The sequence below is a fragment of the Lutra lutra genome, chromosome 10, assembly GCF_902655055.1.
Source record: "Lutra lutra chromosome 10, mLutLut1.2, whole genome shotgun sequence".
Lineage (NCBI taxonomy): Eukaryota > Metazoa > Chordata > Mammalia > Carnivora > Mustelidae > Lutra > Lutra lutra.
The window spans coordinates 103164532-103226782 of record NC_062287.1 but is presented as its reverse complement, the minus strand read 5'-3'; the positions used below and the strand labels follow the sequence as shown (position 1 = coordinate 103226782).

At 43.2% G+C, this 62251-nt stretch overlaps 4 protein-coding genes, 7 non-coding genes and 1 pseudogene across 11 annotated transcripts; 5 read left to right on the top strand and 7 right to left on the bottom strand.

The window, feature by feature from the left end:
* Positions 1-1583: 1583 nt before the first annotated feature.
* Positions 1584-1889, top strand: LOC125110291 (U6 snRNA-associated Sm-like protein LSm3; annotated as a pseudogene).
* Positions 1890-3137: 1248 nt separating this feature from the next.
* On the top strand, positions 3138-3210 carry TRNAF-GAA (transfer RNA phenylalanine (anticodon GAA)). The gene has a single exon. It is a non-coding gene; the product is annotated as a tRNA-Phe (tRNA).
* A 3594-nt stretch (positions 3211-6804) lies between these two features.
* Positions 6805-6877, top strand: TRNAK-UUU (transfer RNA lysine (anticodon UUU)). Its single transcript has one exon. It is a non-coding gene; the product is annotated as a tRNA-Lys (tRNA).
* Positions 6878-9583: 2706 nt separating this feature from the next.
* TRNAF-GAA (transfer RNA phenylalanine (anticodon GAA)) lies at positions 9584-9656 on the top strand. Its single transcript has one exon. It is a non-coding gene; the product is annotated as a tRNA-Phe (tRNA).
* An 843-nt stretch (positions 9657-10499) lies between these two features.
* Positions 10500-10572, bottom strand: TRNAK-UUU (transfer RNA lysine (anticodon UUU)). Its single transcript has one exon. It is a non-coding gene; the product is annotated as a tRNA-Lys (tRNA).
* A 1496-nt stretch (positions 10573-12068) lies between these two features.
* Positions 12069-12151, bottom strand: TRNAL-UAA (transfer RNA leucine (anticodon UAA)). The gene has a single exon. It is a non-coding gene; the product is annotated as a tRNA-Leu (tRNA).
* A 380-nt stretch (positions 12152-12531) lies between these two features.
* On the bottom strand, positions 12532-12617 carry TRNAR-UCU (transfer RNA arginine (anticodon UCU)). Its single transcript is given in 2 exon segments — positions 12532-12567; positions 12581-12617. It is a non-coding gene; the product is annotated as a tRNA-Arg (tRNA).
* Positions 12618-12898: 281 nt separating this feature from the next.
* On the top strand, positions 12899-12971 carry TRNAV-UAC (transfer RNA valine (anticodon UAC)). Its single transcript has one exon. It is a non-coding gene; the product is annotated as a tRNA-Val (tRNA).
* A 12788-nt stretch (positions 12972-25759) lies between these two features.
* Positions 25760-26695, bottom strand: LOC125079153 (olfactory receptor 4D9-like). The gene has a single exon (XM_047692602.1). The coding sequence runs from the start codon at positions 26693-26695 to the stop codon at positions 25760-25762; it is 936 nt and encodes a 311-aa protein (XP_047548558.1).
* Positions 26696-35882: 9187 nt separating this feature from the next.
* On the bottom strand, positions 35883-36818 carry LOC125079130 (olfactory receptor 4D9). Its single transcript, XM_047692557.1, has one exon. The coding sequence runs from the start codon at positions 36816-36818 to the stop codon at positions 35883-35885; it is 936 nt and encodes a 311-aa protein (XP_047548513.1).
* Positions 36819-46847: 10029 nt separating this feature from the next.
* LOC125079131 (olfactory receptor 4D11) lies at positions 46848-47783 on the bottom strand. Its single transcript, XM_047692559.1, has one exon. The coding sequence runs from the start codon at positions 47781-47783 to the stop codon at positions 46848-46850; it is 936 nt and encodes a 311-aa protein (XP_047548515.1).
* A 10173-nt stretch (positions 47784-57956) lies between these two features.
* Positions 57957-58892, bottom strand: LOC125079167 (olfactory receptor 4D10). The gene has a single exon (XM_047692629.1). The coding sequence runs from the start codon at positions 58890-58892 to the stop codon at positions 57957-57959; it is 936 nt and encodes a 311-aa protein (XP_047548585.1).
* Between the last annotated feature and the right edge of the window lie 3359 nt (positions 58893-62251).

Here is a 62251-nt window from a genome sequence, read left to right as displayed (position 1 = left end):
TGCTGGGCTTGATGGTAAGTTTCAGGACCTTAAGGGCTTTTTTTTCTAGCAAGCTAAAAATCATTGCAGTAGACATCTGCTGTTTGTGAGTTATATCTGGCTACCTTGAACAGCCCTGTGCCTTATAACTTCCTCCAATAGGGGCAGTCAAATGTACCTGAGACATTTTAACAATCCCTTCTTTAGTCCTTCCATGGGCTGCTATGACCTGATGGGATGTGATGTGGATCCCCAAGGGCCTACCACACTCACTCATGATTCAAAATGAGGACCCAGCAAAATTATAACACTTGTCAGGGACCTCTGAAGTCCCACAAAAATGGCAAACCTTTAAATTTCAAGGCCTATTCTACTTTTGGCAAGATAAGTGAAAACCAACTCCAAAAGGAGATGTAGAAACCTTTGGAAGTTATTCACTATAAAGTAGATACCCTGTGAAACTCTAAGACGGTCATCAAAATGTAGAGCTTGCTTCTAAAAGTTACAAAGCTTTTGCCCCGTGATCTGTCCTGCCCTGTGGGAAGCATTTCAAGCCTCTCACGGCTTTTCCTTCCAAGTTCAGACAATAATGTTAGTATAGTCTCCTCAGGCCTTCCTCCCGCCTAGCTTTTTGGTTCACATGGACACCTCAGGGGAAGGAAGCAGGGTGGCCTCAGGAGTTGTGTTTAAAGTCAAGAACTAGAAAGCTCGAATCCTCTATAAATAGCTTTGCAGAGATCATACTTGAATTTAACCAGGTGATTTTAAAAGTTAGTAAAGAATCAGTTGGGCCTGAGATACGGCTTTCTCTCTCTCTTTTCTTCCCTTGGTCTCTCTCTCTCTCTCTCTTTCTCTCTCTTTCAACATGGATTTCAGTCTGTATGTAACATACATTAGGGTTACAAATGACAAGAAAGAGCTCTGATACATAACAAATAGCATGGAGGACAAGGGGAGATGGAGAGGAGAAGGGAGTTGAGGGAAATTGGAAGGGGAGGTGAACCATGAGAGACTATGGACTCTGAAAAACGATCTGAGAATTTTGAAGGGGTGGGGGGTGGGAGGTTGGGGGCACCAGGTGGTGGGTATTGTAGAGGGCACGGATTGCATGGAGCACTGGGTGTGGTGCAAAAATAATGAATACTGTTATGCTGAAAAAATAAAAAAATTAAAAAAAAAAAAGAATTTGGACCAAGCGGGGGGGGGGGGGGGGGGGAGAAAGAAAGAGTTCTGATAAACAGGCAATTATAGTCTGGTTTGATAAATGGTGTAAAAGCACTGGAGGGGGCCACCAGCCTATTATTGGGAGTATGAGAGGGACGGGATAGAGGCATGTCCAAGAAGGCGTCTGGAACTAGGAGAACGTATCCGCTTTGGGAGCTGCAGGCTTAACAGGGGTTAGGGAAGGGCAGTGTATAGAAAGCAGCATGGACAAAGACGAAGAAGAGCAAAGTCTGGGAAAGCATCCTGAGTTTGGACGGCTGCATGAATGGCTAGAGTTCAGAGTCCAGGAGGAAGCAATGATAACGGTGCTGGAGAGAGGAAGGACTCAAGTTCTGGAAGTCTGTATACCATATAAAGAGAGAAGTTTTGGGTTTTGAAACATGACAGATGAGATGGACCAGCAACAAAAACCAACACCGTAGTAGAGCCCCTGGATGTCATCAGGCTCAGCCCCGATGAGCGAATTTAAGTGAAAGTGAGAAATGACAGAGAACTTCAAGGCAGATTACATGCTTATCATCAGCATTTAAATATGATATTGAGAGATATGGAAGAAACTGCGACTACTATAGAAATTGATAAGGAAACATACAAAGATATATAAATTAACAAAATGGAATATGCTGATGCTTTTTGTCTGGGGAAATGGTGTTGTACTAGTTGCCCCTCCACTGAGAGTTGGCTGAAACAAAAGAATTTATTGTGTATGGAATATAGGAGATTTAGTAGGATTGCCTCTTTAAATGTAGAAGACATTCAAAAAAGAAATCTGTGTAAATTATGGTATTAAGAAATGGCCAAGGATTCTTCCACTCCTGAAATGAGTTGATTTGCAGATAACTAAAAAAATCCCCCCCCCCCTTTTTAAAATTCATTCATTTGTCAGAGAGAGAGAGAGAGAGCAAGAATGGGGAGTAGCAGGCAGAGGGAGAAGCAAGCTCCCTGCTGAGTAGGATCCAGTAGGACTCAATCCCTGGACCCTGGGATCATGAGCAGAGCTGAAGGCAGACACTACACTGACAGAGCCACCCAGGCATTCCAGATAACTCAAAAATTCTTAAGCTAAAGGGCATTTTAGTTTTTTCCAACGCTTTCAATAAATGTGATCACCAAGATGCAGAATTCTTTTTTCAGGAATTGATTTGTTCTGTTGCTTTTTCAGACAATTTCTGTATTTTTTCCTTTAAATTAAATTTGATGTTTCTTCTTTGACCAAAAAAAAAAAAAAAAGATAGAAGTCTCAGATTTTGCTCTCAACTAGGGAGACCCTGAAGGATTTTAAGCAGGGTGATGGTTTCAGTGTGGACTTAAGGGTAGGAAGATAATGAAGAGGTTGGGGAAGATGTAAGAATGAAGAGAAGTGGAAGGATTCCAGAAACACTTAACTGGAATGAACAGCACTTGGATCTGATTATAGGTGGAGAGCAGCAGGAGAAGCAAAATTATGAAACAGGAGGAGGTGGGATAAAATCAGCTTTAAGGGGATATGATTAAACCACAGCTTGCTTCTCAGAGTTTGGGAAAGGTCGCAGCCAATTCCACTTTTTGACAGTGTCTATATATTCGAAAGTTTAAAAACGCCAAGGTGGGGTTACAAAAATTGAGGTATATTTTAAAGATTTAGGTTTAGCAAAACGGTGCTTTTAACATACAGATGCAGCAACTCTTTGCACACCTCTAGGGGTAACATGGAAAAGTCACGTTTGAAGTCTTTTACAAATGGCCTTCCTGTTCAATTTCACACGTTTCTTGAGTCCAAACAACTGAGCAATGTAAAATTATTCGTCATTTCTGGCTTATAAACAGAAGCTTGGCTTTATCGCCTAATATTTGCTAAATGCTGACCTCCAGCCGAACTCATCCTGAGCTCTTTTGTTACAACCAAACAAATTAGTATTTCATTATGGAAATAAAGAAAGTACTTCTAACAAGCAGCCGAAATAGCTCAGTTGGGAGAGCGTTAGACTGAAGATCTAAAGGTCCCTGGTTCGATCCCGGGTTTCGGCAGTGGTTTTAGATGCCACGATCAGTGGCATCCCTTCTCGCTGGGCGGCACCAGTCTCATTACGACACAATTCCCACTTGTCACAATTCTCACCCATACGAACTTAGGGTGGACGCAGAACTACTCATTTCTTCTTCTTTTTTAAACCTCTCCCAGAGGGAGGACTGAAAACCGAAAAAGGGATTTATGCCGTTTCTAAACCGCTCTGTATTAAGTCAGGCTCCCTTCGCTGACCTTGCGTCTGGCTGAGACCACCCTCTCGCTCTCCCTGCGCACCGCGAGCCGCTCACTTGCTTCTGGAAGGCAGCTATGCTCACCACTATACCACCAACGCAGCTCACTTGCTTCTGGATCGCTCCCGCCCTCTCGTTCCAGTTTCCCGCGGCGTTCCAGGAGCTGCTGGCGCTGGGACCTGTCTCCGCGGGTCCGAGCCACTAGCGCGCCGGGGCTCGGCAGGGGACTTGACGCCAGTCAAGTGCAGAGCGCAGGGCGCGGGGCTCGGTCCCCGGCGTGCGGGGGCTCGGTGGGGATGGCGGGCAACCCCGGCCCCCTCTCGGCCAGAGAAGCCCTCTATTTCGGTTTGGTCCAGCTGGTTTAACAATAACAAAAACCTAGAACAGCTTTCGGTGGTGGTGGTGGTGAGTATGGAAAGCCCTTTCTGGTTCGTGTCTACACCACTGTTATCAAATAAAATACAGGACGCCCAATTAAATTTGAATTTCAAAGAAACAAAGAATGTTTTTTAGTATAAGTATATCCCAAATACTGCGTGGACCATACAAAGTATACACACGTTTCTCAGAAATTTAACTTTAACTGAATTTGTATTTGCCAAATCGCAAACCACTATATTATATATATACCACTATTGTGTATCATATATACATACATACGCTCTGAACGGGCTGCGTCCCCTGCCTCACAGCGCCCCAGCAAATATACTGAGAAACTACCGTCTGGACGATCCGTTTTCGGAACAGCTGGTAGGTTCTTATTCTCAACATTTCCCCACATCCAAAACGCGTTTGCGCCCATCACCGAAGCTGGCCGTGGCAGATCCCCAGGAAAGGAGCCTCAGGGAATCCGCCATCCTACCTGGCCCAGGCTTCCAGAGCTGTTTACATCGGTCTGGGATGGGGGTGGGAGGGAGGGGAATTTGGAGGCTCTGGGCTGGATCCTAGTAGTTGTAATAGTAATAATAGTTGAAATAATAATAATAGTAGTGGTAGTACTAATAATAATGGTAGTAGTAGTAATAATAATAATAGTAATAATCATTATTGTTATATAATACATAATACATATTATTATAACAGTAATAAGTATAACAATACTTATATATTATTATATAATATATGCTATATTATTAATAATACTTATTACTTGTTAAGATGGTGAATAATACTTATTACTATATTTATTGATATACTTGTTAAGATGAATAATAATATTACTCATACTTACTATTACTTGCTAAGGTGATGAGTCACTCTGTCAAGATAGTGCAATGGAACAACACACACTCAGGGATGCCTTCTTTCTGGCTGGACACCAGGCTGGGACGTGGGGAGAGAGAATGGAGATTCAGTCCTCACGTTCTAAAAACCCTAGTTGTGGTGAAAGGCAAAATGCAGAAATATTGCTTTAGGACCTATTTCCATGCCCTCCCCTTTCTGCTCGTCTGTGCCAAGACAATAGCTGATGAGGGGCTTTGTCCCCCAATTCTTTGTGTTTTTGGGTGGAAGAGTGCATTTTGATGAGGGACTCTTGAAATCTAATGATGGCCAAAAGGAAGAAAAACAAAATGATGTACTAATACATAGAGGACTTCCAAGTTTGCATGATGTATGTCAGCATGTGTGACAGGGAGTTTTATAGGTCACCGTGGCTAGGCTGTGGTGTGGTGCCCGGTTGTTCACTCAAACACCAGTCTAGGTGCTGCCGTGAAGGTGTTTAGATGTGAGGAACATGTAGATCAGCAGACTTTGAGTAAAGCAGATTATCCCCTGAAATGTGGCTGGGCCTCATCCAATCATCTGAAAGTTTAAGAGCAAAGACTGGGGTTTCCTGACAAAGAAGGAACTCTCTTCAAGATGGCAAACAGAAAACCTACCTAGGTCTCCATCGTCTGACTCAAGCCCGCAACACCAACTCTTACCTGAATTTCCAGTCTGTTGGCCTACCCAATAGATTTTAAACTGGCCGACGCCCACAGCTGTGCACCAATTTCTTTTTTTTAATTTTTTTTCTTTTCAGCGTAACAGTATTCATTGTTTTTGCACCACACCCAGTGCTCCATGCAATCCGTGCCCTCTCTAAGACCCACCACCTGGTTCCCCCAACCTCCCCCTCCCCCGCCTGTTCAAAACCCTCAGATTGTTTTTCAGAGTCCATAGTCTCTCATGGTTCACCTCCCCTTCCAATTTCCCACCAATTTCTTAAAATTGCGCGCTCTCTCTCTCTCTCTCTCTCAGTGTTGGGCCTTCCCAGTTTCCAGCCCGAAGAGAAAAAGGTTGAATCCCCACGGGATGGACTTGGGATCCAAGGAAGTGCGAAGATTGGGTGTCTCTGCCAGCTTCTACTCTGCCTGCCTTCTGGTTGTCCGTCTGTGTTACTAAAGCACAAGTATTTTCCTCTATTAAAGCATTAGATTACGAGGTTCTGAAAGGTTTACTGCCTGTATGCTTGCCTGCCCGACCTGTAGTAGATCCGCAGTGTAGCGGAGGTGAAGACCAGGGATGGTGCGGGTCACCAGAAGGTACTTCTCAGGGAGGATCTCAGGGAGGATGGAGTTTAAACGGAGTTCTCAAAGACGCTTGGGACGGGCGAGGGGGAGGAGTGAAAGGGAGGTGGTAGGCCAGTACGAGGGAACAGCAGGCGTAAAGGAACAGAGGACCGAAAGGCAGCCCTGGGGTCTGTAATATGCAAATAGTGGCGTGTGCCGCCCAGAGGTGGGGAGATGCGGGTTCCCGGGTGCAGGGCGGCGCGAGCACGCGTGCGCGGAGGCCTGGCCAGTGGCGGCGGAAGGAGGGGGTGGGAGGGGGTGGGAGGGGTGGAGCGGGGGCGGAGGGGTAGGGGCGTGCTCTCCAGGCCCAGGCGCAGGTCCGAGGTGGCTGCTGGCGCTTCTGGCCGGAGCCCGCCAACATCATCTATTTTAATTAATACGCTTCGCGCTTCTTTTGGGTGGGCACCTGAGATAGGGACCAGAACTGCGAAGGGGTGCTTCTCGGAAGAAGGGGCACTTGATACCTTTAACACTGCACTGTGATCGTCGACCCCGTGCTCTTTGCTTTTAGGACAAATAGACGCGTGGGGGTGAGGGTGGGGGGCTTCTCCTCCTTTCCTCAGGCTTTTGCAGAACTCAAGATTCATGTTTGCCAAGCAGTTTCTAAATAAAACGGGATGCTTTTTATTTAAGAAATCTGCATGCAGCCCCCAAAAAACCACCTGACACCTTCCCTCCAGGGTAGTGGGTCGGAACTGGGCGAGATCACAGTCGGAGGAGGAATCCCGGAACTCACGCAACGCGGTTCTGTTAGCGCGCAGCGCAGACGGTAACAGAGCTTTCTACCACAGCAGGGAGGGACTTCCCGTGAGCCCGGATAGCTCAGTCGGTAGAGCATCAGACTTTTAATCTGAGGGTCCAGGGTTCAAGTCCCTGTTCGGGCGAGGCAGTCTCTCTCTCTTTTTTTTTTTCTTAATAACTTAAAAATAAGAATAAACTTTCGCCATCCGGGTTGCCTTCAGAGAAAGGAGTAAAATCTTTGAGCGCGTGGGTTGCGAGTCAAGACGCTTCCGTGAAAAGCAAGACCTCAGCGAGGACTGACACTGGGAACCTTTGTGCAAAGACCCCCCGGAAAACTTGCGGTGCACTGCTCCAGGTCATTAAATAGGCTGCTTTATTCTGCAACCACTAGGCAGGCCCCCGGGTCCCAACTACTGACTGCTGTATTCACAGGAAGAGGGAACAGATGCCTTCCAGGACTGCCCGGGCACCGCCCTCCATCGCTGTTTGGGGCCGTCCCCGCTGACCTTGTCTCTGGGGTTCCCTCCTGCTAGGTGCCTGCGACTATGGCGTGGATCTTGCATCTATACGCCACTTTTCTATCCTTCTAGAGAATATGTCTGCACTCTGAAAAGGAAGAGACAGCTATCTAGAAACCCACGCACCAGACAGAGCAGTCCCCTCTCTAAACGAAGGCTTCTCTCTACCCTCCCCTTGCAAATTGTGACCCTGAACACAGGGAGGAGTTGAGGCGGACATGGCAGCTTCTGCTGTGGGAAAAAGAGAGTGCTAATTGGAAAGACTTCAAGAGGCTGGAATGGGGCGAATCCTGGTGTTGCAAAAACAAATTAAGTCAGCTAACAAAGGAAGGAGTTAGCTTCTGAAAGGTTTTGAGGAAGTTGGGTTGTGGACACAGGAGAAGCTTAGGCACCGGTTCCTGGGGAGTTAGAGGGAAGGTGCATCTTTGCTTCACTAGAGATTGACCCTATCACTAGGCAACAAAGGAGAGTCTACATTGATCTCCTTAGCAGGATGGAGGTGTAGGTTGAGTCACCTGCCCTTTTAGCTGATGGATGGTGGTACCCAGGGAGTCCTGATTAGTGTGGCAGATCCAGGATGGAGGGAGCGCTCAAGAGGGAGGCTGGGCCTTCACGCTCCACACTGGAGTGCCTTACCCGGAGCCTACACAGACCCACAATTACCTCCCAGTCTCCAAAGTGCAGCTTCCTCATCAGGAGAAAGCGAATCAGAGCAACAGCATCCATCTTATGAACTTGTTATCAAATGAGGTAACAAGGCATACACAGTGCTTAGTAGAGTTTTTCCCCAAGGTAAACATTCAATATACTGTAGCTATTCTCATTATTATTATCCAATATTTAATATTGTTATTATTTTGAATCTAGGGAGGAAACAAAAGATACCTGTCGAAACAGGTAAGGAACCATTCCAAAGAAACAGACTTCCCAATAAGCCCAAGATCATAAGCCTATCCATATTCATGTGATATTTGTGTTAGTTGGTATGTGCTGAAGGGACAGCAATGGTCACTGATCCAAGTAAGAGCAGAGTGTACTCTTTGGGCCAGTCAGGCTTCTTTCTTGAAAAAAGTGAACCAAGGGGTTCAGATGGCATCTCAGGGAGAGAAACTAGGTGAGGAGCTATGTCAATTTTTCTTCTCTTTGAGGGAGTCCTTTGGAAAGTGATCCAGTGCACTTTTGGCAACCTTGAAAAGTGAAGTGTCTTTGCTCCAGTCATTTCCTGACTGAACAAGAACAGAGCGAGCTGGGACAAGGAGAGGACAGGGGTGGAGAGCATTGCGATCTCCTGGTTCCTTCCTCCCTATCTCAAGGTCACTCCCTCCGTCTTTCACCAAAGAGGGAAAAGTGAGAAAAACAACAACAACAGCAACAAAAACCCTATGTCTGTCTTGACCAAGACATTTTGGGCTTTGGAGCTGGACAGCTCTGGTTCAGTTCTGTATGAGATCAGTTATTTCATTTAAAAATTATCAAATTATCAACCTCAGGGCAGGGATGAAGTGGGTGGAGATTGAATGAGACCATGTAGGTCATGTCCAGGCACACAGTAGGCACTTAGTAAGTGGCCCTATTTACTCTTATTTGGGGAGGGCCCCGGGGAGAGAGAGAGAAAGCATTAGCGATTAAGGAAAGGGTTAAGATATAGGCAGGCAGAGGTAGGGGGCCCCTGACTAGGCTCTGAAACTATTCCTGGCAGGCCCAAGTGATAAGCCAGAGTGAACAAGAGATAAAGGAATAGACCAGACCACCTGGCCCTGATGTTAGGGAGGGTTTTTTTTTTTTTTTTTTTTTTCTGTTTGTTTGTTTTGTTTTGCTTTGTTTGCGGCTACAGTGTAATCACAAAAAATGACCAAACCTCAAAGAATTCAGTAATTAAGGGTGTTCTCAATAGTCCTTGCTCAAACTCCAAGATGGTGCGAGGATCTCAAGGCCACAAGCCTCCCAGGCAGTTCTCAGTAAAAGACGGCCACCAAAAGCCCTCAGTGGCAACCCATTCCGGACCCCTCTCACTTCCCTTCTGCTCTCACCTTCACTTAATAAACTTTCACTTCGCTTTACCCTTTTGAGTCCCCAAGATTCATTTTTCGACTCTGTGAGACAAGAACCCTGCAATCCTGTTAACATTCGGATAGGAATGCTAAATCTTCCTCTTAGGACAGGAATTAGTTTTCTCATTCACTGCTCTCAAAACCTGAGAGCTGTACACAGTATGATTTGGAAGGCGAAATTAGGAACTGAAAAGGCGAAGATAAAAGAAAGGTGGTTTCTTTTCCCCTTTGCTTTCTTTTTTAAATTTCCCCTAACAGGGTAGCAAAAACTCTTGTATTTGCCGAAATAGCTCAGTTGGGAGAGCGTTAGACTGAAGATCTAAAGGTCCCTGGTTCGATCCCGGGTTTCGGCAGGGTTTTTGCCCACACGCCCCAGAACAGACCAGAGACTCTGTTCCTTTGAGTACTCTCCCTCGTGCCCCGCGATGCGCCTGCGCAGCTGCTTGGTTGGGTCGTGTATGGGTGGGTGGGTGTCTCTTAGCCTGTGTTACCCTCTCCCGCGCTTGCGCAGCGGCAGTGCGGTTCTCGGCGCGTGTGCCCTCCGCTGCGCGTGCGCACCGGCCGGGAGGGTTTTAGCGCCCTGGGGAGGCGACTGTGCTTTCAATCAGCACGGGGGGCGTCCTGCGGCCGTGGGCCTGGTCTCAAGCCCAGAAGGGCGGAATGCCCCGCCCCCAGTGTAAGACCTCACAGTAGGCTCCCAGTGCCGTCAGCACTTAGGGCTCGCGAGTTTTTCTCGTGGGTGACAGATGTGCCCAAGGCCCTAAAAAGTTTGTCTATACGGATGGTTCCCAGCCGGAGATGTGACTCAGAAGCACATGTCTCGGTTTGAAAGAGTGCTTGGAACCTATTTTCTCCCTGCGCCTTTACGCTGCGCAGTTACCGCCAGGAGCGTTCCTGTCAGGACTGACGACGGGGCTGCGGTTTTCTTGCTCATAGGTCTATTGGTGTTCCGGATAGAAAAGTAAGTTTCAAGGAAAAAATATCACAGGCAAAAAGTCACATTCCAAAGTTGGAAGAGAAAGGTCCGAGCTTGGAAGACTCCTCAGGTGGCCCTTTGCGCATGCGCTAAGCCAGGCCTGGGTGGTAACCTGCTCTCACCCCACACAACCCAGGTGTGCTCTGCCTAACCCCCACCTGTTCATTAAGAGTGGTGTGAACACTGTCTCAAATTTGTTTTTGGAATTTAAAATTACCTCCGCCCGAACAGGGACTTGAACCCTGGACCCTCAGATTAAAAGTCTGATGCTCTACCGACTGAGCTATCCGGGCTCGCTGGGGAGTTTATTTCCTTGCCCTATCCACAGTCAAATAGGGCACGTGTCCGCATTCTTTTCCTACTGAATTAACATCCCTAGTCCTTTTACTGATTTCCTGCGAGGTGAAACTGCAGAAGCAAGCTCCAGTGGGTGTTTGGCGGGACGGAATCCCTTTTCTCCCATCAGAGACAGACTGTAAAGAGAATATCCGCCTGCCTCCCCGGCCTTGCCCGCGGGCAGCAACCCCCTCCCCGCCTCCACCTTCCCTCCCGAAAGAGCTGGCATCCTAAAGGGTCTGTCACCAGGGGAATTCCCTAGATTTAGGGCCTCTCCGCGTGCTTTTGGCTGAGCAGCGGCATTTTTAATTCCAGTGCTGGTCTTTGAAGAGTCCCGAAGCGTCTTGTGGGTGGCGAATTACGAATAATTAAGTTTCCACTAATCTATTCAACAGGCGTTCATCGAGGGCCTGACGCTCTCAAGCCTTTAGGCAAACTGGGGCTGCAAAGGCCCACTCCTGGTCCTCAGTGCCGCGACAGGACGCGTTACCAGAGGCACCCGATCCAGCTCTTTGACGGTGGGAAACTGACTTTGGCAGCGTTACGCGGCCGACACCAGAAGTAAGAGGCAGTACAGTCTTCCAGGGGGGTGGTGAAGCCTGAACTGAGCTATGAATGGTGACGGGGCCCCTGTAGACTGGGAAAGAATTCTACCTGTTACAGGGTACCTTCAACACCTGTATGATGGATCGATCTTTCCTCCTAGAATGTTTCTGCTGGGAGGCAGACACCCCTGTATGTCCCCAATGCCTAGCCAGTAGCTGACACAGATCAAACTCTCAAAACTGCTGTGGCATGAATGAGGGCCATGGGTCAAGGAATGCTTTTAGTCAAGGTTCCGAGAGCAGAATTTGTTCCTGGGAGTTTTTGTTTAGTGGAGAGAGGAGGGGAACATTCATGTCGAGGTGAATGACTTCCACAAATGGAATAGCTTGGGCTTGAAAAAGTTCTATGCCACCCCCTTTTACTACCCCGTTTTCTTTATGTTAAAGTGCTCATTGCCATCAGAAATTCTGTTTAGTTGCTAATTTATAAACCACCTCTTCCCATCACTGTGTGATGTAAGTGCTGCTGGACAGTAATCTTGTTGGTAAGGACCTTGTCTTTTTTGTTGTTCTTATTTTTTATTTCTTTTACTTAAAGAAAAAAAAAAGTTTGCATTCCTATAACCTGAGCGTTTAAAACAGTCGTTGGTGCATAGCAGGATCTTAAGAAATAACTGTTGACTAATCTCAAAGGTTGAAGGTTTTTACTACATAGTGTGTCTCCCCTCGCCCTGTCCCCAAGGTATAGTTTTACACAGACCTTTCATTTCAGTTTGTTGCTATAGGTTCCGTTTTGGCGAAAACGTGAACATTCAGATCCATCCGGAGGTCCCAGACTGTTCACCACCTTTAAGCCTTAGGGAAATTCAGAGAGAATGGCTTTTTTCTGGAAAAGCAGGGATAACCTTTACCAGAAGTGGGGTTCGAACCCACGAGGATATAAATCCATTGGATCTTAAGTCCAACGCCTTAACCACTCGGCCATTCTGGTATCCTTCGTATTATTGTTTACTTTTATGCAACTTGACCAATACGGAGCTGCTATCGTTTCAAAACAATTAAAAAATTTTATTGCCAACGTAAAAGAACAATATAAGGGAGGAAAAAAAATCCCAGTAACATATCACATCATGCTAATTTCTCCACCTTCGGTCACTAGAGACTCTGGGGCCCCCCCTCAAAGCCACTGGAAGGCTCAGGTGGCGGGATTCTTACCACCTTCGCACGAGAGGACACAACAGGGAGCTGGGAATGAGTTTCTTTCCTTTCCATCGCGGGGGAGTGGGGTGCGGAATTTTAAGTCGGTTAAGGTGTTGTTCTTTTTTTTTTTTTTTTCCTTTTACTTCGTCCTTTTCCTTACCAAAACAAAAGCGACTCTGGTGGGACTCGAACCCACAACCTTTGAATACCTTCATCTGTCTAGAAGTCCAATGCGCTATCCATTGCGCCACAGAGCCAGGCACTTGCACTCGTTCCGCGCCGCTTACATCAAGGTGGCCGCGGCTCCCGTCCCGGGACACTCGCCGCGGCCACGCCCGTCTTCTTTCTCCGACAAGCGGTGGAGCGGGTGCGGCCAAGGAGAAGCGTGGGTGGGAGCTGCGCTGGCAAGTCCGAGATCCCTCTGAAAGTGTCTCTCCGCAAGCGACAGCCGGGCAGCAACTCCCAGTCTCGGTCCGCATTGGAAAGGAAAAGGTCTTTGTGTGCAGTTCTTCCACCCTGGAGAGCCGGTGCAGCGCGCGGTTCCATAGTGTAGCGGTTAGCACGTCTGCTTTACGCGCAGAAGGTCCTGGGTTCGAGCCCCAGTGGAACCAGGGGGTTGTAGTTATACGTTTTAGCGGTATTTTCAGGTTTCCCTTTGCCAGCCAGGTCCTGAATTTTACTCGGGGAAGAGCGAGGCGCTGCGGTTACGCGCCCCGGGCTCGGCGCTGCGCCCTGCCGCGTCGGCCTCAGTCCGGTAGGCGCCCGCGCAGATCCGCCGCGGAGGCTGCCGCCGTGTGGCGCCTCTGGGGAGGTGCAGGCGGTCGACCCGGCGCCAGTCTCAGCGCGCCTCTGCGCCTGCGCCCTGCGGACCACCCTGCAGTCCAGCCTCGCAGTGCCCGCGCGGGGTCTGAGCTCACTTGCTCCTTCCTAAGCCCTGCTCCGGGCGTCTTTTAAAAGTTGCTGCCACCGCTCAGTGGGGGGATAGTCGGAGTGTTACCTCCCTCCTTTGCTGATTACTCCAACTCCACTGGTCTCATTATTTACTGAAATTAAAAATCTCTTTGAAAAATTATATGTACATGCTTCGGAATTCAGAGAGCCCCACGTCTTACACTGATGCCCCCCTCTGACCAAGCTTTTCTCCTTAACCAAACGACCCGAGCTCTGAGCCTGCTTCTCCACGAGGCCTGTCACCTCGCCGTGAAGACTGGAACAAACAGCAACGCTAACATGGTTTTCAGGCATTCTCAAGGTGACCCTAGGTCCACCGGAAGTGCTGCCTGAGAGAACTGAAGGCTGCCCAATTTACTTTGGTTTCAGCCAACACCTGAGCACAGGACCCCCGTCTCCCAACCTCTGTGGGAAGGCCAAGAGCCTACCTTTTGTTAGAGTTAAGGACCACGTGGGGTTTATGTGGACCAACTCCCCCGTTTCCAGATTTTTTGTTATTTTCGCTTCCCTGACTCTACTGAGCTCCGATCACACCCTCCCCTATTCCTTCTTTCTTCTTTAAAATGCCCAGCCACTCTGTACAAATCAGCGCTGAATGCAGTTCATGCTGGACACTTGTCCCTCTTGCAGTAGTGTATTACTGATTAAAATCTGTGCTCTCCCTTTTAACTGGAGTCCAGCTTTCTCTTCAACTCCTCCCACCTTTTAACCACTAGAAGTTTCTTTTGTGACCCTTCAGGGCTAGTCTTTGCATTCTCCAGTACAGGCGTGCCCTTCTTTATTAGCCAATTAGGATTTTCGTACAAAAGATAGCATACCGTAGGTACTATTCCCCTCACCCCAACGATATTCTGGAAATCATTCTATGTCATTCATAAGTCTGCTCATCCTTTCGCTTCCTGTGGATGGATGTATCACAATTGTTTATACCATTTGATGAACCATTACAGACAGTGCTGGTGGTGGATTTCCTTGTTCAGTGGTTTTGGGGCGGATCAACATAAAGAGTAATAATAGCAAAATCTTGACTAGGTATTTCCCATGTGGCTAGGCAGGAGTCTCAGTCGGCTCAGGTAACACTCTCGATGATTGTATTATTGTCTAACCCATTGGGGAGATGAGGAAGAAGCATAGGGAAGGTAAGGGATTGCACAGGATCATACTGGTCGGGGACAGAATAGGGTATCACCTAGGCAGGCAGGGTATTGCCTTTTTGTCTTAGGAAAGGAATTGCTGGGAATATATATGTTATATTTCTGTGAATATTGCTACTTTCACCTCCAAAGGGCTTGGACAATATTATACTCCCACCAATGTGAGAGTGCTTGCTTGACTTCAGTCTCTCTCAGATAAAAAATATTAACAGGCTTTTGGGTCTCTTTGCCTTTTGAAAGGGGAAGATGTTTTAATTTATATGTCTTTCATCAGAGTAAGGTTGACTATTCATGTGCTTAAAAAACATTCTCTTTCCTCCCTATCTTCCTTTTTCCCTACCTCCCTTCCTTCCATCCTACCATCTGTTCTATCCTTTTGTCCAAATTTCTATTATATTGGTAATGTTTTCTTACTGATTTTTAGGTGTTTTTATAAATATAGATTTAGATATATTTCGCAAATGTATTTCCCAGACTTAGCATTTGCCTCTTAATTTTACTTTTGATATTTTGTGCAGAAATTTTAAAACTTTTAACATAGTCAAATTCCTTATCCTTTTGTTTATTTATTTTTGAGGGGGAGATTTAAATTTTCTTTCCTAGAAAATGCTTCCCCATTCTGAGATTATGTTCCAAAAATGATGCTATATTTTCTCCAGCTTATTATTTACTTAAAATTTACCTGTTACACCTTTGGTCCTTATGAAACCTCTATAACTGGGTGCTATGGTCTGAATGTTTATGAGCCCCCAAAACACAGATGCTGAAAGCTAATCCTCAATGTGATGGTGTTGGGGGTGTTGGAAGGTAATGAGAATAATACCCTCATCAGTGGGATTAGTGCCCTTTTATTTATTTATTTATTTATTAAGATTTTCATTTATTTGAGAGAGAAAGAGAGAGAGAATAGCAGGGGAGGAGCAGAGGGACAAGCAGACCCCCTGCTGAGCAGGGAGCCTGATACAGGATTTAATCCCAGGACCCTGAGATCATGACCTGAGCCAAAGGCAGACACTCAACCAACTGAGCCATCCAGACACCCCATGGATTAGTGCCTTTTTAGGAGAGTCCCCAGAAAGTTCCCTCATCCCCTCTGCCATGTAGAACAGCAAGAAGACAGTGATCTATGAACCAGTGTTCTTACCAGACCAAATCTGCTAGTGCCTTGATCTTGGACTTCCCAAACTCCAAATCGATGAGATAGATTTCTGCTGCTTATAAGCCACGCAGTCTGTGCTATTTTTGTTACAGCAGCCTGAATGGACTAAGGAACTGTGTAAACTATGCAAGGGCAACAGTAGGCCCCTGTAGAGGGATTTTATAAAGCAATCTGGAAGATTGGGATGAATAAATCAGTCAACTTGTGCTCTCCCTTTTAACATAAATTCCAAAAATTAAAGGTCCTGTCTGTTACATGGTCTTTAGGTTCAAGTTCCTTAATATCCTTTCCTTAGAACTTTCCAGAAGCTCTGCTGGTGCAGGTTTCCCCTCTGATACTCTTTTGGCTCATCAAACCATCTTACTTCTGCTTTTCTGTGTCTCACAGGCTGGTTTCATTCCCTTCTCACAAAGGGCATAGCTTTGGGTGGTCTGGCAGACTATAGAAATTCAGCCTGTAGAGTCCAGATCCAAACTGTGGGTTCAATCCCTGGTTCTGTTTCTCTTGGTTGTGTGACCATGGCATAGTACATAACCTGCTGTGCTGTGTGACATTGGGTTAGTTGCTTAACTATTCTGTGCCATGATTTCCTCTTCTGTAAAATGAGGATCAAGCTCAGCTTAAGATTCTGGAGAGGATTTAGTAAATTACTGTATGTAAAGCATTTCAATGAAATGCACATAGCAAGCATTTAACAAATGACATCTATCATCATCATTATTATTACTGATTTGGTGGATTAATCTGGTAAGTTTAGGGAGAATAACATGGTTCTCTCATAGGGACATTTTAAAAAAAAATGGTGGGCGCTTGGGTGGCTCAGTGGGTTAAGCTGCTGCCTTCGGCTCAGGTCATGATCTCGGAGTCTTGGGATCGAGCCCCGCGTCGGGCTCTCTGCTCTCTCGGGGAGCCTGCTTCCTCCTCTCTCTCTGCCTGCCTCTCTGCCTGCTTGTGATCTCTCTGTCAAATTAAAAAAAAAAAAAAATCTTTAAAAAAATGGTAAGTGCTAAGAACATCAGCTCTTCATTTACTGGCCTCTCTTCTAGGCTTGCAGGGTTGATGTAGGAAAGAAATTAGGATTCAAAGCCGACAGCCAAGAAAGAATTCTTGAGAGTCTTTGGTGCAAAAAGGTGGTTTTATTAAAGCAGGGGACAGGACCAGTGGACAGAAAGAGTTGCATTGGGGTCATGAAGAGTGGCCCATTGTGTACTTTCAGGTTGAGGAGGAGGGTTAGGGGTAGTATAAGCCTCCCAGGTATTTTGGAAACAAGGTTTCCAGGATCTTGAGGGGGCTAGCTATTGTTAGGAAAGATCATTTGTTACTGTTTAGTAAAAACTCAGGCATGAAACCCCTCAGATATATATCGGTGGGTCATATGTTTGGAGGATGATTGCCAATATGCATCTGGGGTCGTAGAGGTAGAAATAAAGGAAGTTTCCAAAGACAATTTTATAGACTTACAAGGTATTGGGGATTGGGCTAAGATTGACTTCTGCCCTTAGCAAAGTATCAACATCTAGACAGTTGAGTTCCTAGAGGAATGTCACTCTGCCTGTTTCAAGGACTTGTCAGTGGGCTATAGGGAGCAGGGAAATTTAATAATTTTACTTCTACTTTTGTTTCTTACATCACAAGGGACAGTCTTCTCCCTCTGTCTCTTCACGTTGTCTGTCCTCCATCTGCATCCTTGGGTCCAAGTTTCCCCTTTTCATGAGGGCACCGTTGTATGGCACGAGGGCCCACCCTAATGGTTTCACGTTAATCTGATTATCTCTATCACAACCCCGTCTCCAAACAGGGTTGTGTTCTGAGGTCCTGGGGGTTAGGACTCCAACAGATGAATTTGTGGGAGGGGGGACACCAGCCATGGCATAACTTGTCCAAAGCAGAACATGCAGTGTTGCCCAGAAACAGGATCTGCCCTGTATTTCCCTTCTTGGTGAGCCATCTGCTACCCCAGCACCCCACCCTAGCCAGAGGCCCAGCACTTTTCCCATTTCCTTACCCCCCCATCCATCCACACCAGAGCTGGCAGATTCTTTTCTCTGTACCCGTTTCTCCCCTGTTCCACCCAGCTCAGGTCTCACTCATCTCCTCCTTGGAGGGCCAGGCGGCATCCCCGTCTCCAGTCCTGTGCTTCTCAAAGGGACTAGAGCGACTTCTCTAAAATGCAAATGGCACATCCCCCTTCCCCTGTCCACCCTCTGAGATGTGGTCTCCCTCTCCAGCCTGCCCCTCATCTCATTTCTTTCTTCCCTGGTGCCTGGGGTGCCTTTCCTGGTGCTTCTCCCCACTTCTCACTGTCATCTTTGAAAAGCAGCTACTCTAATCCTTGACAGTTTGGAGACACTTCTGTCTGCTTTCCTGACTTCAGCCTGGGCATCTGCGCAGCTGGAAACCCCTTCTGGTCCCCATTCAGTTCTGGGCATTAAGGACCATGAGGTCAGGGCATCTTGTTAATTCTTCTCTCTTCCCCTCCCCCAGCCCCAGGTACTGTTAAAGGAAAAATATTCTGACACTTCTTAAAACAATAAGAAAGACTATTCAGGCCCATTGCCATATGTGTCAAGACTGTTGCCATAGGGGACAGAGACTGGGCTCAATTCTGAATACAGTAAAGTCAGCTGGAGACCTACAGCCATGGAGCAGGACTGGGGAAGGGGATGAGTGGAAAATTACTAAGCAGAGACATCCAGATCAGGGGATTCTCAGTAAACTGACATCACAAGATTCTTGGTGAAGGTGGGGCAGGGTGATCCAAGGTCAAAAGCAGGGAATGAGGAATTTGATGTGATATTGATCAAAGGTGATCAGATGCCAGAAGTGGGGAGAGTCTCGCTAAACTGAATCTGCAGGATGGTTGGGAGCTCTGGGTTGAAGAGAGGTTGGGGCAAGTGCAGGTGTAGAGAAGAGGAGGGGGCTCTTGGGAGCCTGGCTCAAAGTCTGGCCAAAAGAGAGGCTTTGCTGGCACCCCACCCAGTTCCCAGTCTGTAGCAGGCCCATGATTCATGTGCATTGCTTTTAACGTATATCTGAGTCGTAAAAGGCCTTTAGAATGGTGGCGTCTTAAAATTTTACTCTTCTTGTGAGTTAAATTTAATTCAGTTTCTTTTGTAACTTTTCCGCCAAAGAGGAAGCTCAGCCTTTTTGGAGTTTGTCTTTAGAGATTTTCAAACAGAGCGCCCACTTTGCAGAGGAATGTCTTGTCAGAAATCTCTATATTTCAAGCTTCAAAAAGATAGGGTTTATTATAGGCCTGAAACTATCAGGTATTTTTTCTAGAAGATATAAGAGAAAACCGTTGTGACTACTGTTTAGGCAAAAAATTCTTACATAGGACACAGAAAGTGTCCCTAAAATAAACAATGAATTTAACTTCATCAAAATGTAAAAACAAACAAACAAACAAACAAACAAACAAACAAACTTCAACTTGTCTAAAAATACTCTTAAAGGAAAAGACATATCACAGACTGGAAGAAAAATATTTGCCAAAGGCTTATCTGGTAAGTCTTGTATTGAGAATTTATTAAAAAGGTCTCTTATGATGTCTTATGATAAGAAAACAAACAACCTCATACAAAAATGGTCAGAGATCTGAACAGACTTTTCACCAAAGATGATATACACATGGTAGGCAAAGGCACCAAAAGATGCTCAACGTTATTAGTCATTCCGAAAATGGACAGTAAAATTACACTACGCACTTGTTAGCATACGTAAAAAACAAAAACTTAACGCTAACAATGCCAAGAGCTGACAAGAATGAGGAGTAACTAGAATTCCCGAATGTTGCTGGTAGGAATGCAAATGCTATCGCCACTTAGGAAAAGAATTTAGAAATTTCTATAAAAGTAAACACACTTATTTTTAACAGCAGTTCTACTTCTAGGTATTTATCTAGGAGATAGGAAAGCGTACATTTACACAAAGATCTATGTGTAAATATTTATAACAACTTCAATCATAAATTCTCCCAAAACTGGGACCTAACGACATGTCCTTGACTGGAGAAGAGATAAGGAGACGGTGGTACCAGCCAGGTCCTGGAAACCCATCAGCAAGAGAAAGGAATGAGCTTCCGGTGCACACAGGAACATGGATGGATCCATTTCAAAAGCGTTATGCTGAGTGAGAGAAGCCATAAAGAAAAGACTACGTGATAAAGGATTGTGTGGTTATGACTTTCTGGAAAAGGAAAAGTTATAGGCATGGAAGACAGACCAGAGATAGCATTCTGGAAGCGTGAGCAGAATTTGACATAATGTCCCAAGATCTCACACAGCAGAGGACATTTTTGCCTGTGCAGGAAGAGGGTAGTGTGAGCATGAGGCAGCTTTCTGAGGCGATGGAAACACTCAGTATCTTGATTTTAATGGCTGTTACGTGACTTTCTATCTTAGTCAAATCTCATTGAACTATACACCTTAAAATGGTGAATATCCTGTGTATAAATCAGACCTCAATGAACAAAAAAGGTCGGGTTTATAGCAGGCTTTCAATATGAAAACAGAGTCAACAAACATAAAGAACTACTTGTTGGAAGAAGGATGGAATGAAGTAAAAACTGGATTTCGGGTTGATATCGATAACAGTTTTTTTTTTTTTAAATTTTATTTATTTATTTGAGACCTAGAGAGAGTACACAGGAGGGGCAGAGGGAGGGGGAGAAGCAGACTCCCCATTGATCAGGAAGCCCCACACGAATCTCAAAAGGGGCTCAATCCCGAGACCGTGGGATCATGACCTGAACTGAAGACAGATGCTTAACCCTCTGAACCACCCAGATGCCCCAAGGTTGATAGCAATTTTATGTGAATATAATTTTGTGGGTAATTTTTGCGATCTTTTTCCATTTCTTGGGGGATAGTTGGACAATAGAAGCTGATGATACAGCAGGCTGAGTCACAGGTGTACCAAACCTCCAGATACAGAAGGGGTCTCTATGCAATTGTGTTTAAAGACTCAGAAAAAAAAAAGATTCTTCAGTCATAATTTTTTTTTAAAGATTTTATCCATTTATTTGACAGACAGAGATCACAAGTAGGCAGAGAGGCAGGCAGAGAGAGAGGAAGGGAAGCAGGCTCCCTGCTGGGCAGAGAGCCCGATGCGGGACTCGATCCCAGGACCCTGAGATCATGACCTGAGCCGAAGGCAGCGGCTTAACCCACTGAGCCACCCAGGCGCCCTTCAGTCATAATTTTTAAGAAGAAAAAAAATCACTTTGTGGGGGGTGAGGAGAAGGAATATGGTTTCAGGGCATCAGAAGCTCTACATCATTTTTCGGGCTATCCATGGGAAACGAGAAGTGAGACAGACTAAGTCAGAATTGCACAGCAACTTAGTGGCTGCCCAGTGTAACTTGAGAACTAGCAGTTTGGAGAGCACGCTAGTCCCCCCTCATCCTGAGAGTCAGGGGTGAGCAGGGCGGGCAGGCAGGGTAGAAAGTATAGAAAAAATCAGACACAAAGAAAAGATGAGGGGGAGGAGAGGAAGAGAGAAACAGCGGAAGCCTAGAGAGAAGGAAAAGAAGATGGAGGAGGAGGAAGGCAGGAAGAGGAGGAGGAAGAAGAGAAAAAGGAGGAGAAAGGAGACGTCACTGTGAGGGGACGTGTCCAGTGTTCTTTGCAGTTACTTCCAGTGTCACTCATTGGTGTTAGTTTTTAACCAGCTTGCCTCTGAGCTTTCCGTCTTCAGGGCTGACCTCTCTTTTGACTAGTTGTATATTAAACAGAATGTAAACAATAACTGCTTTAAAATGGTTTGGTGCCAATTTTCATTTCTTTAGCCAAGGTAAGTGTTGCCTTTGACCCCAGTTCTTTCTCAAAGGCACATGGTTTTACAAAGTGACTTTTCCGTGCCATGAGGTTGTTCAACACACGGGGCTGAGGAGGATGTGAAAGCCCCGGTCCTTCGGGAGCTCTGCCATCCCCTGTTTTCCTGGACTTTCAGCCTGCTGCAGTCTCCTGGTTTATCCAGGCCCACGGACCCCCAGGGTTTGAAACATGGCTCCTTGTAGTGGTTTCTTCCTGTCCCCTGAGTGCTGACATCGGGCAGAGGTAGTAAAAAAGGGACCAGAGCAGGGTCTGAGGGTTTGGTAACTGGAACTGATGGCTCAGAGGCTTCACAAAGTCCAGCCAGAGAATAGGTCCCTGCCCAGTGGTTTCCAGGCTCTTTTCACTGAAGTACATGCTAATATCTGTGTTTTATTTACATCAAGACGGCTATACTCAAGTCCATATCCAAAATAAAGGTTTGGGGAATTAGTGCTTTTTTATTATTTGAAGGATTCTGTGCTTTTTTATTCTCCCCTAGACGATTCAATTTCATTAACAACAGCAACCACAACAAAAATGCATGTGCAGACCTACTGATGGCACACGCATTAATATTTCTGCGGTTTGGAAAACACTGACCTGGAGCTGGGCCCCCAGAGTGTGGTGAGACAAAGGCTGCTCCCAGCAGGACCACCCAGCAGTGGGTGGTTCCTGGTATCCATGACAACTCTTGAATCTCCTGGAGATGGTGCCTGAGACTTTGCATTTTAACTACATGGCTAGGCGATTCTATGCTCACCCAGGTTTGGGAACCACTGGCCCCGGGGGAGCACATAAGCTGCTCCTAGCAGAGGTTTCCAACTCTGATCTGTGGAGCCCTGAGGACTAGAGCGGATGCCCCTCGGGGAGACATCTATTGAGCTGCTCCTCCTGATCTGCGTAAAAGTTCATGTGCCAAGTCGTTTCTGCGTCTCAAAGAAAGATCTGAAATTTGGGGGAAAGAAAATGCATGTGATAAGGGTTTTGAGTCTTCATCTCCAGAAATAAAAATCTCGGTTAAGTTCTGTCTGCCAAAGGGAGAATCACGGAAAGGGAATGGCTCCCTTTAGTGGTAAGGAAACGTTACAGAACACTTGGCTTCATAGACACTGGTCCTAATTCAAGGGGACCCTCTTTAGAAATGCAGCTTCCCAATGTGGGAGATACTGAACAGTTTAGCAAAAACTTAAGAATCGTGTATTAGAATCATATGTTGAAAGATTGTTGTCAAACAAGGCATGCTTATCACCTCCAAGGAGAAGAAAATTTTTCTTGGGAAATGGATTTTAATGTATACCACTTGTCTCTAGAGTACCCTAGTCTTTTTTTTTTTTTTTAAAGATTTTGTTTATTTATTTAGAGCGAGAATACAAGCAGAGGGAGGGTCAGAGGAAGAAGGAGAGAGAGAATCTCAAGCAAAATCCATGCTCATTGTGGAGCCAGACGTGGGGCTTGATCTCAAGATTGAGATCATGATCTGAGCAGAAGTCAAGAGTTGGCCACTTAACCAACTGAGCTATCCAGGTGCTCCTAAAGCATCATAGTCTTAGGGTGCCTGGCTGGCTCGGTGGGAAGAATATGTGACTCTTGATCTCTGGGTTGTGAGTGCGAGTCCTAGGTTGGGTATAGAGATTATCTAAATAAATAAAGAAATCTTAAAAAAAATTTAAGTACGGGGGGCACTCTGCCTTCGGCTCAGGTCATGATCTCAGGGTCCTGGGATCGAGCCCTGCATTGGGCTGTCTGCTCAGTGGGGAGCCTTCCTCCCCCTCCCTCTCTGCCTGACTCTCTGCCTACTTGTGATATCTGTCTGTCAAATAAATAAAATCTTAATAAAGAAATAAACAAATAAATAAAGTACCATAGCCTTTTAGGAACACTATAATCAATTAATTGTCTTATAAAAATATGTGTATGTGTGTGTGTGTGTGTATTTTAAAATGAACTACATGCTATATATTTTTTTCTTGTACTGAGCAGTCTATATGTAAGCACGAATATGTGTATAGACAGGAGACACACATACACACAAACATATTTTTTTTCTTGTGAATCCTCAATTCATTATTTGCCTTCAGAAAATAAAGACTAAATGCTTAAAAAAAGTATAAGGAAAGGAAGTTTAATTTTTAAGAAAATCTTGACTTTTTTAAAAATAAAAAAATGATTTGTAAGTGGTGGTAGAAGATGAAGAAAATAGGTGAAGGGGATTAAGAGTTACAAACTTCTGGTTATAGAATGAATAAGTCACTGAGATGAAAAGTACAGTGTAGGGAATATAGTCAATAATATTGTAATCACCTTGCATGGTGTCAGGTGGAGAGTACACTTATTCTGGTGAGTGCGGTTAATGTACAGAATTGTGGAATCACTATGCGGTGTATCTGAGACTAATATAACATTGTATATCAATCATGCTTAAATAATAACAATGTTAAAAAATGATTTACAAGGAAGAAAATATCTACTACTGTCAACAAAAGAACATTCTGGTTAGGGAAGAATATGATTCTGTATTCTGGTTCAAAGGGAAGTTGGAACTGTTCTTGCTGTTATTGATATGTGAGTGATTAGATATAAAAGTCAAGGCTGAAGTAAAAACTGAGGTGAATGGTTTTAATTCTAGGCAGGAGGTCATAATCAGCCCCAAAGAAGCAAATGCAGATTTTTCAAAAGATCTTCCGACTTTAGTAAAGCACCTGTGAGTCAAGGATCTGGCATTAGGCTTTGCTGTGTGGAAATGTTCCATCCTTCTGTACCTGGGTCTCCTGGGCTACCTTTGACAGCCTGGGCTTGGACTCACCCCTCATATCCACACACTGCAGCTTTCCTGTTCTACATCTCCTCTAGGAGGACACCTGGTGCCTTTGACTAGTCCAATAAACCAATCCCCTGAGAGGTACCACTGAGGATAAACTCAGAGATGCCCCCTCTCCACCATCACCACCAGCAGCTTGCTATGACCATCCAGAGATATATCTAACTTCCAAAGTGGTGGCATTCTATCTAACTTAACCCTATGAGTTATGTCTAACTTACGAAATATTCCACGAGCAGGGTTATGGGGCCAGCACCAAGGGAGGAACACAAGGCCATGATAGAGATGTTTGGGATTGGCTGTATTTTGGAGCAGGTTTCCCTAGCTTGCATTTTACTCAGAATCAGGCTATATAAATGGCTCCTTACTTCCCTTACTTCACACATCTACCAGAGACTGCATGGGAGATAAGACTGAGATCCAAATGAAATCCAAATTTTAGGGGCGCCTGGGTGGCTCAGTGGGTTAAGCCGCTGCCTTCAGCTCAGGTCATGATCCCAGGTCCTGGGTTTGAGCCCCGCATCGGGCTTTCTGCTCGGCAGGGAGCCTGCTTCCTCCTCTCTCTCTGTCTGCCTCTCTGCCTACTTGTGATTTCTCTCTGTCAAATAAATAAATAAAATCTTAAAAAAAAAAAAAAAAAAAGAAATCCAAATTTTAGCTAACTACCGATTTCATCTATTTGTTTGACAAATTAACAGGTTGTCAGAAGGCCAACTCAAATATGACATTGTTTTCTGTTCTCTTAAAAAGGAAGCCTGGATAATGAAAAGTCATTTATTCTTCAGCCTTTGCTTCTTGTGGACTCGAGTCAGGCACATTCCAGCAATGGGCACAGGATAGGATTCCTTTCTCTGGAGGGCTGACTGGGAATGAATGGCTAGAAAATGATGTTGAAATTCTTAGAGGGGCCTGAAGCCTAAGGTATATACTCCTTGGTCTGATGAAGACATGCAAGCACCTTTCGTAAAACGACAATAGAGGAGAAATTTTTATGGATGAGCTTATTTCAGACCTTAGAAAATCCAGGATGAGGCAGGACTAGTGAAACATGCACTTAGCTGAGGCTCAGATATCTCAGATCTAGCTATGCCTCTGCCATTCATTAGCTAGGGAAACTTTGATAAAGCATGAAACTTACCTCAGCTTCATAGTCTTAGGGTGCCTGGCTGGCTCAGTGGGAAGATTATGTGACTCTTGATCCCTGGGTTGTGAGAGGTAACTTTCTCTCAGACCTTATTTCCTCACCTGTAAAGCTCACCTGAGGTGTTTGGGTGATGTAATCTTTGGAGTCTCATTAAGAGCTGACAATTTATGGGTCTGAGACTCTTAGTTGTCAACAATCTCACCAAGATAAAACCTTTCAGAAAAGATTATTTCAGGCCACCCTTATTAAAGGATGCTGCTGAGGGACAAAGGGAGAACTTCGGTCTCAAGATGGTCTTCTACTGTGTTGTGAGGAAATACTTTTCAGTTTTCACTTTCAATCTAGATTTCATAGCATCTATTCTTTTTTGGAAGGTCCAAGTCTTCTCCTCAGTCTCCTCATGGATGACTTCATCTCCTGGTTCCTCAGGGTGTAGATCATGGGGTTCAGGACGGGGATGATGACCGTGAAGGTGATGGAGACGGCTCTGTCCATGGGGAGGGCAGTGAAGGGCCGGGCATAGACATAGATGCAGGGCACAAAGTGCAGGGTCACCACAGTGATGTGGGAGGTGCAGGTAGAAATGGCTTTCCTTCTGCCCTCCCCAGCGTGAGACCTCAGCATCATCAAGATGACTGTGTAGGACACAAGAAGGAAGACAAACCATAGTGTAGAGATCAAACCATTGTTGGAAATCATTAAGACCTCAAGAGCAAAGGTGTTGGTGCAGGCAAGTTTGAGGACCTGGGGGACATCGCAGTAGAAGCCATCAATGACATTGGGTCCACAGAAGGGGAGGGGCAGCAACAGGGAAATCTGCACGATGGAGTGGACAAAGCCCCCCACCCAGGAGGCCACAATGAGGGCAGTGCATCGCCCCCTACTCATGATGGTCACGTAGTGCAGGGGCTTGGAGATGGCCATGTAGCGATCAAAGGCCATGACAGAGAGAGAAAAAATGTCTGCCCCACCGAGAAGGTGGAAGAAGAACATCTGAGTGATGCAACCATTGAAGGAGATGGTCTTTGTCCTTGACAGAAGGTCCACGAGGACCTTGGGAGCAGTGATGGAGGAGAAGCAGATGTCCAAGACTGAGAGATTGCGGAGCAGGAAGTACATGGGGGTGTGAAGGCGGGACTCACAGGTCACGGTGACCATGATGAGGACGTTTCCCATCACAGTTGACATGTACACCAAAAATAACAAAGGAAATAGGAGCAAACTCAGCTCTCGGGACTGGGTCAGTCCTTGAAAAATAAATTCTTTCACTCTGGTGTAATTTCCCTGCTCCATTGTATCATATTTTTTCTTCTTCAACTACCTGGGGAGAAAATGAGAGTGGATTTCCAAGGGAGGTAATTAATCGAAGCACTGAAATCAGCATGCTATTAAATTCTTATTAAAATTTTTTACAGTTGCATAATTTTACATATTCTATATCCTTCTTGAAAAGCCACTAGGTGTCTGAGAAGTGAGGAGAACAGTTTTGTTTTGCAATGAATACTCCTGTATCTAATTGTTAGGAAGTTGGAAACACACAGGGGAGAAGTATAAAACACGGTCTCATGGAAGCTTAGAGAATCTTCTCTCATACTGTTCCACAGTAGACAATTTGGCATAGTCTGTGCAAAATTTGATAGTACTTGATGATCAGCACTGTTAAGACAAGAAAAAGTTTCCAGTTTGCTTTCCCCCCAGGACAAACAGGTTTGCAGCTGCTAACACGATTTGAGCACATGCTGCTTTTGTTTTCAGTTTTTCTTCTCCTTGGTGTCTTCTTCTCTTTTGTCCATGGGACTTGGCAAGCGATAGCTACAGTCCCTGCTCCTCATAATTCCCTTGGCAAAGACTTTATCACCCGGGTCACCGGACAAATGTCTTTTTCTTAGGCTCACTCCCTTCTCATCACCTATACCTGGATGGCACTTCCTCTCACCTCGCTATTTGCAAAAGCTTCAGTTTTGTGCAAAAATCACAGATTTTAGAACCAGTAGATCTGAATTTGAATATAGAATCTGTATTAATTGAGTAGGTAGCTCATTCATAGCTGACTCTGAGTTTCTGTTTATCATTAGTGAAAGTGGGTATAATCATGTTTGTGTCATAGGGCTGTGAAGTTTGAATGGATTTGTTTCATTCTTTAACCTGAGTTTCTTTAACCTGCAGACCACAGGTCCCTTCACACAGCTGCTGCTGGCATTTTCCAGGGCCCGTCTTCTCTATCGCATTATTTGGGAGATGCTGTTATGCTTTTCCTACGAAAGATAGTTTTTTGAAATAATTACGAGGACCAAATGTAGCATTTAAAAAGCAGATATGTCCCATACAATGGAGTATTATTCAGTTCTAAAAAGAAATGAGCTGTCGAGGCCGTGGGAACAGAGAGGAACCTTAAATGCATATTGCTAAGTGAAAAACGGCCATCTGAAAAGGTACACACTGTATGACTCCAACTATATGACATTTTGGAAAAGGCAAACTGTAGTAGAAAGATTAACTGTAACCAAGGGCTGGGGTGTGCAGGTGGGGAGGGATGAGTAGGTGAAGCAGAGGGGATTTTTAGGGATTTTTATACATGGCACCATGCATGTGTCAAATCCACAGAACACACAACACTAAGAATGAACCCTAATACAAACTAAAGACTTTAGTTAATAAATAAAGAGAATATTTACAGTAAGCAGTGCTTTAGACGGCTTTTGCAGTTTTGTCAACTGCTTACAATAAAATCGCCCTTTGTAGCTTGCTCTCTCTTAAAAAAAAAATCAGCTTTGTTAAGGAGTAACTTGTGTATAATAAACTGTACATATTTAAGGGGCACAATTTGATGCACAGACACACGAGCACACCTCAAAATGAAATGACTTCATTAAAGGTCCCAAACTCTAATCCCTACCTGTGAAGCCATCCCTACAATTAGGATAAGGAATATCTCCATTCACTCCCTGAGCTCTGGAGAACTGTGGAATTCTTGGCACATAATGACTCTGCCCAAACCTCTGCACCAAGACAGGACCCAAGTTTATCAGGCGCTGGGGCAGCAGAGGGCTGCGTCCTCAGGATGTCCCCAGCCTCCTGTTAAAACGCCTACCTGAGAAAGCACAGAGCTGCCAGGAGAATTTTCTGTCTGTTCCAGCTGACATGTGGAGATATAGGCCCCTGACCTCCCTTTCTCAGAGCATTTACTAAAAAGGGCTTGCAATCATGAACATGGATTTCTTGCAATGCAGTTTTTCTCAGGCACCTGAGAACTGTTCCTTTGAACATGCTCATCAGGAAGAACCAGCCTCTGTCTCCTTGTCTACGCGAGGTCAGAATCCTGACTTCCTTAACTGCTGGCTAGCAGACAGAACAAAACTAGTCTCAGAGATGCTGACTGGCCCCTGGCCATCATTCTCTTCCCGGACCCTCTCATTTTGCTCATTCCTGTCCAGAATGCCTGCTGTTACCATTGTGCAAATGAAGATGGAACTCACTTTTTCCCCAGCTCCAAGTACTTACTGGTCCTTGTCATCACTTAAACTAATGTCTGGCACTGTTCGGGTCTGACACTGCGTTGTGCTCCTTCCCTCAGTATTCCGTCCACACTAACGCCAGGCCAGGTCTGCTGTGCGGGATGGGGCTCTCTGCTCTCACTGGACTTTCTCTCTCATTTTCTCTTCAGAACAGAGCTGCTTCTTCACTAACTTTCTGTTCTCTTTCCTTTGAAGCCCAAGCCACAAACACTCATTTTCTAGGCTTTCTGCCAATGATCTATTGACCCATCAGTAACTCTCAGAGAATTTCATTGCCTTCAAATCTTTTTTGTTTTTAAAAGGGCCAGACATCATCTTCAGAGTAAAGATTTTTTTAAAAATCTTAAAAATAAAATGATCAAAACACATGTAGTGTTTTAGAGAAAGCACAGAGGATTTTGTTTTATTTTGAACTATGGCATGGAGTAATGTGGTGCAGAGGAAGGACACCAGGTTGGGGACAGGAGCTCCGGTTGCCTTCACGGATCGACAGTGGAATCCTTAAAGGCAGTGAACTCCAGGAAGGTCAGTCCTATCATCAATGAAATGGGAGCATTTGCTGCCTTAAGTCCTTTTGAAAGTAGGCAAGGTCTGCACAGCACAGAACAATATTAAGTGGACCCATTGATCTGGGTAATTTCTAGGCCTTTGGAGCTTTAATGCTGAATTATTCTAAATAATATAGCCTCAATTACCTTATGAGTAGTCAAGACTGTATGTTCTGCCCATTGCCTACCAACAGTTAATAATCCCAATTAACCTCAAACTGTTTCTTGATATTTAACTATAAGCTGACTGGTGGTGGCAAGAAAAATTGCTGATGTCAAGAATTCTCAGGGGCAGTTGGTCGTAACTGTTGAGAAAATGGGCTTTGAAACCCACATGCATGAGGTTCTGTGCAGATGTTAGTCATGAGCATGACCAAGTCATCAAAATCATCAAGAAATACTCCAAACGTGCTCTTCTGAACACCAAAATGTGCTCCTCTGTGCACAAAAGGGATGTGGAACTAGGAACCTAACACATGGAGAATGGGAGGATGACAGAGAGCCCCAGTGTATGGATATGTCTGCTTGGAACAAAAAAGAAGAAAGAAAACAGACAAGTGTCATTTATACGTTGGATTTTGTTTTTGTTTTTGGCAGGAACAAACTCAAGATCCCAAAGTTCTTCTTCAGAATCTTGTCTGGGTAGAGCCACCTTAATAAATCAGGCTTACTGAGTGGCATGGAATCTCCAGCTTGGGGGAAACCCCAGCCCCACTGTCTAGCACACATTGCCACTCCCCTTTCCATCTCTTTACAACTGAATTCTCTGTATGCTCTTCAAGTCACCTTCCTTGTATCAAAGAATGTGTTCCTCTTCTCATCATCACTATGGTTTCTAGCTTTAATATACATAATAGAATATACAGGAGCATTGTTAATATTCAAAACACTTTTGTAATTCACAGTGACATTTCAAAATTGCCGGGGCATGGCCCCATATGCACAGACACACGAGCACACCTCAAAATGAAATGACCTCATTAAAGGTCCCAAACTCGAATCCCTACCTGTTGGAAGTAGAGCTGGCCATTCGGCTGCATACACTGACCTTAGGAGACACTAACTGTCAAGGAATATTCTCCTTTAAGGCAGATATGCATCTGAGGGTTGGTTGGGTCAGGATCTTCTTTCTTCTTGTCAGAGGCAAAGGGCAGCTCCAAGAATCATCTCTGTGTGGTCCTACCACAGTCTTATCATGCTGCCTTGCGGTGCCTCTGACATGAGTACTGGTCTCAGCCCCAGAACTGGCAGAAGCTCACCAAAGGGAATTATTGTTGGATGTGGCTGCTAACTCAAATAGCCAGACTTTCCTTTTGGGACGAAGCTCCCTGGTGTGTTATTAAGAACTCATGCAGTGGAGGACACACTTTGGTTTTGCAGCTTTCCTAATGTAGGGGAGGAGATGAATCCTCCTAGACCTTGGGCTTAGAGCCCAAATATCTTTGCCTGAAGGGCTCACAGGGGACAAACAGGAGTCCGCCTCCTTAAGAGGTAGGAACTCAGGGAAAATGAACAGAATTCCCAGTAGAGTGTATTTCAGCCCAATTTTCCCCAATTTTTTCCCAACTCATTCCAATTTTTTTTTCTTTCTAGGCCGATGGTTTGCTTGTTGTCCTATTGATATGCATCAGAAGCATCATAAAGATTGGGAAATGCATTTCTCCTTGTTTTCCACCAAACTTCTCATATGAAGAGAGGATATAAGCAAATAAAAGATATGTTGGTACTATTCATTCATCAAATATCCAATTGCAAAATATTTATTGAGCATCTACCATGTTCTGGGCCCTATGATTCCAGAGGTCCTAAAAGCAGAAAGTTGCAATTTGCTTCTCATCTCATTCCCTATATCATTTTTGAAACCTTGTCTCTCACCATAGATCTATGGATGGTCTCACTTGGACATTGCATACCTCCAACTGAAAATGTCTACAGTAGGGGTGCCTGGCTCATTGAATTGGTAGCTCCTGTGACTCTTGATCTTGGGGTTGTGATTCAAGCCCCATGCTGGTTGTAGAGAGTACTTAAAATGTTTTTAAAAAGTTGACCTGAGGGGTGCCTGGCTGGCTCAGTCAGAGGAGTATGTGACTCTTGCTCTTGGGGTCGTGAGTTTGAGCCTTGCATTGGGTGTAGAGATTACTTAAATAAATAAACAAAAAAAATTTCAAAAATTAAAAAGTTGATCTGATCTGCTCATTTGATCTGATCATTGTTATTAATAAATAAATTCTTCTATTGCTGTAGCTGGCAGTATTATATGCTTGTCCCAAGGGCTCAGTAGCTCTGAATCACCTCTGACATTCCTCACTACCCATTTTCTTTTGTCTCTTGTAACCTTTTCTGAATAAATTAATTTTTAGGTTTCTTTCATAATTTTCAATAGTTTTTCATAATTGACTTCTAGAATTTGCCAGTCCTGGCCCTATATTCATGCTTTTGTGCAATCCCCTCCTCTTGTGTGTGGAGGGAATTTAGTGACTTGCTTCTAATGAATAGAGTACAGCAAAAGTGATAGGATGTCACTTTCAAAATTAGGCTATAAAAGACTTCTAGGGGCACCTGGATGGCTCAGTGGGTTAAAGCCTCTGCCTTCAGCTCAGGTCATGATCCCAGGGTCCTGGGATTGAGCCCCACATCAGTCTCTCTGCTCCGTGGGGAGCCTGCTTCCTCCTCTCTCTCTGCCTGCCTGTATGCCTACTTGTCATCTCTGTCAAATAAGTAAATAAAATATTAAAAAAAAAAAAAGACTGACTTCTACCCTGCTGCACACTCTTTTGCCTTGATTGTTCACTCTGATGAAGTAGGCTGCCATGTTGGAGGGGTCCACATGGAAACAACCTGAGGATGGGCTCCAGCCAACAGCCTATAGGGAACTGAGGCCCTCATCCCAATAGCTCATGGTTCTGGCCAGCAATCCTATGAGTGAGCTTGGAAGTAGATCCTTCCCCAGTGAACCTTGAAATGAGACAATAGTTCCCTGCTGACACATTGACTATCACCTTGTGAGAGACCCTGAAGCAGAAGATTTAGCTAAGCCTTGCCTGGTTCCCAACACACACAAACTGTGTTGTTTTAAGCCACTAAGTTTTGGGGTAATATGTTATGGAGTAAGAGGTCACTAACCCAGTGCTGAACTGAAAGTCTTCTTTATTGAATAAGAGCTATGTTGAGAACTCTTTCAAACTTGAAAGAGTTTGAGTTTCTCAGAGAAATCCAGAATGACAAGATCACTCCTAAACTAGCTGGTTTGCATATATTGATACGTTTACTTGCTTAAAAAATACCGTGGGAATTTAAAATCAACCTTCCTTACATAGAAAAAAAGTCACAGATGGTAGGACCAAGCATATGTAACCTGCGTAGGATAAGCTAGAATCAGTTTATTTGTAATAGTTACCTAAGGTTACGGCTCTACCTGGAGAAAAATATAGATTAATCCAAGTAATTATGTGATGTCATATTGCAAGAGAAGTAAATTTAATGGTGCTTTCATGAATTCAATTGCTTTTCCCCACTGTGTTTGATCAGGTTGTTTTGCATGTCTAAACAGTCCAAGTGGAGCTTCATGGGCACATTTTGCTGGGTTGCTATCATTTGTAGTATCTTGTACTGGGGAACATAAACTCTGATTGTACACATCTTTGGTTACTTAAAAATCCACCCAGTCATAAAGGTTTTGCTTAAGGTGAAGTCTACATAGAGGTAGAAAATAAAAAAGAGGCATCATTGTGAAAAGTACCTGCAGAACATTTTCACATTGTGAAAAGATCTGTAGGACAGTGATGCCAGAGCAAAGATGGAACCAGGTAGTATATGGTCATTTGGTCTGAAGATGAATCTAGCCTAAGACAAATTTATGTCTTTATTGGAATTTTAATGCTTGGAGAAGTGTGTCTAATATTGAAAAATAATTCAGAATATTTTTGAATGGTAAGAACAGAACAGAACATAGAAAAGGACAATCAGGGCGCCTGGGTGGCTCAGTGGGTTAAGCCGCTGCCTTCGGCTCAGGTCATGATCTCAGGGTCCTGGGATCGAGTCCCACATCGGGCTCTCTGCTCAGCAGGAAGCCTGTTTCCCTCTCTCTCTCTCTCTGCCTGCCTCTCCGTCTACTTGTGATCTCTCTCTGTCAAATAAATAAATAAAATCTAAAAAAAAAAAAAAAAAGGACAATCAACAAAAAGACAATCATCTCTGTAGGAGCTTCTAATGTATTAGTAAATGTTTGTTTACAATTAGCCGATGGCAACTGTAGAGTTAAGTGAAGGTTGTCTTCTCTAAGGGTGTCTACTAGGCCAATCTTCTCTGGGCACTTTACTCCAGTGTTTTAGCTTTTGGGACCTGATATTTCAGTTTGCTGTCACTCTAATTTCCAGGATTACCTTTACCTTGATTACCTTCCCCTTCCTTTAAATTAAATTTCCTTTCCCCAAATTTCCTCCATTTTGGTTTGGTTCTCTGTATATTCCAAGGGTCCAGCAGTACTTCCAGCACATCTACACATTAAGAGAATCCTCTTAGAGACAAAGTCTAGTCTTTGTGATCTAATCCATTTGTGATTTCTTAGCACAGAATAATAGGTGTGGAAGAGATCATTAGAGTTCACCATTTTTCATGTTCTCCTTTTCTTTCTAGGAATAGAGCTAGATTACATTCTCCAGATTCCCTTGCAGTGAAATGAGATTATATGACCAAGGGCTGGTCAATGGAATGTAATCAGAAGTGGATAGTACCACTCTAAGGACTGGCCAATAATGACCCTTCCCTCTCCCCACAATTCTTTACAACATTTTTTAAGGATTTATTTACTTATTTGAGAGAGAGAGAGAGAGAGAAAGAGAGAGAGAGCATGCATGCCCACGAGTGGGGAGAGGGGCAGAAGGAGAGGGAAAGGGGAAGCAGATTCCCTGCTGAGCATGGAGCCCCATCCAGGGTTCAATCTCATGACCCTGAGATCACAACCCCAGCTGAAACCAACAGTTGGACACCCAACAAACTGAGCCACCCCAGTGCCCCCCTGACCTCTTCAGATTAAGGGGATTCTTAATCCTCTCTCCCTTTCTCCATTAGCTGGATGAATGGGGAGAGATTCTTAGGCTCTTGGGAAAGGTGGAGCCTAAGGTGGAAGAAGCCTGTCTCTCTAAATGATGCATGGAACAGCTCTTTCTAAAGACCAGCATTGGCCTGTGCCATGAGCATCAAATAAATTTTTACTCCAGGTATTAAGTACTTTGGTTTTGAATATTTTTGTCACAGCATTTTATCTACTCTAACAGACGAGTGCCAGCTTCTGTGGCTTGAGCTTTATTAGGAAGAAAGACATAGTCTAGTAAAATCAATCAATCCCAGCAAAACATCAGTTGGATTGTTAGGTAAACCTTCTCCAGTATCCTTCTCATCCCTTTCATTACAAAGACTAGCAAATTCCCAGATTCAGTGATTAAGCCTTCATGCTTTTTTATATCCTTTCTTTACCTTTTAATGGATTGAATGGGAAGTGTTAAAAAGTTGTGGGTTCCCTATGAGCAGAAACAATAAGGAATTTGGGCCTGACTCATCTGTGATTGGGATAATCCTACTATACAATGAGGAGTTCGTTTTTTTCACCAGGGGAGTGCTTAGCAACTCTATTTGCTTAAGCCCTGCCCAGATCCAGGTGAGCTGTCTACAGCCTTTACCCATCACTGTTATTTCTTGATGAATGCTTCCCACTATCTCGGAAGAAACCGTGGCCTTGAAGTGATTTGAGGATCCTCTCTTCCCAATAGAAATCATGGGTTTGCATCACTTAAGGGACCACAAATGGAGTTCTACTTTCCTGACATTCCTCATAAATGTCCACTAGTGGTATTCTCACTTCACAAGTGCGCTACTTCATGGCTACATTGAGCTCACCGTTGCACAAACATGGCATATTTTTATAATGGTCTCTCCCCATTGGTAATACTGGTTTCTTTTCTTGGGTTGTGTTTTTCTGTCTTTTCCCCTTGAAAAGGTCTACTCACTAGAAAATGCCTTTTGAAACTCTCAGGTAAAGTGTCTGCAGTATTTCCACAGCACTTTGTTCATCTCTTCATTAATGCATTTTGGGATATGGCTCTAGGAATGTGACTGTATTTAATCTTTTTTCAGCAATCTGAATCCTAGTACTGTTAAGCATAATGTGTGCTCTGTAAAATATTTGCAGAATGAATAATTGAAAGTGAGTAATGGAAGTGATGAATGAGCTTCACCTTAAAGCAGTGTCACCTAGAGGCCCTTAGCACATACTATACTAAAGAATCCACTTCTTTGAGGACTCCCTGATATCCATAGATACCCCTTTGTTTTCGGCATTAAAGTGATCTCTTCCCATTTTGAGAAAGTGAGGTTTAATGTCTATACTTACCTTTGGGGGCTATCTCATTCTTACAGAACTTAAATCCTTTCTGAATGCCCTAGTCGTTTCTTTAGTTTCCTCATGGCTGACTTCATTTCCTGATTCCTGAGGGTGTAGATCATTGGATTGAGCAAAGGGGAGATGACAGTGAAGGTGACAGAAATGGCTTTATCTGTGGGGAGGGCAGTGAAGGGCCGGGCATAGACATAGATACAGGGCACAAAATGCAGGGTCACCACAGTGATGTGGGAGGTGCAGGTGGAGATGGCTTTCCTCCTCCCCTCCCCAGCGTGAGACCTCAGCATAGCCAGGATGACTGTATAAGATATGAGGAGAAAGAAGAAAATAAACCAACTGACCAATCCATTATTGGAAATCATCAGGAGCTCCAGAGTGAAGGTGTCAGTGCAGGCAAGTTTGAGGACCTGAGGGACATCACAATAGAAAGTGTCAAGAACATTTGGTCCACAGAAGGGGAGGGGAAGCAACAGAGAAATCTGCACAATGGAGTGGACAAAGCCCCCCACCCAGGAGGCCAGCACCAGGCTAGTACATCGTCCCTTACTCATGATAGTCATATAGTGAAGGGGTCTTGAGATAGCTATGTAGCGATCAAAAGCCATTACAGAGAGAGAAAAAACATCTGCTCCTCCCAGAAGGTGGAAGAAGAACATTTGAGTGACACAGCCATTGAAGGAGATAGTTTTTCTCTTTGATAGAAGATCCACTAGGACCTTGGGAGCAGTGATGGAGGAAAAGCAGATGTCTAAGATAGAGAGATTGCGGAGCAGGAAGTACATGGGGGTGTGAAGGTGAGCCTCAGAGGTCACAGTGACCATGATTAGGAGGTTTCCCAGCAGAGTTATCATATACACTATAAACAAGAAGACAAACAAGACCCAGCTCAGTTCTCGAGACTGGGTAATACCCAGGAAAATAAATTCTTTCACTCTGGTATAATTTCCCTGATCCATTGGGTCACAGATCCTTTTCAAGTATATGTTTGGAAGAAATAACAAAGCAGTTAAGGAATGTGTTATAACATCTACTGTTGTCTTTTCTGTCTCTTGACTCTTGGTGTTTTCCTTGGGAGGAAGCTCTTGTTCTATGCATGTGTTGTGCCTGCAATTCAGCATGCCACCAGTAGGTGGAAGATTATCTGGGTTTTTGACTCCCGTCATCCAAGCTGATGGGTTCTATCACAATGGTCACTGAAATACAGGTAACAGGTCTGTGAACTTAATTGTACTTTTACAATACAATCTGACACTTAAAATAATGAACAATAAGCATAAATTTGACTACATGAAGAATTTTGTTCACAAATACACTATCACAACAATTAAAAGATAATCTACAGATGGGATGATGTATTTACAATATGTATATCTGAAAAAAAATCATGTCCAGAATATATAAAAAGAAGTCTACAAAGCAGGGGGGAAAAAAAGATGACAACTGGATCAGAAAATGGCAAAGGCATGAACCAGAACTGCTCAAACGAGAATATCCAACTGCCAGTTCAACTTGATTAGTTATCAGGAAAATGCAAATTAAAATTGCAGGAAGAAACTACTACCTACACACCGACATGGCTAAATGGAAAACGATCAGAAATGGCAGGTGATGGTGAAGATGTGGAACTGGAGCACTCATACAGTTCAGAAGGGTGTGTGAAATTGGCACAGCCACTCTATGGTCAGGGTCTATCTGCTCATGCTGTATACGTATCTCATAGGATGGAGAGAGGTACCTAAGAACATCTCTTCCACTCCTAGGAAGTCTGTATGCATGTCACATGCAACACAGGACAAATCCTACAATGTTCACAGCAGCACTATTTGTAATTGCTTCAAACTGGAGAAAGACACAAACACCCACCAACAGTAGGAAAGATAAATTGTGTTAAATCCACACAAGACATCAGTGGGAATGATCTACGCTGTGCGTAATGGTATAAATGAATGTTGTATGTTTATAATGTGGAGCCAGATTATCCAGGCACAAAGGAACGCACACTCTCTTATTTTGTTCACAAAAAGGATAAAAAAGATACAAAATGAAAGGAAACGTGAGGGAGGTTTCTAAGGTGCTGATAATGTTCTGTTTCTTGATCAGGGTGATTGTTATAAAGGTGTATTCAACATGTGTGAAAATTCATACAGCTGTACATTCATGGATGGGCATTTTCTGTATGTATGTACATCATACTTCCATCAAATGTAAAACGTAATAATCCTGTGGCGATTATAACATTTTAATCTCATACTCAAGGAATGAATTTCATTGAAAATGACATTAAATGGACCACTCACTTTCACAATAGTTACTTTTAGAGTTTTGCAGTTGTAGCTTTTACCCGGTACAAACTGAGGGTTGCCTTCTTATTTTTCTCTCACTTAGAGATGTAAGGGCCTCCCAAATCCTTGTATTATGTAGGCTCACCTGTAGTTCTTTCTCTGATTCTAGTTTTTTTTTTTTAAGATTTTATTTATCTACTTGACAGACAGAGATCACAAGTAGGCAGAGAGGCAGGCAGAGAGAGAGGAGGAAGCAGACTCCCTGCTGAGCAGAGAGCCCGATGCGGGGCTTGATCCCAGGACCCTGGGATCATGACCCGAGCCGAAGGCAGTGGCTTTAACCCACTGAGCCACCCAGGCGCCCCCTCTGATTCTAGTTTTAATTTCTGCATTTTTTTCATTTTGCTCCTCTAATCTTAGGGAAAAAAAATCCTTAACTGACCACGGTTCCCCACGCAGTACTCTCTTTTTTGCTCCCATAGAAACAAGATAAGAGCTCCCTCCCCATTCCATTATCATTTGTTCCAATTCAGCTCAGTCTCCCTGTCTTGGGGGTTTAGTAATGACATGGAGTGACAAGAATAAATGATCAGAATAATGACTGCAAGAGACTTCAGGTCTCCGGGAATTAAGAATTCCCCTCACCATATACTCACCATAGCTAGAAGGTGTAGAAATCATTTCAGGAGTCTGATCAATCTGGACAGCAGAAGCATATTTTAATGGATGACAGCAATACACTCTAGAATATTTCTTTTGGATACTGGAATGATAAGTTAACAGGTTTCAAATCTTTTGCTCCAGAAACCACTACAATAAGCCCGAATTTTCTATGCCTCATGTCCTCTCCCTCCCTCCCTTCTTTCTCGCTCCTGTTTTTCTTTACCATATCCATTTTCTTTATTTTATTCCATATATACCATTTCCATGACAGTATTAGGATTCTTCTAATTTATACATATGTACATATAATATAATATGTACAGTTGGTTAAGCGTCTGCCTTTGGCTCAGGTCATAATCCCAGGGTCCTGGGATGGAGCCCTGCATTGGGCTTCCTGCTCAGTAGGGAGTCTGCTTCTCCCTCTCCCTTTGCCTGCCCCTCTGCCTGCTATGCCACCTGCTCATGCTCTTTCTCTCTCTCTGTCAAATAAATAAAATCTTTAAAAATTATGTGTATATAATGCACATATATGTGCCTACACACACACACACACACACACACACACACACACACACAAACACACACACAAAAGGAGAATTATTATGAAGCATTGGCTCACACTAGTATGGAGGCTGAGAAGTCCCATGGTCTGCTGTCTAGAAGCTGCAGACCCAGGAAAGCTATTGGTATGAATCAGCCCTAGTCTGATGGCCTGAAAAACAGGGAACCAATGTTTAGTATAAATGATGAGATGAGATGTTCTGACTCAAGTAGTGAGGCAGGAGAAAGGGTGAGAATCTCTCCTTCCTCCACTTTTTGTCAAACCATTCAGGTCCCCAAAGGATTGGGAGATGTCCACCTTAGCTGGGAAGGGCAATTCATCTACTCTACCAAGTCCACCCACTCAAAAACTGATCTCATCTGGAAACACTCTCACAGATACACCCAGAAATAATAATTAATCTGGGTACCCCGTAGCCTTCAAGTTGGCATAGAAAATTAAGCATTATGATGACAGTCAGATCATTTTTTTTTAAAAGAGAGAGAGTTCACATGCACACGAGTGATGGGGGGAGGGGTAGAGGGAGAAGGAGAAGGGGAATCTTAAGCACGACCAGTGCAGAGCCTGTCATGGGCCTCGATCTCACCACACTGAGATCATAACCTGAGCCGAAATCAAGAGTCAGATGCTTAATCACCTGAGCCACCCAGGCACCACTGAGATGACATTTTTGAGGGAGAGGTGACTCAAACATCTATCCTTTCTTTAAGAAGTTTACAGTGAAAACAGTAAGAGTGTTGTAGCTTGTGGAATCAGTGGACAGAAGGAGGTACAAAATCAAGGCAGATATACACAAAAACCAGCCCCATTTGGGCACATACATAATGCTTGTAAACCCTGTCTACCAGTCCAGATGGACAGAATCGCCCCACACTTGCATTTGGGATACACCTGGGTGGATCAGCTGGAGCGCTTAGCCATTTGGGTTTTGCCACTTCCTAGCTGGCATGACCCAAATTTGGCAAGTTACTTACTAACAGTCCGAGCTCATGGTAAACATGAGATTCACAGGGCATGGCTTAGCATTAGTTCTTAGCCTGCACCATTATAGTTCATCAGCAACACGATGACAATAAGACCTACTTCATACGAAGGATCTTTCTAAGGAGTGGGTGAGATTATATGTCCGTTTCGGAAGCGGTTGGGGAAGTTGATTCTGCTAGCCGCTACTCTGTGTCACCAGCCTTGGGTGACGGCTTCTTCCTTACACATGCCAGGTCCACCTGTGGAGGCTTGTCTGAGAGCGGCTCATCTTGCTGTTGGTTCAAAGCCCTCTCTCCAACATTTTGGGGCAAATTTAATGTGCAATCTCTTCTTTGGTAATATTCTTCTTTTTTGCTCAAAAAATTCAGAATACTGTATCACATAGCTGCTTATAAACACCATTACATTTATTTTTGTATGCAATTGTAAATAGAGATATTCATGTTAAAAAACCAATCCCCAGTTGGAAAGGCGGTCATCTGGATATCAAGCTCTGTGGGCAGGGAAGGGTGGCGGTGGTTGGGGTGATGAGGGTCCGTGCAACTTTCAAGGTCTCAGCATTATGGAAATATGAGCAGAATAATGGAGCTCTACTCTGCTTACTCTGTCTTTTTATTTTTATTTTTATTTATTTATTTTTTTTTAAAGATTTTATTTATTTATTTGACAGATAGAGATCACAAGCAGGCAGAGCAGCAGGCAGAGAGAAAGAGGAGGAAGCAGGCTCCCTGCTGAGCAGAGAGCCCAATTCGGGACTCGATCCCAGGACCCTGGGATCATCACCTGAGCTGAAGGCAGTGGCTTTAACCCACTGAGCCACCCAGGCGCCCTTACTCTGTCTTTTTAAAATAAAGATTTTACTTAATTATTTGACAGAGAGAGAGAGTTCACAAGCAGGGAGAATGGCAGAGTGAGAGGGAGAAGCAGGCTTCCCACTGAGCAGGGAGCCTAATGTGGGGCTTGATGTGGAGCCTGATGTGGAGCTCAATCCCAGAATCCTGGGATCATGACCTGAGCTAAAGGCAGATGCTTAACCAACTGAGCCACCCAGGCGACCCTATTTTTTGCTTGCTTTTAGTGAACATGTATGGAGTGATTCTTATATGCTATACCGACTGCATCATTTTATCTCTTCCAAAACCTATAGTATCCACATGAAACAGATATTATCTTGATTTTGCAAGTGAGGACACTGAGGCACAGAAAGGTTAAGTAAATTGCTCAAGGTCTCACAGCTGCGAGAGCCATGGCTTAAACTAAGATTTGTCTTATTGCAAAGACTGATGCTGTTAACCTAGGGCAACTCTACTTCTTCCCAGTGTTGATCAGCCCTTCCCAGAAAATGCTGCAAAGAAAAAATAATCTTTCCAAATCAAGTGAAAGTAGTACATGGGTGTTAGGAGACCACACATCCTCTCCTGTGAGAGGATATCAGAGTGACTAGGGGACAAAAGCAGAGTTTGAAAGAGCAGACTTTGCCGTCTTTGGAGGCTCCTTCATCAACTACATGCTCTGCTCCAGGGCAAGGTGCAGAAGTGAGATCTGAGTAGCATCACCTTAAATATAAATTCTTCTTGGAACTAAAGGCTCTGGTGGGTTCCAATGGATGCTGTCTTTTTTTTTTTTTAAAGATTTTATTTATTTATTTGACAGAGAGAGATCACAAGCAGGCAGAGAGGCAGGCAGAGAGACAGGAGGAAGCAGGCTCCCTGCTGAGCAGAGAGCCCGATGTGGGACTCGATTCCAGGACTCCGAGATCATGACCTGAGCCGAAGGCAGTGGCTTAACCCACTGAGCCACCCAGGCGCCCTGGATGCTTTTTACGAAGACTGGGAAGGATACTTTGAGAGCATTAGATTGTGCATATAGGATTGAAACATATGCATAATGCAGAGTGGGGAAGGGGAATGGACAAAGAAATAAGTCTTATGTTTTTTTGCAAGGTCGAGATACAGAGCACAAAAATTTCTCAGAAATCACCTCGAAGGAGACCATCCTTAGGAAACAAGCTTGTCACATATGTTGGACAGAGTCTGTAGCTAGAGGGTCACCTTCGTACCCCAGCTTCCCACTGGGTAAAGGCTGCCCCAATCTCTACATGGAGTTAAAGCTCTCATGTCACAGTTTTCTTTTTCCCAATACTGAAAAGCCTCTACTCTTAATTGAATCTCCAGAAGTTTTAAGAGCATGAGTCATATTCATTAGTACATGAGGGTGTAGATAAGCTAGCCATTAAAACACCTTACTCAAAACCCCCAAATTTCCATTCCCAGCCAAGAAACATACACTGAATTCAAGAATATTGATTTGGAACTGTTTCTCCATGGCAGTCACCCTCCTGAGAGCTGGGATATTAGCACCTTCTCAACTACCTTCAACACTTTGAACCTCAACATTCCACCAAGCAGAATATGTCCCATCCCTGAAGCCAACTCACCTTCTTCTTGTATTCTGTAAGCCCCACTTTCCCTTTTCCCAAGAGTGATTTGCTTCATCAGAATTTTGGTTTCAATAGGAACATCCTTATACACTTGCCGTGTTTCTGAAAAATCAACACTGACAGCTTTTCAGTTTCAGAAGTTCACACATACCAGTACTAACTGACTTCAGTCTCCAAGTGGGAAATTGATCCTCTTATGATGCTCCAACTGCATCTTAGAAGAAGTAGGTTCTGGGGAAATTCTATGTTTAATGCAAAGCCTACCTCAAGGTTAGTGGTTTTGTTATTTTCTTCCTTCAGATGGGAAAAGGCAGCTTCAGGGAATCACATCCTACTGACTCTTCAACTTTGCCTTACAGTTTCTCAGCTCCCTCGATTAGTCCCTCAGCCACAAGCCCAATATAGGAATGAGCAAAGGGAATATTGTTGGTTATGAACAAGGAAAGCTTAGTGGCCAATTCTGTGGAGTTCCTGTGGGAGTCATTAAAATGTCACCAAGCCCTTCTCCTCTCCCTCATCTCTTCTCTGCCCCCATCTCACACATAATGCCGAGGTCCCAGTACATGTTCAGGACGTGCTCTTTTCTCTGGAGGAAGCATTATCCTCTTTGGCTCAAGAAGATAGCATTGTGTTCAACCACACCAGGACCGTGCAGTCTTCCTCCTGACCAAAATCCGTTTGCTTGCAATCAGCTGGGAAATGAAACTTAAGTGAAAGAGCATCCATAGAAAAATCAAAGCCCTGTGACTACTGATAGGACAACTCTCAGAGACTGGACAGTGTAGATTTATCTGTGCAGTTTCTGTTTAATACAATATGTACATTGCCCCTGTATGATTACTTTATTTTTTAAGAACAATTTTATTTTTAATTAATCTCTACACCCAATGTGGGGTTCAAACTCACGAGTCCAAAGTCAAGATTCCGTGCTCTGCCAACTGAGCCAGCCAAGGGCACCCCTTCACCCCACCCCATGCGATTACTTTAATCTACTATATGTCTGAGGTTCCTAGTTCACTTAACACCTAGGGAGGTAGCACAGTGACAGCTCTTGATACTCATCAGTTTAATTACTTCAACATCATTTTATATTATTCGGTTCATGGGTACCCAGAGATGTTTATCACTAACGTGTTTGATTCAGGGAACAATGCAAGAAAGGGTAATTTGAAAGCTATATATGTACGCCCAGAGTCTGTTAAATTTTCTATGGTTCTTAGTGGTAGAACTTAAGAAATAATAAAAACGGGCGCCTGGGTGGCTCAGTGGGTTAAGCCGCTGCCTTTGGCTCAGGTCATGATCTCAGGGTCCTGGGATCGAGTCCCACATCGGGCTCTCTGCTCAGCAGGAAGCCTGCTTCCCTCTCTCTCTCTCTCTGCCTGCCTCTCCGTCTACTTGTGATCTCTCTCTGTCAAATAAATAAATAAAATCTTAAAAAAAAAAAGAAATAATAAAAACTGATTTAAATGGAAAACCTGCAGTCCAAGCTGTGATTTGATGTCATTCAGATAAATGACGTATGTTCATGTAATCAAATGCTATCGCTTTCCCCTTCCTCTGAATTACTGATCAGGTTATGTTGTACATTTTGACATGGTTTGAGGAGGTGTCAGGAGCAATGGTGTGGCAGCGGTTTCTGGGTTCTTGCCCTTGGGGATTATGCTTCTGCAATACAATGATCAGACCCCATATATCTTTGGTGCCATCCAATTCTGACATAGTGATAACAATCTGATTTGAGTAAGTCACCAGAGATAAGATGGAAAGGAAAGGACACATTTGCATGAAATGGACTATAAAGTGGCTTGTGGTATGTATCTTTTATAGGCAGTTTCATAAGGAAAAGCCCAAGGGCTGTTGAGAACAGAGCTACCTGAGTAATGGAGCAGGACTATGAATGGTGACTTGACCAGTAGGAATTATTCTTGGAATTTTCATGCTAGAGGATGTAGGTTAATATTGTGAAAAGTTAGAATTGATTGATCAGGTGACAGGAAATGGCAAGCAATTGAGCCAGTTAGTTAGTGAATGCTTATGGGGCCAGCCCAGATGATGACAGATAAAACTGAAGTCCGGCCTTAACACTCAACTCCCTTTGGCTAACTCTCCTCCGGCTCTTTTCTGTCTTACTGACTCTGATTTTTTGGTCTGGTCCCTTATCTCACTTTCAAAGCTAAGGTTTATCTTTGGCTCATTATCTTCTTTTGATCTGAAACTCTCCAGCCTTGTAACTTATCAGCTATAGAGTGTCTATTTAAGCTATTGTGGTGACAGAAAGCCAGAAATTTTAAGATGATAGATGCTTTGAATTCAATGTACATCCCTTTGTTTTTTTATCCCATCAGGGTTTTTTCCCCCCTAGTAATGAGGAATATGGGCCATATAAGAGAAGAGTGTAACAGGCTAATGGGAGGTTGAATGTGTGTTAGGCAGAGCAGTAAGGGTGACATTGAGAATGACATTTTCCTTGCACTGAACATTTACTATCTGCTAGGCATTGTATGTTTCACACATGTCATCTCCTTTTAACCTTACCAGTGACTCCATGAGATGCATAATATAAGTATCTTTGTATAGTGAAATATAACCTATGGAGAGACAAGATAATTTGCTCAAGATCACACAGCTGATGGATAGCAGAGATAAACATTGGATCCAGGTCACAATACTTACTTTTTACTTTACTTCTTTACCAGGCTTTTCCAGATAAAACACTAACCTGTACCACCTCTTCCCAAACACCAACAGATTGAAAAACAGACAGATTAGAATTTTACCTTCTGGGGCGCCTGGGTGGCTCAGAGTGTTAAAGCCTCTGCCTTCGGCTCAGGTCATGATCCCAGGGTCCTGGGATCGAGCCCCACATCGGGCTCTTTCCTTGGTGGGGAGCCTGCTTCCTCCTCTCTCTCTGCCTGCCTCTCTGCCTACTTGTGATCTCTCTCTGTCCAATAAATAAATAAAATCTTTAAAAAAAAAAAGAATTTTACCTTCTTTAACACCTCCTCTCTTCCTTCCTGGGGGCAAGAACGAAAATCCTCCAAGGTGAAGCTAATCTGAGACTGGAAAATCAGTTCTTCAATAGTGAAAATGGGTTGTTTTTCATGTAGGATCCCTGAAGTTCTGCCTTTGTCTAAATTTATCTTGAGAATGTGAATCTGGCATGTCTGGTTCGGCATGAGATAAATCCTTTTAGGACATAAGGGGAAAGCTTCCCAAGTTCTTCATTACTGATAGGAATCTAGGAGGACGACCATTATGTACTGTTGAGGTTCTCAGAAGGTCAGGAGCCCATATGGAGTTTAACTGGGCTGAGAAAATTTCATACTCTGTGATAGGCCATATGTATCCATATATATGTCCTACAGAAGCACTGATCATAAGATCTTTCCTGGAACAGGATTGTAGTTTGGTATAGACAGTTCTGGTAATTAACACATTGCAGTCATGTGAAGGAAGAGCAGTAGATTAGGTGTCTGAAGACTGATCTCTACAATTTACTTGATATAAGATCTTGAGCAAATCACTCATGTCTAGGCTTCTATTAACTTACCTCTTTTCTAAAAATAGTTTTTGTTTTATTATTTTTTTAAAAAGACTTTATTTATTTGACAGAGAGAGAGAGAGTGATCACACATAGGCAGAGGCAGGCAGAGGAGGAGGGGGAAGCAGGCTCCCTGCTGAGCAGAGCACCGGATGCAGGGCTGGATCCCAGGACCCTGAGATCATGACCTGAGCGGAAGGCAGAGGCTTAACCCACTGAGCCACCCAGGCGCCCCTAACTTGCCTCTTGAAAAAGGATTCAATCAATTTCTTTACCTGCCATGTAGTTGTCCTCGAATAAAAATACACAATCAGTTCAATCTTATAATACTAATCACTTCATGCTTACCAGAAGCTTGAGTCATTAGTAATCTATTAACTTAAATAGGAAAATAAATTGTTATCTAGTCAGTATAGTTGATTTATTGACAATATATTCAAGTATATAAATATGACTCTATAGAAAAAATAATGGTAGGAGTCCTTGGTGATGAATAGGTTGAAGATTCTTACACTATTCCATCACGAAAGGCATGAGTCTTCTCCTCAGTCTCCTCATGGCTGACTTCATCTCCTGGTTCCTCAGGGTGTAGATCAGAGGGTTCAACAGTGGGGAGATGACAGTGAAGGTGACAGAAATGGCTTTATCTGTGGGGAGGGCTTTGAAGGGCCGGGCATAGACATAGATACAGGGCACAAAGTGCAGAGTCACTACGATCATGTGGGAGGTGCAGGTGGAGATAGCTTTCCTCCTTCCCTCCCCCGTGTGAGACCTCAGCATCATCAAGATGACTGTGTAGGAAACAAGCAGGAAAATAAACCACAGGGTAGTGACTAAGCCATTGTTGGAAATCATCAGGAGCTCAAGTGCAAAGGTGTCTGTACAGGCGAGTTTGAGGACCTGGGGGACATCACAGTAGAAAGTGTCAAGAACATTGGGTCCACAGAAGGGGAGGGGCAGCAACAGGGAAATCTGCACGATGGAGTGGACAAAGCCCCCCACCCAGGAGGCCACAATGAGGGCAGTGCATTGCCCCCTACTCATGATGGTCACGTAGTGTAGAGGCTTGGAGATGGCCATGTAGCGATCAAAGGCCATGACAGAGAGAGAAAAAATGTCTGCCCCACCGAGAAGGTGGAAGAAGAACATCTGTGTCATGCAGCTTGTATAGGAGATGATCTTTACTTTCGACAGAAGGTCCACGAGGACCTTGGGAGCAGTGGTGGAGGAGAAGCAGATGTCAAGCACGGCTAGATTGCGGAGCAGGAAGTACATGGGGGTGTGAAGGCGGGACTCACAGGTCACAGTGACCATGATGAGTAGGTTTCCCAGAAGAGTTATCATGTACACCAAACACAAAGAAAGAAATAAGACTAAGCTCAGATCTTGGGACTGAGTAAGTCCCAGAAATATAAATTCTATTACCCTTGTGCTATTTCCCAACTCCATTGAATCATGTTTCCTCTTCTTTGTGTAGCTTTGGAAAAATGAAAAGTATTATTTCAGAAAGTGCTCACTGTCCCTTAATATATCAGACAGAGTCAGGTATTAGGTCTGAAAGTGAGTGTGCTCCTATTACCACATGAAAAGCTGTCCTGAGGTTATTGCTAATGTGTAGAAAATGACACAAACATGCATCTAATTATAAATTAGAAATATTTTAGGTGTGGCATAAAAACAACGTTCTAAGTATAGAAGTTCTAAGGACGCAAGATAAACAGGTAGATGTTAAATATTCAGAAAGGGACTACTGGGGCATGAAGGACATAAAAATGGGGTCAGTTTGGTGTGTGGGTAAGGCAATATGTCTGTTTGGTTTCTTTTCAGATTGCATGCTCCACTTAAATGGTTTAAGAACCCCTATCTGCAAAATGGTTCTCTTTGGACTGATCTCCATAGAAACACTCCTCCCTTTCTTAAATTGCAAATTTAATTCTATGAAAAATGAGAAAATTTTAGTCATGAAATTCTCCTCTATTGGTCTATTCTTGCTTAACAAGTCTTCTTTATTTCCACCTTTATTTTACACCATTTTATGTACCAAAACCCCTGCATGTTGAATAGCTCCTCAGCTATGAAAATAAAAGTGTAAGTCATCTCATATCTTCTCTTCTGTTCATTGTTGTAGTTTGTTTCTTAAAAATTATTATTATTTTTTTATAGCACCATCATTGACATACAATAGACTCACATATTTGAAGTGTGTACTTTGATGTTTGGATATAACCATATACCCATGACATCACTATATTTAAGATTGTTACCATATCTATCACCCCAAAAGTGTCCTTGTGACCCTTTGTTATATGTTTCCTTTGCCCCTCTTTCTTCAGGCAAACACTTATCTGCTTTCTGTCACTATACAGTAGTTTATATTTTCTAGAATTTTCCATACATTGAATCTTATAACATAGACTTCCTTTTTTATTTTTTTTTGCACTCATAAAATTACCCATGTGTTTGTGGTCACTAATATTTTCTTCCTTTTAATGGTAAGGATAAGCCACAGTTTGTTTATCCATCCACTTGTTGATGAACATTTGGCTTTTTTTAGGTTTTTGGCTATTACACATTAAAGGTGCTATAAATATTCATTTACAAGCCTTTTTGCAGGCATATGTTTTCACTTCTCTTGGATAAGTACCCGGGAGTAGAGTGGTTGTAATTCTTAAAATTCAATAATAAGAAACAAACAACCCAAATGAAACACAAAGGGATAAATGAGTTTGAACAGACACTTCGACAAGAAGATATAGGGATAGCAAATAAACACACGAGAAGATGCTCAGCATCACTTATCACTGGGGAAGTGTAAATTAAAACCACTGCACACATCTATTAGAATAGCTAACATAAAAAGGACAGATGTACCAAGAATAGGAGAAAATGGACAGGGACTGGAACTCTGGTGGGAACAAAAAATGGCACGACCACGTATGAAAACAGCTTGGAGTTTCTTACAAGGTGAAATGTATACTTACGGGTATAATCTTCCTGTTTTTGAGTTCCTTTCTTTTTCTTTCACGAATCCTTGAAATAGGCCTTAATTTCTTTCTTTGCAGTTTATTTCCTTTTTCTAACCGTAATCAGAAATAACAGAAAGGTGAACATCACTTCCCTCTGACTTTTTTGGGTGTGTTTTTCATTTCCAGTAAAGATAATTCTTTTCACTTGCTCATGTTCCCATCAAGCTTTATTTTACCTGTATGCAGTTTTGGCCAAAGTCTATTTAATATGGAAGGCCTAAAAAGCTACCAAGAGGTATCGTAGCATACAGCCGGTTCCTGGGGGGCTCTGTCATGACCCTCATGTTCAAATCCCAGCTGGGCACTTACTGCTTATGTGAATACAGGCAAATTACTTCACCCCTTTGGCCTGAGTCTCTGCATCAGTATTTGGAAAAAACAGCATCTCCCTCATATGATTTTTGTGAGGATTAAATGAACTAATCTCTGCTAAGCCATCGATACTTAGAGCATTGCCTAATCTGTAATCCATAATAAATGTGATTATATGTGTGTTATCTTTAAGAAAAACCCTGGGTCAGTTACTCTCACAGACACAACAGAGTCTTTAAATAGTCCGACAAGCTTTTGGAGGGACTGCATATTTCCCAGAATATGTATTCTCTTAAAACAGCTTCATCAGAGCATACTGTTTTGAGGAAAATGGGAGATGTCTTTCTTTCAGTGGCAGGAAGAATGGCCCAGAGCGTGGTGACAGTGTATGATAGCAAGAAGAGAGCTTGCCTGATTAGCTTCCTGTCTGACATCATCTTAGCAAACCAGAGAAGTCCAGTGCATGGTCTCTGCTGTGAGAGCTTTCTGGGCTCAAGTCCTGGCGTTGTGACTTAGGCAAATGAGAGACTTCGCTTCTGCATCCATGGAATGGGGCCTTATAATACTCATCTCACAGGGAAGCTGTGAGGAATAGGTGAACTAAATATGATATGTAGGAGTGTAGAAGTGTCAGCATAAAGGTTGGTTACCTGTTACAGTGAGTACTATGCTGGGTAGCCATAATACTGGAGCATCATCGGTAAATGGGGTGGGTTGAACTAAATGATAGCTCAGTTGTCAATCCTGACTAGTTTAAAGAGGAGAAGATAATCATCAGAAAACACCAACTCAGTTGTTATTGAGGAGATCCAACCTAATTATGAAAGTCTTCCACAGGGACTCCCCATGTAAATAATAGGCTATCTACACGAAAGGGGAGAAGCTACCTCACACCCAAAGTCAGGCCTGTTAGCAATATGTCCCATGTTCACAAACTGCCTTTGGTAATTCAGGCAACATCCTCCAGGTTCTCCATCTTTCTCCTATTTTTATTTTTTTAAAGAAGATTTATTTATTTGAGAGAGAGAGAGAGAGTGTGCGTGTACCTGAGTGGGGGAAGGGGCAGAGGGAGAGGACCTCAGGCAGACTCCCCACTGAGCGTGGAGTCTTGACACAGGACTCCATCTCACCACCCTGAGATCATGACCTGAGCTGAAATGAGCGTCAGAGGATCAACCAACTGAACCACCCAGTTGCCTCCAATGTTTTCCTATTTTTAATCCATCCGATTGTTTAGCAAATATTGATGGGGTATCAGCTGACTTCTAGGTTATTTGAGAGAAAGAAATACAACCAGTGGGAAAAGAATGGAAATCTAACAGTGATTTAAGAGTGATGAAGATAGATGAGCTACATGTAAGACAAGGATGATTTCTCACTACAGACTACGAGAAATCTTCATGGAGAGGGTCACATAATGTTTGGGGCACAAAGGAATGGAGGAAAAGGGAGCTCTAGCTTTAGGGGGCAACAGGAATATATAAAAGTTGCTTGTAGGGGGCGTCTGGGTGGCTTAGTGTGCTAAGCATCCACCTTCTGCTCAGGTCATGATCTCAAGGTCCTGGGATCGAGGCCCACAGTTGGGCCTCATGCTTAGCATGGAATCTGCTTGAGATTCTCTCTCCCTCTCTCCCTCTGTCCTTCTCCCTGCTTGCATGTACAGGTATGCTAATTCTCTCTCTCTCTCTCTCTCTCTCAAATAAATAAAATTGAAAAAAAAAGTTTCCTATAGGTGGGAAGATTGGCTGGAAAGAAAGGATGCAAACATGAAGGCATGGAAAGAAAATCATTGCTTGAAAATTTTTATTTTTTGGTAAACCCGAGGAAGGGTTTGTGTTTATTGTACAGTTCTTTCAAATTTTCTAAAGGTTTGGAATATTTTATTTTTCCCTCTAGTTTTAAATTTAACAAAAGAAATACCTCTATATATTTTGGGTTGAGGACATCCATGTAGGGGAAACAGGGCCTGCAAAAAATCCCTCTGCGTAATTTAGGGGGTCCCAGAAAACAAAAAGGCCTTTTCTCTAATTCCAAACTGAACTTATTTCCTGGTCTTTCATCTCACAATGCCTTTTTTGGTTAATATTTCTTATCTGTGCTGTCACTGAAGGTGAACCTTGGAACACAGCGCCTTGTGTACATATCACATTTTTAGTCAAAATGTATTTGTGAATATTAATGATTATTTCTAGATTTCAGTTTTTCTCACTTTTATTTGTCACTCTTATACACAGACATCCAGACACCACAGGCACACACACTCATGTAGAGTTATATATTTCTTACCTAAGTCTCCAAACTTCTGTCAAGGACTCCACCTGAGGTTATGTTCATGGGAACTTTGGGAACTCTCCAGCTTCAGGAAATTGTGTTACATACCCCTCTGAAGGCCAGCGAATTTCAGTGGCTGCTCTTCTGTCTTTACGTGGAAAAGGGCAGACTCAGGGAATAGTATTTTCTGGTCTCTCCCATGGTGACTCACAGCACCCTACCCTATTTACCAATTCCTTAATCCCAAAACTGGTGTGAGAATTATCAGAGGGATTATAGTTGGATGTGGCTGTGGAAAACATCTGCTGATGGTGAAGTTGTTTCCGGGGGACATAATTAGGACATAATTAGGCACACACACTTAGGAGCACACGTTTTTGTCAGGGCCTAAAATTTTCTAGCAGTGAAAAAAATTCTGTCCTTGGCCAAACTCTACCCAGGCTCCCCTGAATATTCTTTTTATTCATTTATTTATTTAAAAAAAGATTTTATTTATTTATTTGACGGACAGAGATCACAAGTATGCAGAGAGGCAGGCAGAGAAAGAGGAAGGGAAGCAGGATACCCACTAAGCAGAGAGTCTGATGCGGGGCTTGATCCCAGGACCCTGAGATCATGACCTGAGCTGAAGGCAGAGGCTTTAACCCACTGAGCCACCCAGGCACCCACCCCTGAATTTTCTAAGCAGGACTTGACTTGTGAACCTCCATGTCTGCCTCTGCATTGTGCAGTTTTAGCAACAATCCTGCTAAGTCAGGTTAGCCAGAATCTCCCATCCTCCCTATCTGATCCCCTCAGCAACAATCTCGTTAGGTTGGTTTAGCCAGAGGCCCCCTTTAACCTTGGTGTTTCCTCTTAGTGATTTTCTTTTTGGGAAATAAATATCTTTTCTTAGGGATTCTGAATGACTTCCTCAGGCAGTGTCACCCACACAGGGCGAGTCCTGACATGTGACACACAAGTATTAAAAGGACCGCGGGACTCCGTGGGGTTATTAGGTGGGAAGTGAAGGAACTGATGGGTTGATGACCAAGTTCTCACAGGATACACAAGTAGCCAGGAAATCCACACTGGATCCACCAGCAAATCCTACTTGCTCAACCTTCAGAGTTTTTCCAACTTCTCACCAACCCCACCCTTACTAGCTTAAATCATGTCTTTATTATTTCTAATACAGCAGCCTCTTAATTGGTCTCCCTGCTTTTGTCTTTCTTCTTCTTCAGTCTATTCATCAGAGGGCCCCTGTGATTCTGTTAAAACATGATTATTCTGCTTTTTGATGCCCTTTATCTTACTTAATGGGAAAGTCAAAATCCTTATAATGGGTCCTAGTGCCAAGTCCTGTGGCCCCATGATCTCTCTGACCTCAACTGCTACTTCGCTCCTCCTTGCTTCTTCTCATTTAGTTACAAAGCTCTCCTGGCTGTTTCTTGGATGCTCTGGGAAAATCCTCACCAAAGCACCTTTGAACTTCTGATTTGTGGACTGAGATTTGTATCATGATAGGAACATTTTTCTAGTTTAAAATTTTAAGATCTAAGATTTAAAAAAACCTCCAGCAGCTATACATAGCATAATAAGTAAACAAATACATACTGATTTGATATGTTAAATAATGTGTTTCATTTCATTCCAGCATTTTTGATGTCTACGCATGGTCTGAATCAGCATCATAGGCTTCTGTCAATTTTAGGGAGTCATGTTATCAGAGAGTAAAAATGAATCAGTTTTTTTTTTTAAACCAATAATGTGAGTTGCAGAAATGATTGAGAAACAATGTGAAATCCTTGAGTGGTCTGAATTCAGCATTTTTTAATGTGTTTTTTACTATATTCACTTGATGCTGATCTTGGGGACACAATAATAAGTAAAACATAAACCTTTTGGGGGAGATAGGAAGAAAGAGAAGAGGGAGTAGGAAACAGGATCCTGAGTTCTGTGCTAGAGCTAACTAAGCAGCAGGTGTTGAGGGAATGCAGTGCTGGGGTGGCCAATAGGCCAGAGGTTCAGAAGAAGGTCACGGTAAGGACCTTGCACTGGGTCACATACTTATGAGAGTTTGTAATTGGTGAGGTGCATATTCTTACTCAAGCTGGACTAACTTAAAGACACCTGCTCTCAACCATTGGGATGTGGGCTTTGGATGGGACAATCTTCTGGTAATCATTACCTTATTAATATTATAGAGTCAGAGGATGAACTCAATTTGGATGTGTTCACTTTAGAAGGATGTGATTACCTTATGAAAGACCTTGTAGAACTTTAATGCCCAAGATGCGTTATGTCTCTAGTATGTGTCTCAGCTCCCTTCCTGGTAACAGGGCAGGAGTGTAGAGAGAATCTCTGAGTATATACATAGACAGGTGCTTTTTTTAATTGAAAATTTTACGTAGACAATTGTAGATTTACATGCAGTTATAGGAAATAACAGATCCTACCTTTGTTTATGCAGTCTCCCCCTATGATCATTTCCATATATCAAAACACTGAGTTGTACATCTTAAGTAGGTGCCTTTTGGTCTGTTGTTGATCTTAAAAACCAAAGGAGCTATTTTTTCCCCAGCAAAATTAAGAATAGAGGAGGAATCAATTTGGGAAAAGCAAATTGTGGTGAACAATAAGCAAGTCTGGAGAACAGAGTGGAGGGGCTTGCTTTTATAGGGAAGAGGAGAAAGCTGGGAGGGGCTGTTTTTATTGAATTCTCATTGGCTGGGCTGTTGTTGGGCAAGGAGAAATTCTTCCCTTCTCCTGCTGGGGTATATAAAGCACATTTTTGGAAATATCAGCAAGGTGGTTTCCCTTAGCCTCCAGGAATCAAGTTTGGGATAGCCAGGGATCTTGATAATAGCTAAAGCAGCTGGTAAGAGTATGGCACCTAATAATTCCCGGACATAAAAACCATTTAAAATTTTGTCCCTGTTGGAAATGAGGGGGCCTTACTATTTCCAGAGCATCCCAAAGTTATGAGTTACTCCAAAAGCTTACCTCCTAACATACTTAACATAGTATTTGCAGTTTTGTCCTTGGTTAAAAATGCAGGCCTGAGCAAGAGCATACAATGCAGCCCACTGGGCCAAGGTAGCCAAGGGCAAAGGTGCCATCTCAATGATTTCAAAAGGAGTTGCAAGAGCATACCCCACATAATATTTAGCATTTGCATTACTCTTAAAAAGGAGCCATTGGTAAACCACAAAAAGTCATGTTATCCAAAGAGTTACAGCAAGAATTATATGAGGCATGTTTAGTAAGAGGATTTAGATAACTTGCTGCAAGATGTTGAGTGTGATGGGCATTCAGGAGGGCTTCAACTCCATGGGGTACAAGATTTTTAGAGAGGATTCCATGACTATCTCTTCAATGGTCTTGAGGAAAATGGTGTTGGTAGGAATGGCTATGAGGCAAGGGGGAGCATCCTTGTGCCACAGGCTCTAGGTGTTGGCTGTAATACCCTATGGGTCAATGGTGGGGCCCATGTTTCAGATGAGTACCCCAGGGGTGTTCCCTTCCTTTTTCAAATACAAAAAGGAACAAGAGACATTGATAATTGGGATGTCCAAGAGAAGGGAGATTGATCAAGCTTTCCTTTAGGGCTTTAAAAGCTAAGTTATCTTGCTCTTCCGCAAAAATAGGGTCAAGTTTGTTGTTTTTTTAAATAAAATATATAGGGGTTAGGCCATAAGGGATTTTAGAATCCAGTTTTTTTTAAAGATTTTATTTATTTATTTGACAGAGATCATAAGTAGGCGGAGAGGCAGGCAGAGAGGGAGAGAGGAGGAAGTAGGCTCCCCGCTGAGCAGAGAGCCCGATGTGGGGCTCGATCCCAGGACCCTGAGATCATGACCCGAGCTGAAGGCAGAGGCTTTAAACCACTGAGCCACCCAGGCGCCCCTAGAATCCAGTTTTGACAGTAGCCAGCCAGCTCAAGAAAACTTTGTGATTGGCACTTAGTTTGCGTTTGGGGAAGTTCAAGAAGCCATGGAGCTTATTTGGATCTAAAGGTAGGCTTTGTTGTGAAATCAGGTACCCCAAATATCAAACCTGTATTCAGACAAACTGCACTTTCTCCTTGGACAGTTTGCAGCCTGCTAAGTCTAAAAGTTTTAACAGGTGGATGCTGTCTTGTTGTGAAGAGGCCTTAGAAAGGGAGCAGAGAAGTAAGTCATCTACATGTTGTAATAAAGTAGAGCCTCCAGGCAGCTCTATTTCATCCAAATTCACTTTGAAGGTTTGGGAGAAGTAGGAAATACTTTAGGTAATACCCTGAGGTATTACTGTCCAGGCATATTGCTTTCTTTCCCATGTGGAGGCAGATATTGATTGGCCTTATTAACAGGGGTACTAAAGAAGGTGCTACATAAATCAATCAGTGGGGATGCAGGTTAACAAAATATTGGGGCTTGAAAGACAGGGTGATGAGGGATAACAATATTGTTCATGGCTTAGAGATCCTGGAAAGATCTCTACCAATGGCTTTGGGTTTCTTCAAAGGCAACAGAGGAATATCACAAGGACTAGAGCAGGGGATGAGGAGGGCCTGAGCCAGCCTTATGATCTTTAATTATGGACTTGATGCCTTGAGGAGTCTTTTAATTCAAAGGGTATTGATTAATGCTGGGGAGAAAAGGAGGAGTATCTCTTTGGAGACCTAACCAAAAGGGGATAGGTTTAGAGATAGGAACCTGTTGAGGTTTGAGACTCCCTCCATTTGAACCATTTCAAATGGTTCAGAATCCCAAGGCAGGGGTTTAATAACAGTGAGGTTGAGCACCAAAAGTGTGGCTCTGGGGTCAATAAGGACAGGAAGAGATTCATTCCCAATCTGGAGAGCTGTTTCTCCAAGCTGCTTAAGAGAAGGATTGGGGGGGGGGGAGCGCCTGGGTGGCTCAGCGGGTTAAAGCCTCTGCCTTCGGCTCGGGTCATGATCCCAGGGTTCTGGGATCAAGCCCCGCATTGGGCTCTCTGCTCAGCGGGGGGCCTGCTTCCTCCTCTCTCTGCCTGCCTCTCTGCCTACTTGTGATCTCCGTCTGTCAAATAAATAAAATCTTAAAAAAAAAAAAAAAAGAGAAGGATTGGGGAAAGCCCCTGTATTTCCTCGGAGTCCTTTGGGAGGGCATTGGAAAGGCTGGTCAGAGGGATGAAGACACTTGGAGCACATTTGTAACAATCCTTCTTGCAACGTCCTGGCTTTTCCCAATAATACCAGAGGCCAGGAGGAGTTTTGTTTAGGGGACCCCATTTGTTGGAACTGAAAACTACGGCTCTTAATAGTCTTCCTTTTAGTTGAATTCTCAATGGCACAGGTGAGCTGATTTGCTAAATTAACTAAATCTGGAGTAGATGTAGTATCCCATTCATCCTGCTCCTTTTAAGTAGGAGGGAAAGATGTCAGTTCAGCCTATTACTGAACACAGAGTTGAAGGCTACCTGAATGGAGTCAACATCCACAGGAAGGCCAGACTTTTCCTTAAAAATAATTTGTAGTTGATGGTAATCATCATGCATGGGTTCCCCAGGTTTCTGAGTGCAAGCCTGAATCTTAAATCAACAGGTTTTGGGAAAGCCTAGGAGTTTCCAGGGGAAGTATTTTAGTGATTGTTGAGCCTGATCACATGGCAAGACAGGGGCTTGGCTTTTTGTCTGCAGTTTGGAGATTTCAGGATCATCCCAATTAGCTGTTTCATCCAGGGTTGGGCTTGGCCTTCACCAGGGAGCATGTGAACTAGTTGGAACAAATCAGAAAGCTGGTTGGTAAGTTTGAACCACTGTTACATTCCTTGGCAGATCTATGAGGGTCTTCAGTAACTCTAGGAAAATCTTTGACCATGGCTCATAGTTCAGCCTTAGTCCAGGAGACACAGGAAATTATGGGCTTACCATTAGGATCCTCAGAAGGCTAATTTTATTTTACTTTATTTTATTCTTTTAAAAGATTTTATTTATTTGAGGGAGAGAGCAAGAGAGCGAGAGTGAGCATGAGCCCAAGTGGGGTGATGAGAAGGAGTGAACTACTTGTCTATTCCGTGTCAGAAGGCATGAGTCTTCTCTTCAATCTCCTCATGGCTGACTTCATCTCTTGGTTCCTCAGAGTGTAGATCAAGGGGTTCAGTAGAGGAGAGATGACAGTGAAGGTGACAGAGATGGCTTTATCTGTGGGGAGGGCAGTGAAGGGTCGGGCATAGACATAGATGCAAGGCACAAAATGCAGGGTCACTACAGTGATGTGTGAGGTGCAGGTGGAGATGGCTTTCCTCCTCCCCTCCCCTGCTTGAGACCTTACTACTAATAATATGACCATATATGACACCAGGAGGAAGAAAAACCACAGTGTAGTGAGCAGTCCATTATTGGAAATCATCAGCAGCTCAAGCATAAAAATGTCTGTACAGGCAAGCCTGAGGACCTGGGGGACATCACAGTAAAAAGTGTCAAGGACATTGGGTCCACAGAAGGGGAGTGGGAGCAACAGGGAAATCTGTACGATGGAGTGGGTAAAGCCCCCCACCCAGGAAGCTACTATTAATCCAATGCAACGGCTTCTACTCATAATGGTCACATAGTGCAGGGGCCTGGAGATGGCCACATATCGATCCAATGCCATCACTGACAAAGAAAATACATCCACCCCTCCAACAAGGTGGAAGAAAAACATCTGGGTGAAGCAGCCATTGAAGGAGATGGTCTTTCTCTGTGACAGAAGGTCCACAAGAACCTTGGGCGCTGTGATGGAAGAGAAGCAGATGTCGGCAACAGATAAATTACGGAGCAGGAAGTACATGGGAGTGTGAAGGCGAGAATCACAGGTCACAGTGACCATGATGAGGAGGTTTCCCAGGAGAGTTGTCAAGTACACCAGAAGCAGGAAAAGAAACAAGACCAAGCTCAGTCCTTGATTCTGGGTTAGGCCAAGGAAAGTAAATTCTTCCACCCTGGTGCAGTTTCTCAGCTCCATTGAGTCATTTTGTTTTTCTCTTTTATTTCAACCTACTTCATACCAAAGTCTGTCGCTATTTATTTCGTTTTCCTCTTAAGCACTAAGACTGCAATTCAGAATCTTGCCCATGTAGCTGTAGTGTTTGCTATTTGTTGGGCTGTCCAAATTTTTAAGATTGCAATCAGTTTGGTGCTCAAATCAAATTATCACATGCAAAGTCATTCAATAATTCTTTTTCTATAAAACTCATTTTGGAAAGAATAAGCATTTATGTTAAGAAGTCATACTTTCTAAATTTTGGTTTTTAAATTTTATTTTTCTTATTCCACACAAACTGATTGATTGTCAGGAACTATCTGTAGCATATAGAGTAAGACATGTTTCCAGCCATTGTAGAATTTACAGTCTACAAGTTTAATGTTTGTATTAGCAAATATTCTGTTGATTTCAGGAGGGTCTTATCTTCCTAGAAAACAGTGTTGTTCTGTTTCTTATTGCAGTGTTGCTGTGGTACGAGTCACTTTCTTTGCTCTTGGCTGTTTTATATAAACTTTCTTAAATCTTCAGCCTATTATTCCATGTAGGTAACTTGTTACTGTGATTATTACTTGTACTAATCACATTATTTGCTTGATAATCATTTTAAAATATTCAAAAATTGCTATTGGAAAACAGGTTGAGACAACGTATAAATCGAACTCTCAAAGAATACCATTAATTTTTGTATTGTGGTAAAAACACTTAAACATGAGAGCTACCCTCTTAACAGATTTTTAGGTGCACAGTATAGTACAGTGATTTCCTAGAACTTCTTCATCTTCTGTACCTGGTGTGGTCCTTGCCTGAGTGTGGGTGAGAGAATAAGGATAATGACCTGATTTTGAGAAGTGGTCTGTTCTGTATCCATCACACTCTTCTACCTCTTTTGTGGATCAGAGCTAAGAGACAGAGAGATCACACAGCAAGGAGAGATGTTAGTATCATTAGAATAATGCTTGTTTTTTTTATATACCGTTATGGGTAATTCTAATGAATTTTTATAAATTTTTATTTGTTCTACCTTGTACTTAGCAAGTGAATATTTATTGCAACCTTCCTAGGTATAAGAATAAGTTGGACCACATTGTCCAAGTATTTACACCCTAACGAAAGTGGGTGATTTGATGAATGTAATGCATGATAAAATGTGAAATGTCTCATGGGAAAAGTGAAGGTAGATTTGGGTGGGGGGAGAGATATGGTAGAGATATTGTGATTTCTAGAAGCAACAAAAGATACTACTTTTTGAGTGCTTACTATGTGTGAAGAGTTATCAAATGATAATATATTTAATGTGCGCCATTATTCTTTAGTAGACAATGTCATTCTTGTTTTTCATACGGGATGTTGTAAGTCTGCGTTTGGCTGAAGGGAAAGAAGAGGTGGAAATAGGATGGAAGAAATAGTGTTTTTTTTCCCCCCTTTGATCTCATTTGGAGGTCTAATTTCATATAACAAGAATGTGTTTTTTTTTCCCCACAGATAATCTTGAGTTTTATAACAAGAATGTTTGATAGAGTCTGTATCAAGATAAGAATTTGGCAAAACGGGGCTCTGGAAACCCCATTTACAACGACCTTAGTCTGAGGTGGCCTCACTGTTAAGCAACTCAAAGGATCACAGCAAATGTCTGATGCCTCCCCTCGCACTGAATGCACCATGTTTCTGGAATCCCTTTTTTTTTTTTTTAAATTTCTTTTCAGCGTAACAGTATTCATTGTTTTTGCACCACACCCAGTGCTCCATACAATCCGTGCCCTCTCTAATACCCACCACCTGGTTCCCCCAACCTCTCACCCCATGCCCCTTCAGAACCCTCAGATTGTTTTTCAGAGTCCGTAGTCTCTCATGGTTTACCTCCTCCTGAGAGTTAACACCCACCTTTGTTGTTTCTGTTGCTGGGAAGATCATCTGGGCTCTGAAGTGTTTAGTATACCTGGAAAATATCGAAGTCAGACTATTTATACATAATCAAAATAACAACATGTCAATTTCACTAGGTATAACATTAACCTTAGCTAGAAGTTTGATGTCTTGACCGAATTCCTTTGATCCTGAAATTCCAACTAAAAATTGTACACTCTTAGGTACAGTGCAGAATATTATACTTGGAGACATTAATTCTGGAAAATTTTATTTTTGAAGGGAAAGCCTTTTGGAAGACTAAATCTTAGTATCTTTGCTCTCCTTCCAATAGAAAATGGGCAGATTCATAGCATCACACCTCCAAGAAATTCTGCTGTGTCCGTGTCTTATATACAAATCCCTCAACCTCAGGCCTAATATAAGAATTGCAAAGGGAATATTATTGGACAAGGAAGTGGAAGTCAGGTGCCTGATTCTGCTGGTGGTGAGGAAGTTTCAATGGGAGTTATTAAAAAGTTACCAAGATATGCACATGTGTACACACACAAAGATGGACACATTTTGATTTGTGTCCAAATTATTTAGAAGCAGTAGTGGAAATCTATCCCCTTATCCGCAGCTCAATCAGGACCCTGTTAAAACATGCCAAAGGTTATGCCCAAGAGACTACAACAGTCCAATTTTCATGGCTTGCAAGGCTCAGAGGACACTATATACAAGTTTCAATTAGATTGTCAGGAAACTACAAGAGAACTGGACCTAAAATCCTTTGCTACCAGTTCTAATTATACACAGGATGATTATAGTCTCATGACTATAATCTCATATAGTCTCATGCTGTAAATCCCTACATGTAGGGAAACATGACTTAGGTGGTGTTTGGGGAATGTATATTTTTCCTGTTTTCCTACACTCTGCACGTGTGGTATCTCTCAAGTTGGATACAGCTAGATTAGTATGTCAGTAAAGCTCTCTACACAGCTACAGTGGCTACTTAGGATTAATTCAATTTATTGGATGGCTTGACTTTATATAGAATGCACTTCCATTGCTTCTAGAATGATGATGGGTTTTGATTTACCTGCTTTTCCACTTTGTTGTTGTTTTATTATATTAAACTAATGTACAAAGATGAAAACTGCACGAGACAGGTTGTATATTTGAGATAAGTAATTCCCCTCCCACCTGCTTTATTGAGATATAATAACATCAGTTAAGGCTGATTCAGCCTTAAACATACACAAAGGTATGATGTGTTGACTTGTTACATTTACATACTCCAAAATGATTATTATTGTGGTGTTAGCCAACACTACCATCACCTTACATAATTACTAATTCCTTTTTATGGGGAGATCATTTAAAATCTACTGTCTTAGCAACTTTCAAGTATACAGTATTGTTAGCTATAATCATTATGCTGTACATTAGGTTCCCAAAGGGTTTTCATCCTACAAATGGAAGTTTGTATC

Coding starts and splice junctions, on each gene's coding strand:
- LOC125079153 (XM_047692602.1), bottom strand. CDS start 26,695: ATGGAGCAGGGAAATTACACCAGAGTGAAAGAATTTATTTTTCAAGGA.
- LOC125079130 (XM_047692557.1), bottom strand. CDS start 36,818: ATGGATCAGGGAAATTATACCAGAGTGAAAGAATTTATTTTCCTGGGT.
- LOC125079131 (XM_047692559.1), bottom strand. CDS start 47,783: ATGGAGTTGGGAAATAGCACAAGGGTAATAGAATTTATATTTCTGGGA.
- LOC125079167 (XM_047692629.1), bottom strand. CDS start 58,892: ATGGAGCTGAGAAACTGCACCAGGGTGGAAGAATTTACTTTCCTTGGC.